This window comes from Schistocerca americana, chromosome 8, assembly GCF_021461395.2.
Source record: "Schistocerca americana isolate TAMUIC-IGC-003095 chromosome 8, iqSchAmer2.1, whole genome shotgun sequence".
In the NCBI taxonomy this organism is placed as follows: domain Eukaryota; kingdom Metazoa; phylum Arthropoda; class Insecta; order Orthoptera; family Acrididae; genus Schistocerca; species Schistocerca americana.
In genome coordinates this window covers 212,420,843-212,492,931 of record NC_060126.1, presented here as the reverse complement: position 1 = coordinate 212,492,931, position 72,089 = coordinate 212,420,843, and the positions used below count along the sequence as shown (strand labels likewise).

Sequence of the window (72,089 nt, the reverse complement as noted above, 5' to 3'; positions counted from 1 at the left end):
ATCTACATCCTCTTCCATTTCCATAATATTGTCCTCAAGTGCATCGCCCTTGTATAGACCCTCTATATACTCCTTCCACCTTTCTGTTTTCCCTTCTTTGCTTAGAACTGGGTTTCCATCTGAGCTCTTGATGTTCATACATGTGGTTCTCTTATCTCCAAAGGTCTCTTTAATTTTCCTGTAGGCAGTATCTATCTTACCCCTAGTGAGATAAGCCTCTACATCCTTACATTTGCCCTCTGCCATCCCTGCTTAGCCATTTTGCACTTCCTGTCGATCTCATTTTTGTATTCCTTTTTGCCTGCTTCGTTTACTGCATTTTTATATTTTCTCCTTTCATCAATTAAATTCAATATTTCTTCTGTTACCCAAGGATTTCTACTAACCCTCTTCTTTTTACCTACTTGATCGTCTGCTGCCTTCACTACTTCATCCCTCAGAGCTACCCATTCTTCTTCTACTGTATTTCTTTCCCCCATTCCTTTCAATTGTTCCCTTATGCTCTCCCTGAAACTCTGTACAACCTCTGGTTTAGTCAGTTTATCCAGGTCCCATCTCCTTAAATTCCCACCTTTTTGCAGTTTCTTCAGTTTTAATCTACAGGTCATAACCAATAGATTGTGGTCAGAGTCCACATCTGCCCCTGGAAATGTCTTACAATTTAAAACCTGGTTCCTAAATCTCTGTCTTACCATTATATATTCTATCTGACACCTTTTAGTATCTCCAGGGTTCTTCCATGTATACAACCTTCTATCATGATTCTTAAACCAAGTGTTAGCTATGATTAAGTTGTGCTCTGTGCAAAATTCTATCAGGCGGCTTCCTCTTTCATTTCTTAGCCCCAATCCATATTCATCTACTACGTTTCCTTCTCTCCCTTTTCCTACACTCGAATTCCAGTCACCCATGACTATTAAATTTTCGTCTCCCTTCACTATCTGAATAATTTCTTTTATTTCATCATACATTTCTTCAATTTCTTCGTCATCTGCAGAGCTAGTTGGCATATAAACTTGTACTACTGTAGTAGGTGTGGGCTTCGTGTCTATCTTGGCCACAATAATGCGTTCACTATGCTGTTTGTAGTAGTTAACCCGAATTCCTATTTTCCTATTCATTATTAAACCTACTCCTGCATTACCCCTATTTGACTTTGTGTTTATAACCCTGTAGTCACCTGACCAGAAGTCTTGTTCCTCCTGCCACCGAACTTCACTAATTGCCACTATATCTAACTTTAACCTATCCATTTCCCTTTTTAAATTTTCTAACCTACCTGCCCGATTAAGGGATCTGACATTCCACGCTCCGATCCGTAGAACGCCAGTTTTCTTTCTCCTGATAACGACATCCTCTTGAGTAGTCCCCGCCCGGAGATCCGAATGGGGGACTATTTTACCTCCGGAATATTTTACCCAAGAGGACGCCATCATCATTTAATCATACAGTAAAGCTGCATGCCCTCGGGAAAAATTACGGCCGTAGTTTCCCCATGCTTTCAGCCGTTCGCAGTACCAGCACAGCAAGGCCGTTTTGGTTATTGTTACAAGGCCAAATCAGTCAATCATCCAGACTGTTGCCCTTGCAACTACTGAAAAGGCTGCTGCCCCTCTTCAGGAACCACACGCTTGTCTGGCCTCTCAACAGATACCCCTCCGTTGTGGTTGTACCTACGGTACGGCTATCTGTATAGCTGAGGTACGCAAGCCTCTCCACCAACGGCAAGGTCCATGGTTCATGGGGGGGAGGGGGGGGGTGTTTACAAGGGAGATTTTATTTTCCTTCATGGTAGTTGTTTTCACCAAATATTCCAGTTTGTATTTTTTGCTTCCTACCTTTACCATTTCTAGTTTTCTTTTGCTTACACGTAAGACATTAACCCCATTCAAATGTATTGTATCTGTAATGGGGTAGAGTTTAAGTCTGATCAGTATATTGTTTCCTTTTCTTAATACCTGTTGAAGAACATTATTCGTGGGAAGCAATCTTAATTGAGTTGTACCTCTATTTAATTGAACTGAGGCGAACAATGTGCTGAAATTAGATAAGTATGTTCCTCCAGGTGTAACATAACAGTTGCGTTGTCCTTGTTGAAATTTGTGTTAACAGTTTTTACATATTTTGTAGATAAATAATTAAAACTATATGTAGACATAATATAGATCATAGTCTCTTCTCAGTCTTGATGCCCTTGAATGTTTACTTAAACATCAGTCAGCTTTTATGTGTTATTATTTCCCCAGTATAGAAACTGGAGAATACTGTCAAAAACACAACACAGTAGCTACTTCGTAAGCTATACAACAGCTTATAACACATAAAAGCAACTGGCATAGTGTTCAGTGGAGCATATTTTAAATACTGTTTTTTTTATGTAATACACTGTGAAAATGTTAGACAAAGTCAAACACACCATCCACCCTGTAGATACAAATAATAGCTTCCAGTCTGGTAATAGCATGTTCTTTAGCCAAGAACGATGTAAAAGTATCTCATAGGTAAATTTTAATGATAGTTCATAAAATCAATAGGATAGTTGCCAACATCATTGTTCACTCTTGCGCTTGTGATTTAATGTCTACACTTGTTATGTATCTTTAGTCTATAATTGGAACTGGAAACCTGGATCAAAAACCTAAAGTTTGCCAAGAAAGCTCTCTAATGCCCAATTTATAACAAAATGGTGACTTAATACAAAATTATTTGTAAGTACCTCAGGGTTTTCAGAAGATGACTACGCAAAAACTACAAGACATACCGAGAAATGACACACACATTGGACAGAGCATACCTCCTGCTTATTATCTTACTTTACAGGTGCTCAAGCTGGGCACCACTTGTAAAGTGGCAAACGTCAATACGTGTATGCAATCCATTAAAGTCAATAGTGTTGGCGCAACGACAGTAGCCCACGTTGGAAATCTGACCTTTCGCTTGCATAGCTACAGACGCGAACCAAATCATGTGACAATAAGTAGCGGATGATTTGTCTACATCTTCTGACACCAGTACCCCTAGCTGTCTGTCTTAACTGTCTTATCGCTGATCACAATCACATAGCTGTTTCCTTGGTAGTCTTCTTACACACAGAACTCATCACAGATCTCCTCTTTGTTAAAACTTCTCGCAGGTTCGAATCCTGCCTCGGGCATGGATGTGTGTGATGTCCTTAGGTTAGTTAGGTTTAAGTAGTTCTAAGTTCTAGGGGACTGATGACCACAGTAGTTAAGTCCCATAGTGCTCAGAGCCATTTTGTTAAAACTTCCATAAGAATATTGTGTTATATCCAGATCGATGACGTAATATTTGTGTACATAATGTTGTTACAATATTACAAGGGGCACATCCTGGAGAGTTACCACATACATATTTCTTTCTTTCTTTAACGTTACAGACCGTCCTTTCCGTAAATATTCTTGGGATGGATTATCCACTAGTACACAGCTGCACCTCCCCCACCCCACCCCCACATACCAGATACAATTGCAGCCCAGATCACTGTAATATGAGAAATATGACACGTACAACTTTGTCACGCCTCACCTCCTGCCTCCTAACCATATGTGTATGTCGGGAGGCCTAAGATTTGAGCCGGCCGGAGTGGCCGTGCGGTTCTAGGCGCTAGAGTCTGGAGCCGAGCAACCGCTACGGTCGCAGGTTCGAATCCTGCCTCGGGCATGGATGTGTGTGATGTCCTTAGGTTAGTTAGGTTTAATTAGTTCTAAGTTCTAGGCGACTGATGACCTCAGAAGTTAAGTCGCATAGTGCTCAGAGCCAATTGAACCTAAGATTTGACTGTATCCTTAGTCAGCAAGTTTTAACGCAAGTCGGGACTTGCTTCCGTGCTCAAACTTGGACATATCTTACTTCCCATATGTGGGCTGCACGTGTTTTACTTTGGCATGAAGATGTCACCAAACCTACATTAACCTGTAATTTCGATTAGTAGTGTCAATGAGTAGCCATTTGTGTTTACAGAACATAGCTTTACATACTTGCTTTCTCAAAGTGATAATTTACTTTGATAGAAACATCAAATTACAGTTATCACCAAGTGTACCTCAACCTGTAAATTTCACCAGTAGTTCCAATAAGTGAACCACATATGTTTTGTAGTCATAGAACCGTAATAAACATAATTTACACCTGGGAATAATATTGTGGCATTTAATTTGATTTGGGGATCCATTGTACTTACAAAAATCGAACAACCGTTATGTTTGAGTGCCATGTGGGATATAGAGAACAAGATGACCGGTTCTGGGTACATACTGATTCATTTATTTGTGTGAATGTCGTGTAAAATTCTGGGCTGTGGTTGCGAGAGCAAAGTATGCATGTGTCATGGTGACAAAGGTCTGCAGGTTCTGCTGAGAAGGCGTCCTGTCACTATCCTTTCCTCCATGTGCCACATTCCGATGAGCAGCTGTGGTGCATATTTGGTCCAAAAGGTGGATTGCTCTTCTGCTGGGGCTATGGTTTATTACCGCATTCCTCAATCAAAGCTTGTTCTTGAAACATAGTAAGCAGGCTATCAAAGAACAGTTTGCGTCTATCTTCATGTGTCTGACAGTTGAGTTTTTTTCAGCACGTCGGTGACACTGTCTCATTAGCCAGATTTGGCACAGTCTCACAACCTTGAGCAATTTTATAGGAAGAGTCACACAAATGTTTTGTAAGCTATTTCCTTCGTAGACTTATTCGGTTTTTCCAAAATCGTATGAATGTGCCGAAGTGTGTGACTGCTTTGCCGACGATTGAGCCTCTATGATCGTTCCATTTTATATTACTACTGATTGTTATAGCCAGGTATTTGTATAAGATGTCAGATTACAATAGTGATTGAAGTTGCAGTAGTAGTACACCATGTTATTGTTTTTATGAAGCGTAAAGTGACCTACAAGCACAAACTCACACATAAAATAACATCCATTTTCAAGAGACATGGCATAAACAAGTCGTTCATTCCAAAAGTACATTCAAAAAATAACAAAAGACGCAGACACCTACAATAAAGCAGGAATATACCAACTACAATGCAGCACATGTGACGAAACGTATGTAGAAAAAGTCAGCAGAACATTCGACACCCAGTACAAAGAACATATCAGAGCATGGCAATATGGGAAGGCAGCCAGCTTTTGTAGGACGTTTAAGGGAAGATAAACACAAACCTACAAGATAGAAAGACATGAAAGTACTTAGAACAAGCACTGAAGGATACTTCCTAACATTACGAGCAAATTACCATATACATGTAAGAAAATCTAAAAAGAAGATCCTCTAAATGAACAAGTGAATATGACTACGTGTTTACACTGTTTGATCATATAATAAGCAGTAATCTCAATAGATAATCACAAATCCCGTTTTCGCCAAAGAATATATAGGTACGTGGAAAACACACACACACACACACACACACACACACACACACACACACACACACACACAGAAAGAGAGAGAGAGTGAGAGAGAGAACTTACACCGGCACATATAGTCACAAAAAAAGCAACTGAAAGCAGAACTTGAGAAATTTGGCAACACTTACAGAAAATGACACTATACACACAGAAAATGGTAGGTAAAGTACTATATATTGAAAACAGTGACCAAAAGGAAAATTGCAAACTTTCAGCTAGATTATCACCTCAGAGTCTGGTTTAAAAATAATTAATTAGACATTGATCTGTAAGTCCTTTTTCATTTTATTATAAAAGCCCCAATGAAATTTTTTAAATCCATAACCTACACTGACCAGCAAAAACATTATGATCACTGACCTACTATCATTGTAAACCCTTCCAGGCGATAGCAGCGTCACCTGGCGAGGAATGACTGCTACTCAGACAAGCGCATGGTGTATGAAATACATCTACATCTACATGACTACTCTGCAATTCACATTTAAGTGCTTGGCAGAGGGTTCATCGAACCACAATCTTACTATCTCTCTACCATTCCACTCCCGAACAGCGCGCGGGAAAAACGAACACCTAAACCTTTCCGTTCGAGCTCTGATTTCTCTTATTTTATTTTGATGATCATTCCTACCTATGTAGGTTGGGCTCAACTAAATATTTTCGCATTCGGAAGAGAAAATTGGTGACTGAAATTTCATAAATAGATCTCGCAGCGACGAAAAACGTCTTTGCTGTAATGACTTCCATCCCAATTCGCGTATCATATCTGCCACACTCTCTCCCCTATTACGTGATAATACAAAACGAGCTGCCCTATTTTGCGCCCTTTCGATGTCCTCCGTCAATCCCACCTGGTAAGGATCCCACACCGTGCAGCAATATTCTAACAGAGGACGAACGAGTGTAGTGTAAGCTGTCTCTTTAGTGGACTTGTTGCATCTTCTAAGTGTCCTGCCAATGAAACGCAACCTTTGGCTCGCCTTCCCCACAATATTATCTATGTGGTCTTTCCAACTGAAGTTGTTCGTAATTTTAACACCCAGGTACTTAGTTGAATTGACAGCCTTGAGAATTGCACTATTTATCGAGTAATCGAATTCCAACGGATTTCTTTTGGAACTCATGTGGATCACGTCACACTTTTCGTTATTTAGCGTCAACTGCCACCTGCCACACCATACAGCAATCTTTTCTAAATCGCTTTGCAACTGATACTGGTCTTCGGATGACCTTACTAGATGGTAAATTACAGCATCATCTGCAAACAACCTAAGAGAACTGCTCAGATTGTCACCCAGGTCATTTATATAGATCAGGAACAGCAGAGGTCCCAGGACGCTTCCCTGGAGAACACCTGCTATCACTTCAGTTTTACTCGATGATTTGCCGTCTATTACTACGAACTGCGACCTTCCTGACAGGAAATCACGAATCCAGTCGCACAACTGAGACGATACCCCATAGGCCCTCAGCTTGATTAGAAGTCGCTCGTGAGGAACGGTGTCAAAAGTTTTCCGGAAATCTAGAAATACTGAATCAACTTGAGATCCCCTGTCGATAGCGGCCATTACTTCGTGCGAATAAAGAGCTAGTTGCGTTGCGCAAGAGCGATGTTTTCTGAAACCATGCTGGTTACGTATCAATAGATCGTTCCCTTCGAGGTGATTCATAATGTTTGAATACAGTATATGCTCCAAGACCCTACTGCAAACCGACGTCAATGATATAGGTCTGTAGTTCGATGGATTACTCCTACTACCCTTCTTAAACACTGGTGCGACCTGCGCAATTTTCCAATCTGTAGGTACAGATCTATCGGTGAGCGAGCGGTTGTATATGAGTGCTAAGTAGGGAGCTATTGTATCAGCGTAATCTGAAAGGAAAATATCAGCGGATGTGCTGTGTGGTGAAGGTGCTTGATCTGTCTGACTTCGACTGAAGGCAGACTGCAATGGGCTCGAGGCTCAGCACGAGCGTTTGGGAAACTACACGAGTTGTCGGGTGTTCGAAGAGTCCTGTGGTGAGTGTGTTCAACTTGCAGCGAAACCACACTGAAACAACGTCAGGCACCGGGAGGTTGGGCGGTCACCCTCATTACAGATGTCGGACGTCGTAGGCTGAGCGGACTGGTAAAACAGGACAGGCTGCGAACTGTGGTGGAACTAACATCAGATTTTAATGCTGGGCGGAGGACGAGTGTGTCTGAACACACAGTGCACCGAAGACTCCTAACGATGGGCCTCAGCATCCGACGACACATACATATGCCAATCTTAACACCACGACATCGGCAACTATGACTGAAATGGGACCATGACCCTCGGCACTGGACGTTGGCGCAGTGGCAGAGCATGGTCTGATGAATCCCAATACCTGCTTCACCATGCCTATTGGAGGGCACGGGTCTATCGTCTACCAGGGGATCAGCTCCTTGGCGCACGTATCACGGGACGGAGACAGGCTGGCGGCGGCTCCGTTATCCTCTGGGGAGCATTCACGTGGACATCCATGTGTCCAGAAGAGCTCGTTCAACGCTCCGTGATGGCCAATGAATATCGTACACTGTTTGTGTACGCCCTCATGACGATCATGTTTCCTGATGTCAGTGACGGTTCTAGGCGCACAGTCCGGAACCGCGCGACTGCTACGGTTGCAGGTTCGAATCCAGCCTCGGGCATGAATGTGTGTGATGTCCTTAGGTTCGTTAGATTTAAGTAGTTCTAAGTTCTAGGGGACTGATGACCACAGCTGTTAAGTCCCATAGTGCTCAGAGCCATTTGAACATTTGATTTGCGCGCCCTGCGTTATGCTGCCTCAAGACGTACACAGTAATGTCTTATTTGAATTATTGTGTCGAAAATCGGACCTAAAATTATACTTCTTAATGAGTATATTATGATAACACTTTGAAGTTTTAAATTCTGTCAACGTTAATTTTAAATATATGAAATGAAATTTTCATACCCCTATAAACCACTAGGTAGGCAACTTGTGACCGTTTTGTCGTTTTGCATCGTAGATCAGCATTTACAGGCAAGATGGTAAGGTCTTTGGCATTGTGCTGGTTTTCCGTTCACGTAGGTTTAATTACTTGAAGATTTTATTAAAAAATGGCTCTAAGCACTATGGGACTTAACATCCGAGGTCATCAGTCCCCTAGACTTAGAACTACTTAAACCTAGGGACATCACACACATCCATGCCCGAGGCAGGATTCGAACCTACGACCGTAGCAGCAGCGCGGTTCCAGACTCAAGCGCCTAGAACCGCTCTGCCGCAGCGGCCGGCAAGATTTTATTCCGATGTTATTTTAATTTCCCCATTTGGCTTAGTTGAATCATCAAAGAAATTTGGGAGTTTTTCAGATACATAACATTAACCTGTCTACAAGCCGTTTCCCTATAGTACTGAAGTTTTCCGCATTAAAAGCCCCTGTGACAGTTCAAAACACTGTAAAACATGCTATTCTATACTTTCTGTTCAGACAGACTAGAAGCTTACTTTTAGAAAAGCTATTTCGTTAACCGGAAGCACTCCCGACAATTTTTATTCGTCTATTTACTTCTGTTATGGTCCACCCAGTCATTGTCTCTAGCTACCTTTACGGAACTAAAAACTTTCCTAGGACGACGTGATATCTGATGCGGACTTAAGTAAAACTCTAGAAGAAGGATAGATAAATAATGTAATGCACGTTTAACACTGAAGCTCACAATTTATTGTTTATACGTTAATTATTGAGTAGTCATATAATATTATATGTTGAATCACACAATTCGGAAAAACTCGTCTGTTTCCTTCCAAATTTCAAGCTATACTCCTTTTACGGTAAATGATGACAGCCAAAATAGTTGCAGGATAAATATTTATTAAAATTCTTGACCACGGTTTCGATATATCTAAATATACCTTCATCGGAAGCAAAATGCACTAAAATCACATCCTGCAATGGAGATTCATAAAACAATTGTGCCAAAGGCGTCGACAGTAATTAAAACATCATCTCCATTTATACAACATAATTATGGAAAGAGGGTCGATGCGAACACAGCTTAGCACAGCTTGGCACAATTGTTTTATGGATCTCCATTGCAGGATGTGATTTTAGTGTATTTTATTTCTAATGAAGGTATATTTAGATATACCGAAAACGTGGTCAAGAATTTTAATAAATCTTTATCCTGCAACTGTTTTCGCTGTCATCATTTACCGTGAAGAATTTCAACAGTTGCTGTTTCAACCATGTTTAAAATATTGATACTCCTTTTACTTTATCCTGCAGCAGTTGTTTATTTTTTTATTTTTTATGATACACGAGGTGTGGCTAGAAAAAAACCGGACTAGTACTGGTGAAACAATAAAACGAATGCAATAAGGCTGAAAGTCGCGTGGCCTGTCACGTGACTCTCGCTCCGCCTACTGCTCGAGTTTCATCTGCCTCCTGCACTCAGTCTGCCCGTGGCGTCTGTTTTAAGTAGTTGACGTTTTGTCTGTGCGTCGGAAAATGTTGAGTGTACAGAAAGAACAGCGTGTTAACATCAAATTTTGTTTCAAACTAGGAAAATCTGCAAGTGTTTGAGTTTAAACGATTTAAAGATGGCCGCGAAGACACCAGTGATGACACTCGCACTGGCAGACCATTGTCAGCAAAAACTGATGCAAACATTTAAAAAAGTCGGTAAACTTGTTCGACAAGATCGCCGTTTAACAATCAGAGCAGTGTCTGAGTTAACAGGAGTTGACAAGGAAAGTGTTAGGCAGATTCTTCATGAAAGTTTCAACATGAAAAAAGTGTGTTCAAAAATGGTTCCAAAGTGTCTCACAATTGAACAGAAGGAACGCCGAAGAATGATTTGTTCTGACATCCTGGAAAACATTGAAAGTGACCCCACCTTCTTACAAAATGTTATTACTTGCGATGAATCGTGGTTTTTTACTTACGATCCCGAAACTAAACGCCAATCGATGCATTGGAAAACTCCTGGTTCTCCACGACAAAAAAAAGCACGAATGTCAAAATCGAAATTCAAGGCAATGATGATTGTTTTTTTTTGACATCAGAGGGATTGTGCACATTGATTGGGTACCAGAGGGACAAACAGTGAATCAGTATTACTACATTAGCGTCCTGGCTACCCTACGTGGCCGAGTACGGAGAAAACGGAACGATTTGTGGAGAAAAAAGTCATGGATCCTTCACCAAGACAATGCCCCAGCTCACAGTGCGTTGTCAGTGAAGACGTTTTTGGCAAAACACAACATTCCCATCTTAGATCATCCACCCTACTCACCTGATTTGGCCCCCTGTGACTTTTTTCTTTTCCCTAAAGTCAAGTCAGCTTTGAAAGGAACTAGATTTGAGACTGTAAAAGCAGTAAAAGAAAAAGCGACGGAAGTAATGTATGGGCTTACCGAAAATGATCTGCAGCATTGCTATGAACAGTGGAAAATTCGTATGGAGCGGTGTAGAGACCGAGGAGGAGAGTACATTGAAGGAGATAACATGGAATTGTAAATAATTGTAAATAAATGTTTTTTCCAGCATCAGTCCGGTTTTTTTCTAGCCGCACCTCGTATACCACAAAAAGGGGGAGCCAGCGTAAGCAACTATTCTGCCTTGTAACTCGAATGCAAAAACGGTCGCGTGAAAAAATTGAGAAACATATTACTTTTTATGATGATGAAATGGTTCCCGACTCTGAATGGACCGGTGTTACACTACAACTACTGAACTACTGAGTAATTTTAGTCTTCTTGACTCCTCTTAACAATCTGAATGAAGTATAATGAAAACAGTAAGTTTAACGTATATATACCTCAGCTTACTAACATGCGTAGAATAAGCCTAGCTTATGAATGGCAGTTGGTAAAGATTCAGCTGAAATCATGTAATCAGTTCAAAAATTTTCATGGGATCTCTGCTCATTATTCCGTTCTCATAATTTCCAGAATTATTGCACAGTCAGCTTAACAACTCATGCAACCCATCCAAGTTGCATACAAGAGTAATATACAGAAGAATGGAAAACAAAACTGAGGATGCGCTAGATGAGTATCAGTTTGGCTTTAGGAAAGACAAAGGCACCAGAGGTAATTCTGACGGCACGGTTGATAATGGAAGAAAGACTAAAGAAAAATCAAGACGCGTTCATAGGATTTCTCGACCTGGAAAAAGCGTTAGACAATGTAAAATAGTGCAAGATGTTCGAAATTTTGTAAAAAGTAGGGATAAGCTGTAGGGAGAGACGGGTCATATACAACATGTCCAACAACCAAGAGGTAGTAATAAAAGTGGACGACCAAGAACGAAGTGCTCGTATTAAAAAGGGTATCAGGCAAGGATCTAGCATTTCACCTCTATTGTTCAATCTGTACATCGAGGAAGCAATGATGGAAATAAAAGAAAGGTTCAGGAGTGGAATTAGAATTCAAGGTGAGATGATATCAGTGATATGATTCGCTGATGACATTGCTATCCTGAGTGAAAGTGAAGAAGAATTACATGGTCTGCTGAACGGAATGAACAGTCTAATGAGTACAGAGTACGGATTGATAGTAAATCGAAGGAAGACGAAGGTTACGAGAAGTAATATAAATGAGAACGCCAAGAAGGTTAACATCAGGACTGATGGTCACGAAGTAGGTGAAGTTAAGGAATTTTGCTACCTAGGAAGCAAAACAACGGGTGGCGGACGAAGCAAGGAGGACATCAAAAGCAGACTAGCAATGGCAAAAACGGCATTCCTGGCCAAGAGAAGTCTACTAATATCAAATATTGGCCTTAATTTGAGGAAGAAATTTCTGGAGTACAGCACTGTATGGTAGTGAAACATGGACTGTGGGAAAACCAGAACAGAAGAGAATCGAAGCATTTGAGATGTGCTGCTACAGACGAATGTTGAAAATTAGGTGGACTGATAAGGTAAGGAATGAGGAGGTTCTGCGCAGAATCGGAGGAAAGGCATATGTGGAAAACACTGATAAGGAGAAGGGCCAGGATGATTGGACATCCATTAAGACATAAGGGAATGACTTCCATGGTACTAGAGGGAGATTTAGAGGGCAAAAACTGTAGTGGAAGACAGAGATTGGAATACGTCAAGCAAATAATTGAGGACGTAGGTTGCAAGTGCTACTCTGAGATGAAGAGCTTGGCACAGGAGAGGAACTGGTGGCTGGCCGCATCGAACCAGTCAGAAAACTGATGACAAAAAAAAGGTCCACCTATAAAGCCGTCTAGTTCCTTTGCCTGAACAAAATCCAATTTTTTCATGCCGTTCACGAGGATGTTATTGATCATCTTTTACACTAACAAGATGAGACAGATTGATTATAGTTCTTTACATTTTGCGTGTCCCATTTCTTGGCACATGAAATAATTGCAAAATTGTTCCAGTTTTGAAGAGTGGTCTTCGTGCAAAACTGTGTGAACAATTTGGCAAGTTCCTTTTGCATTACTTCTCCTGGTTCTTTAATCGTAAATGTTGAAACAATCTCAACTCCAGGCGTTTTTCCTTTCTACACGTTCTGTTGCTATAACTCCGCTTCCTGTCTTCTGTCTTATTTCTTGCGCGTACATGTTTAGTTATGTGGGCCAACTTCATTACAGTAAAAATACAGCACTGTTTTAAATATTTTGTAATATTATTATGTTAGACCTAAATGATGCGACGTAAGTGTATTTTTGTTGTTGTTGCTGAACTTACACCGTGCCACTGACGTTTTAATTATGATATTGTTAGCTAGATTATGATTTGACAGCATGTTATCTCGAAATTAAGGATGGAATAATCGGTTCTATTGCTGAAGATATATCTTTTTTGTTTAGTTTTGATAGACTAATGGTGGTGGACGCATCCTGTGTGCGCTTTATGGCCTGTTTTTATTCCTTAGTATGTGCTATTTCTTTGTAAATATTATTTTTTCTTACCTTCACACGTTTCATTATTATCTAGGTTTCCTCACTGTATGTTTGTATACCTATGAAGAAATCTGAGGCGTCAATACTCGAAGAGAGATAATGTTTTACTGCTGCCGCTGTTTACTAGTGTCGTCATCTTCAGTTTTTTCCTCGTACGGCGTGATTTCTGAATGCTGCAGTTGAGTATGCAAAGATACGCACCCATACTGTCACAAAATTGTTTTTTTTTTCTTTCGAATAACCCATTTGGAGGGTACGATGAATCAACTTTGGCTACTCTTCATTGTATTAGATTTCTTCAGTTTCCAAATTTCCTTCATCCTTTTAGAGTGTTGTTCCCTTTCTTCTTGAGTCCACTTTCGTCTAGTTATTTTATTTCTCTCCTGAAATTCTGCCTTTTGAACTTCCTTTCTGAAATGTGTTCTGTTTTCTATTGTGTCTATTGTAACTCCAGCATTTTCAATGTCCTTTTCAGTCTCTATGAACCATGCTGGCTTGGATTTGTAGCTATTGAGTAATGTGAATATCCGCTTGGTTAGTCTGTTGTTATCCATTCTGAATATATGTCCAAAAAACTGTAGTCTCCTCTTCCTCATTACATCAGTTAGTTTCTCCGTTTTCAGATATAGCTCTCTGTTTGGTCTTAACCTGTATTCAGCATTATCGTTTCTTTTAGCTCCCAGTATTTTCCTTAAAATTCTTCTTTCGACCTTCTCTAGTTTCTCAAGATCTCCATTTCTTGTTAGTTTGTTTCTGTCGCAACAAAATTGTTTATTGTGTACTTCGCGTATTTCTTAAAAAAAATAAGAACATTAACTACGCCCTCCATTGGACAGAGATATAGAGCCCCACGCTTGTTTTATACGCGCGAATTACGGCAGGAACGTCAATATTCTTCGAGATGATTGTTCTAGAGTCATGCGAAGAGCATGCAGGATGTTTTCAAACAGGAGACGGATTCGCTGACGATCGTATAGCAGAGTGAAATGTCTGAAAAGCATCTAGCCTATTGTCTCACATGATTAGTCTTCCTGTTATTCTGCACTGTGTTGTTAACTGGATACGTTTGCGTGTACGACAAACTGAGTGACTGTTCTCTTCGAGTAGGCGGTGCCAAAGGGTCACCTTGCTGTTGCTGTATTCGTGGCAGCACGTGAAGGATGAATGTCGTCTCCATAGAGGAAGACAAGAAGGGGACTGCGGCCTGGGGTCATGTTGGAGCACCAGCTCATACGGAGTCGTGCTGCACGAGTCATCTAGCATTCATGTCAAGTGATTTAGAGAAATATCAGGAAAGCAAGACTAGAGTTTCCAATAAAATAGATCGTAGGCTTCTCCTTATTGTCTTAGAAGAGCGATATTTCCAGTCTACTGCATAGGAGCGGAAGAAAAGGTAATTTCGAAGTAGTCTTTCTATACTCTTCACACAAACTCCTAAGATCATACTGTTATTATGACGTCAATCAACAGATGGGAGCCAGTGAGCGAGGTTAGTTACATACACAGTACCAGAACCCACAACACACGCCTTAAAAACAAACAGATCAATGACTTTTTAACGAAGAACAGCAAACGAAAGCATTTAGACGAAATCTAGTCTCAGATGAAGTCAAATGTCATCTAGGAGGAATCAACACAGTAACGTTCTATGATCTCATGTTAAAGCTGAGTGGTACATGATCGTCAACGAGAAAATAACAACTAACGAAAAATTCGACAACATGCATCGCGGCAGAACTTTCATATATGAAATATGTGGTCTCGTCGGTAGGTTAATTCTCAGGTTCACTTTCGGAACCTCAGCTATGAACTAAATCGCACAATCTCAAATTATCTCGATGTAATAGAAAGGATAAGGCCACGAGCGCTGCGGTACCGGCGATCCGGGAAACTATGCAGTAGTCTGAATAATCGGACACACGCTTACTTAGATAATTCACAACCGACCAACCGTTTTCAACGACTAATACCTATTACTCACAAATATAACACTAGCCAACAGTGAAAGTTTAACTGGTATTAAATAAATGTTTGTTAACTATACCGACGACAACGACAACGAGAACAACGATGAAAAACTCGAATTAGCTCTCGTTTCCAAGTTACAGGGGTGGGGGGTGCATTTAATTGTACATTTTTTTTTTTTTTTTTTTTTTTTTTTTTTTTTTTTTTTTTTTTAGCATTGATTGTCAATCCCTACTCTTATAGGCTTTTAAATCCCGCTAATGGTAGACAGAGTAATGAAGTTTCAAGTAACAATAGCTCAGTGTATTTTGTCGCCATTTTTAGCCCCGACTCGTAGCAGCAACGCTAAGGGGAAGAGGAAGGGAGGAGGGGGCGTGTTCCATTTAAGCGTAGTTTCAGTCTGGTACATACTTGACAAGAAGAAGGGACCGGTTCGTAGGACATGTTCTGAGGCATCAGGGGATCACAAATTTAGCATTGGAGGACAGCGTGGAGGGTAAAACTCGTAGAGGGAGACCAAGAGATGAATACACTAAGCAGACTCAGAAGGATGTAGGTTGCAGTAAGTACTGGGGGATGAAGAAGCCTGCACAGGATAGAGTAGCATGGAGAGCTGCATCAAACCAGTCTCAGGACTGAAGACCACAACAACAACAACATTCTGTGTTCTGTTCGCATGCTGAAGAAGGTTTCACTGAAGTGTAGTTAGTGCGGGTGGTCATTGCGGATGCTGTGGTACAATGCACCACGCAAATGCGTAAGCAGTATCGACAATTTTGCTACATTTGTGCATTTATGGACAGGCCATTTTGAAATGACAAAGGACAATAACGTCATATATTAGGAAGACGTATATACTGTACTTTGGCTGTGAAATCGGGACCAGGACAAGCCTGGGCTTCTCATCTATGTTGCACATCTTTTCTCTTTGAAGCGTAAAAGATCTTCCATGGCCTTTGCTGTACCCATGATCTGACGGTAACCATCAAATCATGTGAATGATTATTTGTTGTATGACATCTCCATTAACACATGGTATTTCCAAGAAGAAAAAGTTTTCCTTGACATCGGAAGTTCACTGAGGCTTTTTGCGGATGATGCTGTGGTGTATCGAGAGGTTGTAACAATGGAAAATTGTACTGAAATGCAGGAGGATCTGCAGCGAATTGACGCATGGTGCAGGGAATGGCAATTGAATCTCAATGTAGACAAGTGTAATGTGCTGCGAATACATAGAAAGATAGATCCCTTATCATTTAGCTACAAAATAGCAGGTCAGCAACTGGAAGCAGTTAATTCCATAAATTATCTGGGAGTACGCATTAAGAGTGATTTAAAATGGAATGATCACATAAAGTTGATCGTCGGTAAAGCAGATGCCAGACTGAGATTCATTGGAAGAATCCTAAGGAAATGCAATCCGAAAACAAAGGAAGTAGGTTACAGTACGCTTGTTCGTCCACTGCTTGAATACTGCTCAGCGGTGTGGGATCCGTACCAGATAGGGTTGATAGAAGAGATAGAGAAGATCCAACGGAGAGCAGCGCGCTTCGTTACAGGATCATTTAGTAATAACGAAAGCGTTACGGAGATGATAGATAAACTCCAGTGGAAGACTCTGCAGGAGAGACGCTCAGTAGCTCGGTACGGGCTTTTGTTAAAGTTTCGAGAACATACCTTCACCGAAGAGTCCAGCAGTATATTGCTCCCTCCTATGTATATCTCGCGAAGAGACCATGAGGATAAAATCAGAGAGATTAGAGCCCACACAGACGCATACCGACAATCCTTCTTTCCACGATCAATACGAGACTGGAATGGAAGGGAGAACCGATAGAGGTACTCAGGGTACCCTCCGCCACACACCGTCAGGTGGCTTGCGGAGTATGGATGTAGATGTAGATACCCTAACATACCGTTGGCCATGCGACAAGTGCCTCATTGAGACGGACAGTCTGTTCCTGTCCTACCTGACTGCGATAGTGACAAGGGCTGTCGTGAAATAGTGCTGTACCATCACTTTCAAAACCCAGTTCTTCGAAAGATCCTGGTTTTGTTTGTAACGCTGATTGTACAGAGATTCACAAAATCACGTAGTGTGAACTTAACGGCCTAGTGAGAGATCTGGAATTACCGAAAGGTAAAGCCGAACTCTTGGCGTCAAGACTACAGCAATGGAATTGTCTTGATAAGACGGTAAATGTGACAGCATTCCGTGAGCGCCATGTACCATTCCATCCATCTTCCGAAAAATAAAGGAAGCGTCAGTCACTTGAACCAGGATCTCACAATGTTATGCACGAAGCACTTGTCGAATCCAACAACATAATTCTCCTTGCTCTTCATATAAAATTGAACCTAGTGAAAAACTTAGTTCAGGCCGTGGACAAAAATGGGGAAGTATTTCTCTATTTCCGCGAGAAATTTCCACGTGAGAGGAAAATAGAAGATGGTATTTACGTTGTCCCCACATCCGAAAACTGTACGAAGATGAGCATTTCAACACATTCCTGAGAAGTAATGAAAGGTTAGCTTGGGATGTATTTGCTCAAGTGTCAACAAACTTTATAGGAAATAAGAGGGCAGAAAACTATAAGTATCTTGTGGGATATCTTCTGCACTGATATAGTGGACTTCAGTGCTACGTGTCCTTAAAGTTACATTTCCTAGGTTCCGACTTGGACTTCTTTCCCGACAACCGCGTCGCTATAGCCGACGAGCACGGAGAACGCTTCCACTATCAAATTTCTGATATTGAAGTGAGACACCAGGAAAAGCAGAGCACATCAGTGTCAGCCGATTAATGCTATACAATAATCAGCGAATCACGAGCAGAAAAATTACAAGCGCCAAGCGAAGCGGTTGCGTTTTCAGTGGGTTTCCTCCGAGGGGTAACACCGATGTAAATACATGCACTATCTTATATAGGCTATAACGTAAAGTTATTATAACATCAAAACGAGAGTTAATCTTGCATTTTCATTAACATTTCAGTAGACCTGAAAACATAGAGATTAGCTGTTTTCATGCCAGTTACGGAAGAAAAGTAAAATTTTGATGGCTAGTGTAATTAGAACATCAAATAATAAATTTTAATTAGAATGACGCAGTGCTATTAGGCACGGACAGAACACGAAGACCCCATAACTACAACTAAAGGAAAAAGAGATCTGCGACAGTGGTCGCTCAAGACTGAAATGTCACAAACTGTCCAGTTTTCATCAGATGACGGAAACAACCGTAGATACAGCACAAGACAAAATTACTGCGTTACACTTTTAGATGTTAATTTTTTGTAGCAATATTCCTATGTACAATAATTTGTTAAGTTATTCGGAAATATTAGTTTCGCGTATTCAAGAAAGTGACGGACACCTATTCGGTTGTCATGCATCTCCTGAACGAATGCATGAGAGTAATTTCTGACATTAAGAAAGGTACTACTTTGGAAACCTCTTTACTAATGCGTTGCAGACACTACTTCGTACTAAAATTAGTTTAGACCTGACTTACTCCATTACGCATGGAGAGATGGAGAAATGACCTGCGCTATGCCTCTGTACATCGCTTTTCTTTTTCTCATAGCCCTTATTCCTGATGGAAGGAACAGCTTTGTTTGACAGTCTACATCGCATACTTGTCCTCTAAACTTGCTCTGTTCCCTAGATTATTCACTCTGCATGAACGCCAATTAGTAAGGGCAAATGAGAGATTTGAAAAAGTAATTAAAGCTCAGAGCGAATAAATAAAAATTTCAAAGTTTTTTAAAGTCGCTTTTGACTGTAAAACTATTTATTCATAAAATTCAGTACAGCCATGTAGTCATTATCAAGTGGAGTACTGAGAAAACTGTGCTTCAAAATATGTCAAAATTTCAGCAAATATCTAGCACGTGAACTGTCAATATCACGTCCATACACCGAGAATCAGCATTGCTGTTATCTTTCACATAAATAATATCAAACTACTGCACATGATCGCTACATCGACAACGGATGAATAAATACTTTTACAAATAAAAGCAACCAAGGTACAATTAAAAGAAATTACTTGACTGTTAACTGCAGCCATGAAAAATCAAGAACTCTACAATTTGCCGATGGAACGGTGATGCAATCAGAGGACTTGGAAGATTAGTTGAACAAAATGGATAGTTTTTATAAAACAGTTTATAAAATGAACATCAACAAATTAAGCAAGGATAAGGGTGTCTAGAAGAATTAAATCGGGTGATGTCGAACGAATTAGATCAGGATATATGCCAGTTAAAGCTGTTGGCGAATTTTATTAGAGCAGCAAAATAACTAGCTGAAGCCAAAGTAAAGAGAATGTAAACTACAGACTGACAACAGCAAGAGAAGTTTTCCTAAAAAAGAGTAATGTGTTAACATATAATATACAATTACGCAGTGGGATATTTGACCGAAAGTGTTCGTCTCGAGTGTAGCATCATGTGCAGGAGAAACTTAGAAGGCAACGAGAACTCTGAAACAGCTGAGCAAACAGTGGGAATAGCCATTTCTCATAAGATATCTCGTTAGCGCATGTAGTTAAATGGAGCGTAAACTGAAGTTTGCGACTAGTGCGTTGTTTTCGGTTACCTCAATTACTATCACAGGAAGCGATGAGAAACAGATGAAATGGTCATTTACGAAAGACAGCAGACAGATAATGACACCTTGTCTTACCCAATATACGATACACAACAGCAATGATTTTGCACTCCCTCGTCCAACCGAAACGGACGTCCACCACGTCTTTCTTCAGTCCGCCAGATGTGAAAACCCCACAGTGAAATAAACACTCTGTATAGAGGACGTTACAGTGTTTTCCATTTAAATCGCTGACTGTTATTGGTAGCATGGGGACGTGCATAATCATGCAACAGGATGATTCCATCCTACAGCAATGCCGGGCGTTTTGACTTTATGGTGCGTAGGAGTTTCTGCAAAGCGTCTTCATAGCATGCTCGAGGAACTTGACGAGCGGAGGGTCCCTGAGGTCGAAGAAGAATGTCGTCTTGGCCTTACCAGAACTTGCGTGAACGGCTTTTTATTTGGCGCGGGAAGTTGGAATGTTTCCAATGCTGGCTTTGCCATCGTGCTGTCGGAACGCCTGACCCCACACTGCCAATTGGACGAGGGTAGCACTTCAGCGATTTGTTTGGGAAACTCTCCAGTATCTTCTGTACAGCCCATATCCTTCACCGTGCGATTTTAATATACACTCCTGGAAATTGAAATAAGAACACCGTGAATTCATTGTCCCAGGAACGGGAAACTTTATTGACACATTCCTGGGGTCAGATACATCACATGATCACACTGACAGAACCACAGGCACATAGACACAGGCAACAGAGCATGCACAATGTCGGCACTAGTACAGTGTATATCCACCTTTCGCAGCAATGCAGGCTGCTGTTCTCCCATGGAGACGATCGTAGAGATGCTGGATGTAGTCCTGTGGAACGGCTTGCCATGCCATTTCCACCTGGCGCCTCAGTTGGACCAGCGTTCGTGCTGGACGTGCAGACCGCGTGAGACGACGCTTCATCCAGTCCCAGACATGCTCAATGGGGGACAGATCCGGAGATCTTGCTGGCCAGGGTAGTTGACTTACACCTTCTAGAGCACGTTGGGTGGCACGGGATACATGCGGACGTGCATTGTCCTGTTGGAACAGCAAGTTCCCTTGCCGGTCTAGGAATGGTAGAACGATGGGTTCGATGACGGTTTGGATGTACCGTGCACTATTCAGTGTCCTCTCGACGATCACCAGTGGTGTACGGCCAGTGTAGGAGATCGCTCCCCACACCATGATGCCGGGTGTTGGCCCTGTGTGCCTCGGTCGTATGCAGTCCCGATTGTGGCGCTCACGTGCACGGCGCCAAACACGCATACGACCATCATTGGCACCAAGGCAGAAGCGACTCTCATCGCTGAAGACGACACGTCTCCATTCGTCCCTCCATTCACGCCTGTCGCGACACCACTGGAGGCGGGCTGCACGATGTTGGGGCGTGAGCGGAAGACGGCCTAACGGTGTGCAGGACCGTAGCCCAGCTTCATGGAGACGGTTGCGAATGGTCCTGGCCTATACCCCAGGAGCAACAGTGTCCCTAATTTGCTGGGAAGTGGCGGTACTGCGTAGGATCCTACGGTCTTGGCGTGCATCCGTGCGTCGCTGCGGTCCGGTCCCAGGTCGACGGGCACGTGCACCTTCCGCCGACCACTGGCGACAACATCGATGTACTGTGGAGACCTCACGCCCCACGTGTTGAGCAATTCGGCGGTACGTCCACCCGGCCTCCCGCATGCCCACTATACGCCCTCGCTCAAAGTCCGTCAACTGCACATACGGTTCACGTCCACGCTGTCGCGGCATGCTACCAGTGTTAAAGACTGCGATGGAGCTCCGTATGCCACGGCAAACTGGCTGACACTGACGGCGGCGGTGCACAAATGCTGCGCAGCTAGCGCCATTCGACGGCCAACACCGCGGTTCCTGGTGTGTCCGCTGTGCCGTGCGTGTGATCATTGCTTGTACAGCCCTCTCGCAGTGTCCGGAGCAAGTATGGTGGGTCTGACACACCGGTGTCAATGTGTTCTTTTTTCCATTTCCAGGAGTGTATTTGGTGATCTGAAGAACGACATTTGTGTTTGTCGGTTTCAGTCGGACATGAGATGGAAGAGTGGATGCGGCTGCGATACCGGCACCATCTGACCGCGTTCTGCCCAACAGAATTGACTATCTCGTCTCCCAGTGGAATAAATGTGTTACGTATGTAGTCCCATTGTGGCCGGAGTTAGGTTTTCGTTTGACTGCCCGTCATACTTTATGTGTCACGCAGAGAAGCAGAGGGCACACTTCTGCTGTCATAAAATGGTTCAAATGGCTCTGAGCACTATGGGACTTAACATCTATGGTCATCAGTCCCATAGAACTTAGAACTACTTAAGCCTAACTAACCTAAGGGCGTCACACTACACCCAGTCATCACGAGGCAGAGAAAATCCCTGACCCCGCCGGGAATCGAACCCGGGAACCCGGGCGTGGGTAGCGAGAACGCTACCGCACGACCACGAGCTGCGGATTCTGCTGTCATAACTGCAGTCAGAAGGGCTGGCGCGTGGTCACGTCGGTCGCCAATGGTCTGACCCAGGACTGATGACTCGGAGGTGACAGCAGACGCTGACGGACCCATGGTGACCCTGAGCTGAAAGCTCGACTCGCAACCCATCCAGGCTGTGACTGGACGCCGACGAGAGGTTCCAACGAGATTTTGGACGAGCGGTGGCAACCACATGGCAGAAGCCAGCACACAACAGAACCCGATTCGAAGCCTTCTGTGTAAACATGCTGAGTCTGACTGGACAGCCAACTTTTGTACTAGACAAGACAGATCTTATAGTGTTTGAGGTAATGTGCGATGCCCGACAAGTGCCATCGAAATGCCTGGAAACGCTGGTTATTGCCCCAGCTGTGGACGGAGCTGCTGAGTATGTAAAACTATTCCTAGGAAAACATGGTTGTTTTTTGATCGGTACTTCTTTCTACTTAACAATTTTAGAATCACATTTTGGAATCCGTGGTAGAGACAACCATACACAGTTCCAGAACTTCTGTTGTTATCTGACATGAGCTTGTATTTTGTGTAGCCTTTGTAAATATTTCGAGCCCTAGAAATATAAGTCTGTATAATGTATAAAACGTATTTGGGATATATTGTTAATAGTTGCAGTCTTTTATGGCAAATAAAATCTATATGTTTTTAAAACTTGTTAGTGCGCGGTTAAGCCATACTTCATCAGTTGTGCACCATCTTGGGTCTTGAAGTGGGAAGTCTTTTACCATTGTACTTGTAATATTTTCAAATTTACTCAGTTTCGTTAATTTCTTAACAACTTTACCTATCATGAAAATGGGAAATTTGTGTTAGTTTCCAAGTGCTGCAGTTTCAAATGTTTTGAATTTGTAACTGGTGTTTGATAGCACTACTCTTTAATTTTATTTCTGATTAATGATTATTTGTGTGTAGTGGAGTTGTAACGCAACACATAGAAGACTAAATACAGTACCGACAAGACTTTCTCGACTCCAACGCCTCTAAATTTCAATCGAATATTTGTTGCCACGTACATAACCAGTCTGTACTTTGGAACACGTTTATATATTTAAAAAAGTTAATTTTTCGGAGTAATTTCAGAAAAAGGCTGCAGCACTTAAAATGTGAATGCCATCATTTCAAAATGGTATAAGAAAATACATTGAACTCCTACAACAGGACTGGTTAGAGGCGAAAGACTGAAAAGAATTCCCATGCCTCAAACTCTCCCCTACTTAATGAGAGACACTCTAAAATTTTTCAGATTCCTACTTGACGTCTAGTTTAATTAATACACAGTGTTAATGTTAAGGGATATGGCACGTAAGCAGCACCCTGGTAGCAGGAGTAAAGTTTTACCCTTAAGTGTGCTTATTTTCGTTAGTTTCAGTAGACAAGATCTAGCCCTCCTTACAGGTGAAGAATGGTGTGGATAAACGATTGCTGTTGCGTTTTTCTAGGGTTGCCGCGTCTTTTGAAGTGGAGATCGTAAAACGACATCCCCAGGAGGCAAGCTTATCGCCATCATTTGGACTCTGGGGAGGGGCGAGTTGTTGATATGATGCTCATGAGAGCATTACGCCTACTGATCATACAAACAGTTGACTGTAGTCCAGTGACTGCAACACGACTGTGGCGAGAAGAACGTAGAAGAACAGTGTGGCAGGATGAGCAGGCACGGATACTTCCACGAGGACCACAACAAAAGAAGATTTTAAGATTTGTCAACTGGCTCTGATGGGAAGACGGATGAATGTAGGTAAAATCTTGGCAGGATTTATAGGGAGAGTGTCACCACCAACAGTCGGGAAACTATTACACGAAGGTGGACTGAGGACTGGAGTTGCCATGTGTTGTTTGTCGCTCACACCGTATGACAGACACAGTCAATTGGGAAATGAGTGGTATATTTTAGTGTTCAGCGAGGAGTCTGACTTCTGTACATGCCGTCAAAATGACTGCAACATGTCCGTTGACGAACTGGTCACATGTCCCCAGAAGTAGCGATTCCCGTGATCCATACCATTCTATCTCCTGGAGTGGTGATGTGTGGAGTTATTAGATACGATAAGCTGTGAGGGATGACGACAGGTCTGATTTGGTAACTGTTGAAGGGGGGCTGAATGCTCGCCAGTATGTGGTAACAACGGTAATCCCTGTTGTCATATTATTCATCATCAGAATGCCGAATGCCAAATTCAATGGAAAAATCAAAGACCCAACACACCAGTTCACACTACAAACGTTTTGAAGAGTTTAAAGATCCTCGGCTGGCCTGCCCAGTCCTTCGATATGTCACCCACAGAGCACGCCTGGGATACATTGGAATGACATGACAGGGTGTTTCAAAAAGAATATACATATTTCGAATACATATTTTTATTAAACTGTAATACATACGAATATGAACTTAACACACATATTTACGAACCTCTCAACTTCAGATTACAGATGGTCTATATGTCCTCCATCAGCGACACGAACAATATCACATAGATACTCAAATTGCTCCCATACACGGGCAAAAATGTCCTTCGTCGCTGATGTTATGGCAGTACGGATCCGGTTCTTCAACTCTTTCAGGTTCTGTGGGAGTGGTGGTACATAAACGTTGTCATTAACGAAACCCCACAGGAAGAAGTCAGAGGGTGTCAAATCCTGTGACCATGAAGCCCAAGTGAGACACGCTAAGTCTCCAGCTACTTGACAACCAATCCAACGGTTCGATACAGTTTTATTCAGATATTCACGCACTTGCCTACTCCGGTGAGGGGGTGCCCCGTCTTGTTGAAAATGAAGTTGTCTTCATGCAGCCTGGGAAACAACCCGTTTTGTAACATAGCGAGATAATGCTGACCGTTAACCGTGATTCCATCAAAGACGAATGGATTGTAAACAGATGATCGGGATATCACACAAAAAACATTGACTTTGGGTGAATCTCGTGCATGTCCAATGGCTGCATGTGGGTTCTGTAGGCCCCAAATTCGAACATTGTGTTTGCTTACCTGACCTCTAACATGGAAAGTCGCTACATCACTGAATACGATGCGTGGTGCGAAAGTGTTATCATTGTTAATAGCATCAAAAATCTCTTTACAAAATGCCACACGTTTGCGTTTGTCATCAGGACGCAGAGCCTGTAATCGCTGTAACTTGTACGGCTTCATAACCAACCGACGTCTCAAACCGCGCCAAATTGTTGTTGTAGGCAGTTGTAGCTCCCGACTGGCACGACGAGTTTTTGAAGGACTACATTGGAAAGCAGTTTGAATTCGTGCAACATTTTCTTCAGGAACACGAGAGAGGCCAGGACTCCTTCCTTTACATACACATCCTGTATCTATAAACTGTCGATACCATCTGAGAATGTTCCACCTATTCGGAGGATCAATTTGGTACCTCAACCTGAAATGTCTTTGCACTGTAATCACGCAATTGCACTTCACAGACTCGAGAACACAAAATTATTTCTGCTGCGGAGTAGCCATTTTAAACATATGACGGTTACCAAGCAAAACAGAAGACAACTGACATCTAGTGGCTATTAATATAAACTAGACTATGTATTCGTTTCTCCAATAGCCGAGCCGAGGCGCAGCGATTGATAGTTTGGACAAAATAATACTTTGTAATACGTAAATTCTTTTTGAAACACCTTGTACTTTCATATCGTCCAGTATCCTTGACACCATCTAACCTCAAACATAATGAAGTATCTTGAACAGAATGATCTCTTCAATGCCAACCAATATGGTTTTCGAAAGTATCAACCATGTGAAACCCAACTCGCACGTTTTTGCTTTGGATCTAGGCAACCAGGTAGATGATGTATTTCTTGATTTCCGAAAAGAATTTGACTCAGTACCGCATGGACGCTTATTGCACGATCATATGGGGTATTAAGTGAAATTTGTGGCTGGACTGAGGACTTTTTGGTAGGGAGGTTACAGCATATTAACTTGGATGGAGAACCATCGTCAGATATAGAAGTGACTTCAGGTGTGCCCCACGCAAGTTTGTTGGGACCCTTGCTTTTCATGTTGTATATTAATGACCTTTCAGATAACATTAATAGTAATATCAGACCTTTTGTAGATGATGCTGTTACCTATTATGAGAGAAGCTGCATAAATATTCAGTCAAATCTTGATAAGATTTCAAAGTGGTGCAGAGATTGGTAACTTGCTCTAAATGTTCAGAAATGTAAAATGGTGCAGTTCACAAAACAAAAACTGTAGTATCTTATAACTATAATATCAATGAGTCACTGTTGGAATGGCCGGCCGCTGGTGGCCGAGCGGTTCTAGGTGCTTCAGCCTGGAACCGCGCGACCACTACGGTCGCAGGTTCGAATCCTGCCTCGGGCATGGATGTGTGTGATGTCTTTAGGTTAGTTAGCTTTAAGTAGTTCTAAGTTCTGGGGGACTGATGACCTCAGATGTTAAGTCCCATAGTGCTCAGAGCCATTTGAACCATTTGAACTGTTGGAATCGGCAACTCATACAAATACCTAGGCGTAGCACATTGTAGTGATATGAAATGGAATGATCACACAGGTTGAGGCGTAGCGCCGTATACCGATCCTGCCTTGGAGGCGGTTAAGTGGGAGATGTCTCTCAGAGCTGGATAGTGACAGATGGTGACGCGAGACTGGACGCGCACGTAGTTTATGTATCAGCCGATAAATATTGGATAGGGGACTGATTTAGTTTCGATTGTGCCCACTAGAGTGCACTAAAGTAATAGAATGTTTTTCATAAACTGTTATAGTATTTTCATAAAGTGTTATTATGTCTTTTTGTGTAGGTAAAACGTTATAAACGTGTTATAGCAGTATGAATGATGCGTGAGTGTGGTTTAAGATTAATATGAAGATGGTTGTTTAACGAGTTATGTAGTGGGATTTAGTGTGGGAACATTTCGAAGAAGTATGGATGTGGACAAAAGGGATTTTTGTAGAATAGATTTGTAAAGTAAGTTTATGGTAAAGGGAAAGTTAATTCAGGTATAAATAACAATAGTAAATAACTTTATGCATAAACAAATCTTCAGCATATTAGATAATTAAGTCGGTAAAAAGTGCAGTCGTTAGGTTTACTATTTTGCGATTGGTTATTGATGAAAAGCGCGGACTGACGCGGGAGAATGTTGTTTTACTATTGGCTGTTGAGTAAACTGACCAATGGTAAAGCAATATTCTTCGCGCGCCTCTCTCTGCTGGTAGAGAAAGAGTATTCTAGGGAGGAGTAGGAACCTAGCCACGAAATAGTTCGGACGTGTGTAGTAGTAGTTCCGATGGAAATAATAAGTTGCCGGTTCTAGCAGTGTTTCATACATCAAAAGTGTGGTAAAGTGAAGGCATAATTATTCCGGTGGGTGTATAGAAATTTCGGAATTTTTAAGTGAATTTTGTGACGAGAAAAAAATATATATTCAGCGTGGCGTATTGAGCAGGTCGGTGGCTAAAAACAATGACTGCATTAGGTACCGACAGACTTAATATTTGGCGAGTATTCTCAACCAAAAACAATAAGTTTTTTTGTAGCTATTACGTTTTCGGGAAATGCAACACCATAAACTTGCTAACGTGAGTGAAAGGGATTGTGAGTGACCGTGTTAAGACTAGCACGGGCTTGGCAGTGATACTTGTTCACCTAAGTTTCAGAATATATTAATTAAGGACAAAATTTCCAACCTTTCATTTCATGTGAAAACTTTCTCCCGAAACGTAGATTAGTGACTTTAATTGCAGCCTGGTTCACGTCGAAGTACAGTAGGTTTCGCTCGGCTTCCCTACTGATGATCTGCTGAGACAATGTTCACAGGTAGGTGCAGGTTCGTCGTAAAGGGACGGAAGGAACCGCGCCGCCGCAAGGTTCAGTCATGGATAAAGCAGATGGTAGACTTCGGTTTGTTGGTAGAATACTAGGGAAGTGCAATCAGTTTGCAAAAGAGGTTGCTTAAAAATCACTTGTGAGATCCAACCTAGAATATTGTTCAAGTTTGTGGGATCCATACCACATACGACTAACAGGGGATATTGAACGTACACGGAGAGGGGAGCACGAATGGTCACAGGTTTGTTTACTTCATGCGAGAGTATCACAGAGGTACTGGAGGAACTGGAATGGCAGAATATTGAAGACAGACATAAACTATCCCGAGAAAGTCTGTTAACAAAGTTTCAAGAACCGACTTAAAATGATTACTCTAGGATGTAGTACAACCATCTACACGTCGCTCACACAGAGATCACGAGGATAAGATTAGAATAATTTCTGAACCCACAGCGGCATTAAAATAATCGTTCTTCCCACGCTCCATACGTGGATGGAACAGGAAGAAACTAATAATTGGTATAATGGGACGTACCCTTTGCCATGCACCTCACGTTTGTTTGTATAGACGTAGATATAGATATAGATGTACCAACCTTTATTCAGCAATCTGACACGATAGCAGTATCAGACATAGCTGCAAATTCCTCAACATAACACTCGGAGGCTGTTAGCTTACATCCCGCAAGGAATGCAAGAGCGTATTTGTACCTGTGAGTGTCACACCTCATACTGATGTTGACGACGAACATTGGTTCCAAATAGAATAAAAGCTGTATCATTTAATATCCCTTACATGGTGAACATATCGACAAATATAGATAAAACACAGATTTGTGCATCATTGTGTAACGCTTTCCATCCCCATCAGTGAATTCTAAAGGCATTTTAACTCTCTTTTACTGCCTAGGCAAGAGACCAGACGAAAACCAGAAAACAAAGTTGTATAGAAAACAGTATTCCAAAATTTGCTTCGATGTTGAAAATCATCATTCATTTTGCTGTTGGGATAACAGTTAAATTGGTAAAACATTCAGCAGCTATGCGAAGACAGGAATAAAGCCAAATTTAGTAATGGGAAAAATTTATTCATTTCATGTAACGCATGTTCATTTGAACTTTTGAAAAGAAAATAAAGAAAAAGAAAAAAGGATGATCTTGATATAGAAACAGGAACAGAGTTAAACGTTTGAACTGTACAAGAAATTGAAACGTTTAAGACACAGAAGAGCTTTCTATTTCCTGAATCTCGCAGCAGTGTGCTCAACCGGCGAAGTCCAAGAATATCCACCGTCGGCGGTCTTCTAGCGCCTGCTCCCCAGCAGCCACCGACTGCACCGGCTCCTGGTTGCTGGCGGAAACTCCGCTAGGGACCGCTGACTGTGGCACATCAGCAGACTCCTGGGGCACCGCCGCCACAACCTGCAAACGAGGGCGACAAGTCGCTACTGAAACAACGCTAACACCTTCTCATTTTCCAATCACCATTTCTTAAGAAAAATGAAGACACCTTCATCGGATTTGTCGCCTTAGAACTAGCGTTTGACAATGTAAAATGACATATATGCTTGACATTGTCAAGTTACAGGTCGATCCTGATCAATGAGGAAACAGAAGTACAACGTCAAACAGCTAAGATCGCTATTGTACAGCATTTATTGTGATGAGTGGTTTCAGCAAACTACTTTACTATCATCAGATCTTCTGCAGTACATTTCATTGAATTCTGACCAATTGCATATTACACACATCAAAAAAAGTTCCCAGAACTCCTTAAGATAGACGTTGACTGTGGATATTGTATCACAGACACAGTCACTTTGACTGTTCAGAAATGTCACTAAACCCTCCCAAAGATGTAAACAACCATGCATGAGCAGCGCCCATTAGACGGAGGAGGTCCGACAGCCGATCAGTTCCAGTCATTCCACCAGGATGGAGGCGTGTTGTCTGTAGTTCAATCATGCCTAGACGGTCAATACCTCGGTTCGATCGCGTCCGCATTGTTTGTGCCAGGAAGGGCTCTGAACAAGTGAAGTGTCCAGGCGTCTCGGAGTGAACCAAAGCGACGTTGTTCGGACATGGAGGAGATACAGAGAGACAGGAACTGTGGATAACATGTCATGCTCAGGCCGCCCCAGGACTACTACTGCAGTGGATGACCGCTACCTGCGGATTATGGCTCGGAGGAACCCTGACAGCAACGTCACCATGTTGAATAATGCTTTTCCCGCAGCCACAGGGCGTCGTGTTAGGACTCAAACTGTGCGCAACAGGCTGCATGATGTGCAACTTCATTCCCGACGTCCATGGGCGAGGTCCATCTTCGCAACCACGACACCATGCAGCGAGGTACAGATGAGCCCAACAACATGACGAATGGACCGCTCAGGATTGCCATCACGTTCTCTTTACCGATGAGTGTCGCATATGCCTTCAACCAGACAATCGTCGGAGACGTGTTTGGAGGCAACCCAGTCAGGCTGAACGCCTGTCCAACGAGTACAGCAAGGTGGAGGTCCCCTGCTGTTTTGGGGTGGCTTTATGTGGGACCGACGTACGCCGCTGGTGTTCATGGAAGGCGCCGTAACGGCTGTAAGATACGTGAATGCCATCCTCCGACCGATAGTGCAACCATATCGGAAGCATATTGGTGAGGCATTTGTCTTCGTGGACGACAATCCGCGTCCCCATCGTGCACATCTTGTGAATGACTTCTTTCAGGATAACGACATCAAATGATTCAAATGGCTCTGAGCACTATGGGACTCAACTGCTGTGGTCATTAGTCCCCTAGAACTTAGAACTACTTAAATCTAACTAACCCAAGGACATCACAAACATCGATGCCCGAGGCAGGATTCGAACCTGCGACCGTATCAGTCGCACGGTTCCGGACTGCGCGCCTAGAACCGCGAGACCACCGCGGCCGGCGAAAACGACATCGCTCGGCTAGAGTGGCAAGCATGTTCTCCAGACGTGAACCCTATCGAACCTGCATGGGATAGATGTTTATGGACGACGTGACCCACCAACCACTCTGAGGGATCTACGCCGAATCGACGTTGAGGAGTGGGGCAATCTGGACCAACAGTGCCTTGATGAACTTGTGGATAGTATGCCACGGCGAATACAGGCATGCATCAATGTAAGAGGACGTGCTACTGGGTATCAGAGATACCGGTGTGTACAATAATCTGGACCACCACCCCTGAAGGTCTCGCTGTATGGTGGTACATACAATATGCAATGTGTGGTTTTCATGAGCAATAAAAACGGTGGAAATGATGTTTATGTTGATCTCTGTTCCAATTTTATGTACAGGTTCCGGAACTCTCGGAACCGAGGTGATGCAAAATTTTTTTGATGTTTGTACATCGTATCATATCACAGAAGGATACTTCATGAACATGAGAAAAATCAAGCATATACTATTACTCTTCATGAAATATCTTTCTATGATATGAGAGGATATAAAATGCATTTGTCCAAGATTCAGTGGAATGTATTGCAGAAGATCTGATGATAGCAACATAGTTCGCTGAAACCGCTCATCACAATAAATGTTGTACAATAGCGATCTTGGCTGTTTGATGTTATACTTCTGTTCCTGAATATAAAATGATGCAGTATGTTCGGATTTCTTAGGATATGTGTGTATGCCAAGGGAAAGATGCATAATATACAATGTCTACAAGAATCAAAAGGAAAAAAATGATAATGGGATACCAAGAACCAAGTATTCTGGAGTTGAAATGGTATAAGATATATGATGATGATGATGTTTGGTTTGTGTGACGCTCTACTGCATGGTCATCAGCGCCTGTACTAAGTTCCAATTATTAGCAGTCCATTTTTTTTTTCACGCAGTCCAATCTAGGCACTGTCACGAATGATAAGGATGATGATGATGAAATGATGGGGACAGCATAAACACCCCGTCCCCGGACAGAGAAACTCCCCAACCCGGCCGGGAATCGAACCCAGGACCCAGTGGCAGCAACAATAGCCACTAGACCACGGCTACGGACATATAAGGTAGAGATATGTACTTTCACCCATACTGTTCAATATATTTTATGGAAAAGCAATGACGGAAATAAAAGAAAGATTCAGAAATACGATTATAATTCAGGGTGAATGTATATCAATCATAAGATTCGCTAATGAGATTGGTATCCTTATTGAAAGTGATGGAGAATTATGTGGCCTGTTGAATGGAATGACCAGTTTTCTGAGCACTGAGTGTGCACTGAGAGTAAACCGAAGAAAGGTGAAAGTAATCAGGAGTAGCATTGCGGAGAACGGTTTCAAAAATTCGCATGAAGTAATCAACCATCAGCTCCAAAGAACTATCAGCATTTCGGCTAATACAATGACTGCGCCTAGTGTGTCAAAAACAGTGGGGTACTGTGGTCGAGCAGATATAAGCCACACATTTCTCTGATCAGTGCTACGGGACGCTTGTAAAGAGCGACGCCAGTGGATAGTGAATGGTGGAAAATGAGTCATTTGGACTGATGAATCATGTTATGCCATACGGCAATCCGATGGAAAGGTCAGGGTTTGGCGGATGTCTGGAGAACATCACCTGTCACCGTGTGTTGTGCCAACAGTGAAGTACGAAGGAAGTGGTTCTCCGTTGTAGCGGTGTTTTTTCTGTCCATGATGAATAGGAAAATGCTAAATACAGAAAAACTGAACACATTTTGTAGCTTTTTTCTACTAAATGCAGAAGAGAGATAGTTCGGATTCAGTAATTGTTTGTATCAGCTTGAATGCGCTCACTGTCATAAATCAGCATCTGTGAGCCAACGTTTTGCGGCCAATAGCATTCGTGAAATGTTCTGATCCGTCCAGAGTCACGACCTACAGAATTCGAGTAGGATTTTTACTTCTGTCCAGATCCAAGCGTTCAACATCGCCATCTTCTCTGGTTCCAGTTGCTGAGAAAGAATTGGCTGCCATTCTTCCATAGGCAAGCAGACATATCATTAAAAGTGTACCCAGCATAGTTCAAGCTGACGTAAAGGCAAAGGCTGGACGTCCCCATGTTAATGCAGCATAAAACAAAAAATCAAGTTGTCATATACGGGGTGAAACCGAATGCCAAAGCCAAAGTTTCTCTGGCTGTTCATGGTAATTTTTTGGTATAATGTACCCGTGGTTTCCGGTGGCATTTATAGGGCTATAATATAATTACAATTTATTAGGTTTTTTATCCCAGTGACCTTTCTTATCGTGAAAATTCCATCACAACAGTGAAAAATCCGGTAATATGCAGCCACCGAAATACAAAACACAGCGCAAAATAAAAACACTCTGTGCAGAAGTAATGTGACGTGGTTACCCAGGCAGCGAGAACAATTCACAACGTAAGTGCGAATATGTTATATAGCATAATATTTCATTGACATTCTACATCCAAATTGTCGGGATGCAGCATATTACAAGATATTGATGGTAACATAATAGTGAATATTTATGAATACTGTTACGACCGTGGCTTCAGTTCCTTCGAAGTAATTATACCAAGCAGAAGGGAATGTAGCAATAAGGCACGACATTGATGTACCGGGTGGTTATAATCAAACTTTCCCTATTTAACACGCTATAACTCGTAAACGTGAGGCAATACTGACCTTACGACTTATCTTAGAAGACAGATTGAGGAAAGGCAAACCTACGTTTCTAGCATTTGTAGACTTAGAGAAAGCTTTGACAATGTTCACTGGAATATCCTCTTTCAAATTCTAAAGGTGGCAGGGGTAAAATACAGGGAGCGAAAGTCTATTTACAATTTGTACAGAAACCAGATGGCAGCTATAACAGTCGAGGGGCATGAAAGGGAAGCAGCGGTTGGGAAGGGAATGAGACAGGGTTGTAGCCTGTCCCCGATGTTATTCAATCTGTATATTGAGCAAGCAGTAAAGGAAACAAAAGAAAAATTCGGAGTAGGTATTAAAGCCCATGGAGAAAAAATAAAAACGCTGAGGTTCGCCGATGCCATTGTAATTCTGTCAAAGACAGCAAAGGACTTGGAAGAGCAGTTGAACGGAATGGACAGTGTCTTGAAAGGAGGATATAAGATGAACATAAACACATAAACAAAATCAAAACGAGGATAATTGAATGTAGTCGAATTAAGTCGGGTGATGCTGAGGGAATTAGATTAGGAAATGAGTCACTTAAAGTAGTAAAGGAGTTTTGCTATTTGGGGAGAAAAATAACTGATGATGGTCGAAGTAGAGAGGATATAAAATCTAGACTGGCAATGGCAAGGAAAGTGTTTCTGAAGAAGATAAATTTGTTAACATCGAGCATAGATTTAAGTGTCAGGAAGTCGTTTCTGAAAGTATTTGTATGGAGTGTAGCCATGTATGGATGTGAAACATGGACAATAAATAGTTTAGACAAGAAGAGAATAGAAGCTTTCGAAATGTGGTGCTACAGAAGAATGTTGAAGATTAGGTTGGTAGATCACGCAACTAATGAGGAGGTATTGAATAGGATTGGGGAGAAGAGAAGTTTGTGGCACAACTTGACTAGAAGAAGGGATCGGTTGGTAGGACATGTCCTGAGGCATCAAGGGATCACAAATTTAGCATTGGAGGGCAGCGTGGAGGGTAAAAATCGTAGAGGGAGACCAAGAGATGAATACACTAAGCAGATTCAGAAGGATTTAGGTTGCAGTAGGTACTGGGAGATGAAGGAGCTTGCACAGGATAGATTAGCATGGAGAGCTGCATCAAACCAGTCTCAGGACTGAAGACCACAACAACAACAACAACTCGTAAACTAATTACCTTACGAGTACCAGACTTGGTTGCATTAATTTTCAGAGTATGGGGTGCATGATTCCTATGCGTCACAGCGCCACAGTCTAGTTCCAAAATGGCTCTATGGGACTTAACATCTGAGGTCATCAGACCCCTAGAACTTAGAACTTCTTAAACCTAACGACATCACACACATCCATGCCCGAGGCAGGATTCGAACCTGCGACCGTAGCAGTCGCGCGGTTCCAGTCCGTCTAGTTCCATATATGGCACCAGGCGCCGTGATCAGTCATCTTAATTCGTAGTCTCACACACCTGAGCAGTCGCACTGCACTTGAAGTTTCAATATTAGCTTGGACAAAAGAGCAGGGCATTATTGGTGAAGCTCTTTTATCAACAGTAATGCTGCAGTTGCACTTCGAGAATATCGCGGGCTGAGAGGATTACGAAAGGGCCCTGTTTCTGAAGCTGCTTTGCGGAGCGTGATGAACATGTTCGAATCAACTGGAGAAGTTCTCGTCGTTCCGGAAAGAGGCCGACGACGGGTTGCTGATGAAATCGCTGTTGTTATGGCAGACAACGCTGCGATCGTCATGCAGTGTGCGTGCTATGTCACGACAGTTGAACATCCAGTGGTCCACTGTACAGAAGGTACTTCGAACCATTCTCAAATGGTATCCCTACAAGATCTATATCGTACAACTTGCACCACAGGACGCACAATGAAGTGTTGACTTCGCTCTCCACTTCCTCGCAAGGATTGAGGTTGACGAGAGCTGGCGCTGGACCATCCTATGGACAGACGAAGCTCATTTTTCTTTGACGGGTAAGGTGAACACACAGAACTGCCGAGTGTGGATATCTTCACCTTTAGTCACTCTGGATGAAGTTCATCAGTATGGTGAACGTGTCACCGTACGGTGTGGTTTCACGGCTACGTGCATCATTGGCCCATTCTTTTATGAACAGGTTGGCGCTCTAGGATCAAAAACGTGCAGTGTGACTGGCCAGCGTCACTACGATATGCTCCCCCAGCGTCATACCCGCATTACAGGAGAGAGACGCATTTAACTCAACAGTTTTTATGCAAGATGGGGCCCCACCACTCACCGCTCGTGAAGTTCACTTGTTTCTCCGAAACACATTTGGGAAAGATCAAATTGTCAATCGATCGTTTCTTGGCCGGCACTATCACCTGATCTCAGTCCCTGCGATTTCTGGTTGTGGGCTAACTGAAGGACAGAGTTTACCAGGGGGACATTCACACATGTGCTTATCTCAAGCGCAGCATATCAAGTATACCTACGGACATGCATCGTTCTGCTGTGCAGAGTGCAATCCTGCGCTTCCAGACTCTGCTGGACACTGAAGGGCGCCATATTGAGTCCCTTTTGTAGCAGTAGTGCTACCGGTATGTAATGGTATGATGTACCGTAGCAGCACATTGAAAGTGATTCAATTGAACCGATTGTGCATCACTTCTCTTCCCCGTGTCCTTGACTTTAATGTTACAAGGTTTGGTACTCGTGCGGTAATTAGTTTCCGTGCTATAACGTGTTAAATAGGGAAAGTATAATTAGAATCTCCCGGTATGTGTGCTTTTTTCTCCTTTTATATCGATATATTGTTTCTTCGCGTTGCCAAAGTTCTTCTTTAAGACCCTGAATAGCTGATCACTCAAATGTTCGTCGTGATATGACGCGTAGATTTGCATGCAAATGGCTCATACTGCTGCCTCGTGATGAGCGATTTATATTCTTAGCACGTTGTCGTGCGCTTCTGAGCCATCAAGGACATACACTTTCCGTGTCAATACACCGTCGCTGTGCCATTCTTCCGTTGCATTCAGTGAGCCGGTGCACATCGTGGCACATGACGGTCTGCCCAATATTAATAAGCCTATCCGTTCTGCTGTGTATCACTGTTAACGTACAACTGCGACTGCTGGAAAGACAAACCGAAACAGGGGTGAGCAACACTGAATGCAAGCTTGAGGGTGAAAAGTAATTTGAACATCAGTGTTATCAATGGAAAGTTTCGTGATCGAGTGAAAGATGTTTGTTTCCAAAGAGGCGACACATCGCATACCGTCGACATACGCACTGTTGTGCAGATATATTCAGAGTAATACACATATAAACATAAATAGCTGTGAGAAATCGAACGAAAAGTAATTACTATGAAACGAGTTGCCGGAGACTCAGAAAATGTTCCTGAACAACCTCCGAACTAATTTTCGGCTGCCTTCTGGTGCACCGTATTGATGTTGGCTTAGGTACCTTAGAAAGTAATATACACCTGCTGTCCCAAGCCAAGACCATTCCGCAAAAATAGTACTGCACTGACAGAAGAGACCCGGGTTTCATGCAGACACATTTCTCCACTACTTGATCCAGGAATTCTTGTTCAAATGGTTCAAATGGCTCTGAGAACTATGGGAGTTAACATCTGAGGTCATCAGTCCCGTAGAACTTATAACTAATTAAACCTAACTAACCTAAGGACACACACACATCCATGCCCGAGGCAGGATTCGAACCTGCGACCGTAGCAGTCGCGCGGTTTCGGACTGCGGCGCCTAGAACCGCTCGGCCACCGCGGTCGGACAGGAATTCTTCAATAGTAGAGGTAGCAGATGTGGGCGACCATCCAGATTGCAGACCAACTGCAATTATGCAGTAGTGTTGATCATACAATTCTTTATTAAATTTTACCATTTTCGAAAACCCATCATCAGACATAAGTTGTAGAACAAAATACAGAAGTTATCGAAAATAAGTAACACATGCCAATACAATGCCTGACCGTAAGAAATACTGTATGTGCAATTCTTGCACGATTATTATGTATGAAGTAGTTTTATCTATTGTGTTACTGTTATTTTTAGATGTACATTTTATTGCTAATTATCTTTTATCTATGTCATTTTTATATTTTGATGCACATTTTACAGTCTGAGTTTATGTGATCGCTCTAAGCTTGTTGATACCAGTGCCTGCCAATTTTAATTGTATATTACAGCACTGAGGATGGTCACTAAGTGACCGAAAATCGATTTTGCGGATAATAAAACAAAAAATACGACCAGTGCTTTTTCTCCTTCCAATTAACATTTTACAGTCATTAGCATTTATCGGAGTACTCTGTCTTCAGGCCACAAGTGACCCATCGGGACCATCCGACCGCGGTGTCATCCACAGTGAGGAAACGGATAGGAGGGGCGTGAGTTCAGCACACCGCTCTCCCGGTCGTTATGACGGTTTCCTTTGACCGGAGCCGCTACTATTCGGTCGAGTGGCTCCTCAATTGGCATCACGAGGCTGAGTGCACCCCGAAAATGGCAACAGCGCATGACGGCTGGATGGTCACCCATCCAAGTGCTGGCCACACCCGACAGCTTCGGTGATCTCACGGGAACCGGTGTATCCACTGTGGCAAGGCAGTTGCCTCAGAATTTAGCCGAGGACGGCGTAAATCTCTTTCTTCATACAAGTCCCTACGCCGTTTTGCAGAGAAAGTAACCTAAGTACATTTACTAGTTCCTGTGAAATGTTTTTGGTTAATGCTCACGCCTTCTGTCTGTCTAGTTTACTTCTTTGACAGTTTAATACGCTACAGACAGTCTGACACATGCATTTCTTTAATTCACAACTGCCCTGGAACATACAGTATTATGAAATTAGAACTGTATTAGTATATACAGTCCACACGGTGAGCTTTTTGATCCTAAAACTAGATCCACATCTAATTACAGAGATAATTCTGTATGAAGTATTTGCTCGAATATGTATGTGTTACTTATTTTTCATTATTTCTGCACATTGTCACACAGCTTAAGTCTGACAAAGGTTAAACGAGTATTGTGCAATCATGACTTTTCCATAGTTGAAATTTGAGACAATCTTCTCCTGCAGTACGGAAAACAGATGCACACAGTGTGCAAGTGAAATAGCGCGGCAACTGGAAACGTCTTCAAAGTGGAAGTACGCAGGACAGTACGATCCTTGTGGGCAAGACGTCTAAATTACATACAGATTCACAGTCAGATTATATCGGTACACGGACCAAATGCAATGTCGGTTCCACCTGTGGTGAAGTAGTACCGACAATTCAATCAGGCCGCACATACGTGGTGATGCTGATCGAGAAGTCCAGGTCTCGCACCATACGATTTACACCTTCTAGGAAAGCTGAAAGGACGTCTGGGGAGGGGAACGGGGATGTTTGGAAATGATGAGGACGTTAATACAACGATTCTTGAATGGTTCCGTGACTAAGGAGTGGATTTGTATCGTTCACCAACTGAAGCATTGATTGAACGTTGAGACTACTGTACACGGATATCTGGTGACAACATTCAAGAACAGTGTCATGTATCTGTGTCATTTCAGCTGCAGCACAGAGTTCAATCAAAGTTACTTAGTCTACGACAGTAATCTGCAACTTACTTTTTATTGTCCCCTCGTATACATGGCACCAGGTAATACCGGTCTGCTAGCTAGTGTTACAGCAGAGAAAGCACAGCAAGCGGGCTCATCTAGCTGGTGTAAACGATAACTATTCATAACGTATCAGACTAGTGCAGAGAAAGTCGAGACGAACAATCTTGTGCACGACACTTGCTGTCTATCAAGCCGCTAAAAAGTCCCAAATTCCCCAGTAAAGTTACAGCATATGTGCGCCAAACAATATTTTCCGTAACCACTCGCTCTCTTACGCCACCAGCTTAGCCGGCTAACTAGTTAAAATTATTAATTTAAAATTTACCATAACGTTAATAAAAGAAAAAATATTTTCTTGAACGCTATGAAAAACATAATGAATCTTGCAATTACACCTAAACTTAGGCCTTAAAGTCGTTTAGTACTAAAACAAGACAATCAAAACTATTTCATTGTTAATTTTAGTCCATTAAAATTCCTGATATTCTTTGAAATTAAATTTACACAAACGTCTCTTTTACATTTTTAAGTGCAAGAACAAGTGGATTTTTATAGTCAAGGACGATTTTAGCCGAAAATTGCGCGAGGCGTGCTTTGGTGGCTTTTGTAGTCCTATTCGAGGCTGTTTTCGGGCATGGTGTACCACAAGTGTTCCACATCAGTATGTTCGTCTCGACCTTACCCACACAGCTGTGGTTCGTCATAAACCGTTGTCGTTTGCACCCAGAGTGTAGGAATAGCTATGTGGAGCGGGCACCACAGACATTGCTTGAAACTCCTGCTGTCTTAGGTATAGCTTTAAAGCATTTGTACTGAAACAAAAAATCGTTCAAATCTCGAGGATTAATTTTTGCTGTCGTGCCTAGCAGTTTTCTTATGTTTGGCACTTTCGTCATCAACTGTAAAAAAGTCACGATCTCCTTAGACATTTACGCTGCCACTTAGTGCCCGTCTGGAAATCATCGAACATTTTGTGATAGCCGAACATTAGCTCGGTTATCTGTATTTCAACGAATATTAGCTTTGAGATATCCGGTTCAGCTCTTGCATACCTCACTTTATCCTTCCTCAATCATCTGCTTGCATCCACGAAGCTACTAATTCTATTAGCTCGCCTTTGTCTCTGCTAATTGAGATATTACTGTGAGATCAAGTTGAATTCAGTGCAAGAGGTAACAATTTCGCAGACGGGTTAAAACTCCTTGTATCTAAAGCACCAGAATATGAATTCAAAATTCTTGGGTTGATTCCCAGTCGGCCTAGGACTTTTATCGATCATCTATCACTTCTAACAATGTACTAATATGAAAACTCCGACTTGCACCATGGATCGGAGGGAGCCATATACACTAAAACTAGACTAAACTCCTCCCGCACAGGCCATGAAGGCCCAAAGGTACCGACTGGCCGCCGTGTCATCCTCAATCCACAGTTGTCACTGGATGCTGATACGGAAGGGCATGTGGGCAGCACACCGCTCTCCCGGCCGTAGGTCAGTTTCCGAGACCGGAGCCGCTACTTCTCAATCAAGTAGCTCCTCAGTTTGCCTCACAAGGGCTGAGTGCACTCCGCTTGCCATCAGCGCTCGGCAGACCGGATGCTCACCCGTCCAAGTGCCAGCCCAGCCCGACAGCGCTTAACTTCGGTGATCTGACGGGAACCACTGTTACCACTGCGGCAAGGCCGTTGGCACCATATACACTACCCGATAACAAGTATCCGTACACCCCTATATAATGAGGAATTGACCAGGAGATGTCTCGAGAGTTAGATACACCAGTATAAATGAAGGCGGGGAGTGTTGTGCTGTTGGAAGGGAAGCAGTAACAATAGAATGAGGTGCGCAGGAAAGCTCACTGATATCGAACATGGACTAATTACTAGGACGTCACTTGAGTAACAGTTCCATCGGGGACATTTCAACCCTTCTAGAGTTGCCCAAGTAGACTGTTGGTGACGCAGTTACGAAGTGGAAGCGCGGAGGAAGAACAACAGCTAAACCAAGAGCAGTCAGTCCTCATGTACTGATGGTCAGCGATCGTCTAGCATTGCAATGCATGGCTGTACAAAAATCGCATGAAATAGGCAGAAGGACTTGGCAGAAGTCCAGTTAGCACAATGACTGTGCATAGAGAGTTAAAAAGGAAGGATTACATTGGTCGGGCATCTCGTCATAAGCCACACATTTCTGCACTGTGACTCATGAGACGGTCTAATAAGCAATGTCTCTGGATAGTGGATGACTAGAAACAAGTGATTTGGAGTGGTGTATCACGCCATACACTCTGGCTGTCAGACGAAATGATTTGGGTTTGGCGAATGCCTGAAGAACATTACCCGCCATCATGTATAGTACGAACGAGGTGATATTATGATATGGGGGTAATTTTCGTGGTTGCACCCTGTCATAAAGCAGCATTTCTCCTAACTGGAATGGCCTGCCTAGAATCACGACCTGAACCCAATTACACCGCTTTAGGATAAGACAGTACGCCGAATTGGCTCCCAGTTCCAGCGCCCAGCACCTCTAGCTTCTTTTGTTTCGCCTCTCTAGGGACAAAGAGACGCCAGTCCCCCACATACATTCATACACCTCATCGAAAGTGCCGTAGCAGTGTTCATGCCAGTATAATGGCAACCACTGGACACATCCAACACTAATGTCAGCAAACAGTTGTCTTGATGTTTTTGTTCAGAAAGTGTAACTGGTTGACTACGTCAGTTCAAAGGTCAGAGGGACGCAACAGCTTACCAACTGGAGTAGGACTATGACTATTAAAGCACTACGGTGTTCTGACCAAATTTCTTGTTGATGACAACTTTACGTTTCTGTCTTGTATAAGCGATGGACACATCTCATACGAAATAAAAATTTAGCTAACAAACTGATGCCCCACATGCTAGCTGTAACGCTGTGTAATAAGACACTTACTGCAAAGGCCAAGCAGAGAAGGAGAACGGTTCTTGTAGAGACAACCATCTCGAGTGATATGACAGGACGTCTGGCTCCGGTTTATATTCGTCCGCAGTGAAGAGCATTTCATGTCGCACAAAGAACCGGCGTGTTGTGTTCTCCGTTGCTCTGCTGCGTCTGTTGTGGCGTCAGCTTACTTTGCAGACCCATTCTTCTGGAAAAATAACAGGAAATTAGACCACTCTCCGCGTCTGCGCCAAATAGTCGTAGACAGTAGCAATAGATAACACCTGTCGTATGTTTGCATTTGTTATATGGAAGATCTATATTCAACTTGAAGATTGCTCATTCATTAGACCTTTATTTATTGTCATCGTTAATATGTGGAAAGGTCCATAGGAAAGACATCGTAGCAATTCGTATAATGAGCTGCATATATCGTTTCCATAGATGGTTTCATTTTCTACTCGGCGTATGAGAATCATCGAGGTAATTGGAGAATTTTACAAAAGTTTGACATTAAATCGCAGTAATGGCATTTAACTGATGAGTAGTCTCGAAATTTGCGAGGCACATTTTGAAAAATAATCTACCATACGTTAAAATATACCTGGTTAGACCAGCACATTCAGCGGAGGGTATTCTTATGTGCTGGATGAAACATTCCATAGATTCGCAGCACGAATTTAGGCAAGCTGGGGATTGAGGATATTAGTATTTAAAATACTGACAGGTTTGTCACCATTTCCTCCCTCTTTTCGCCTCAAGCATTTGACCTGATGTTGTGTAGCGCCCTCAAGTCTAAATCCTGTTGGATTCATCTTATGTATGATCTACCAACATAGTTTATTCCTCCTGTGAGGTAGTGGCGAATGTCTAGTATGGCAGTAAGTGGTATCAAATCTTACGCCCACCCAGGAAGGCAATGCCGCAGAACACCTGTGCATTCCACCCTCCTTGAGTGTAGTCAGTGAAGAGGGTAAATGGCGAATTTCTGGAAGCTTGTAAGTAGGCTGTTTAGGTTTTCTTATTGGTAACGCCACGTAGCGCTCTGTGTGAGAATCACTGGCTGTGCTGTGTGCAATCTGTGGCTGGTTTGCATTGTTGTCTGCCATTGTAGTGTTGGGCAGCTGGGCTGTTAACAGCGCGTAGCGTTGCGCAGTTGGAGGTGAGCCGCCAGCAGTGGTGGATGTGGGGAGAGAGATGGCGGAGTTTGGAAATTTGTAAGACTGGATGTCATGATCTGTTATGTATATTATGATTTTTCAACACTATTAAGGTAAATACATTGTTTGTTCTCTACCAAAATCTTTCATTTCCTAACTATGCCTATCAGTAGTTAGTGCCTTCCGTAGTTTGAATCTTTTATTTAGCTGGCAGTAGTGGCACTCGCTGTTTTGCAGTAGTTTGAGTAACGAAGATTTTTGGTGAGGTAAGTGATTTGTGAAAGGTATAGGTTAATATTAGTCAGGGCCATTCTTTTGTAGGGATTTTTGAAAGTCAGATTGCGTTGCGCTAAAAAATTGTGTGTCAGGTTAAGCACAGTCCTGTATAATTGTTCTAAGTGGACGTTTCAAGCTTAAATCTAAGGAAGACCACTTTGACAGAAAATCAGGTGTGTCTAGATGCCCCAAGATTGTAGCTTCACTACATGACTGCAGAGAAGAAAAGAGACTAAAGTGAAAGAAGAAACTTTGTAGGTTTCAGTCTTATAAAAGAAATCACAATTCTCGTCGATTTATGTCTGTCTCACTTTTCGTTCTGAATGGTTAATAGATACAACATCAAGGCGATGGGAACAATTTGTCATAGAGCACTATGATAATTGTGATAATTAATAATGTTTATTATATATTATTATTATTATTGTAAACAAGTAACAAGTTATGTAAGCAACTGCTGCTATCTTAAAAATATTTTGCCAAAATTGTTTTTACAGTAGTCTCACCTTCTAGTAAATTGCTAAAATTTTTCGTCCTCTTCTACACTGCAGCAAATTTCATATTGTGGACATCCACGGCTGTAGAAGTGTAGCATGATGAACAAGACCGCTTCAGCTGTACGATAAATTTTATTTGTGATTCATCTAATTTCGTGCCACTAGCGCCACATCTTAAGAGATACATCTGTGTACAGGGTGAATCACCTATAACTTGCACCGCAAATATTCCGGAACTGGCAAGTGTCATTGATGTACAGTTTTCTTGTAACGGACTAGTAGTGAGGGGCTCGTATTGTTAGCCAATAAACAAATTGTAATAATATTTAAAAAGTGTACTTTATATTATTTACTTTCGCAAACATGCATGTTGTTAAATAGAACAGTGCGTGTTAACATTAGCAAACTAAAAGTATGGTAAATTAGAACGTCAGTGGTGTTTCTTGCAAGATTATAGTGCGAGTCGTTTAGGAGATATCGTATCTTGAAACGTTCCCACACCGACACATGTACAATACCTGTGGTAGCACACACTAAAGAAAAACACAGGTGCACACACTATGTGGATTCAGACCAGTAACGAGACAACTGACCAGTCTATGTTCATAATGACAACCGACACCGGCAATACAAACTTCGAATCTGTTATGGAACGACTGCTGCACATGTGCTAGCATTGCGGCAGAGTTGTCAGACCAGGCTCTAGTAATTCGTTGTTGCATATCATCGGCTGTAGTTGCTCTGTCCTTATAGACAGCGTCTTTTAACTTTCACCACACAAAAAAGTCTACAGGCGTCAGATCCGGGGAACGGCCTGGCCAAGGTTCAAAAATGGGTCAAGTGGCTCTGAGCACTATGGGACTTAACATCCGAGGTCATCAGTCCCCTAGAACTTAGAACTATTTAAACCTAACTAACCTAAGGACATCACACACACCCATGCCCGAGGCAGGATTCGAACCTGCAACCGTAGCGGTCGCGCGGTTCCAGACTGTAGCGCCTAGAACCGCTCGGCCACAAGGCCCGGCTGGCTGGCCAAGGTTTAGGTCCTCTGCGCCCAATGCAACTATTTGGAAACTATTCGTAAAGACCTTCTGTAGTACACCGTGCACTCTGGGCTGGACAGCCATCATGTTGGTACCACTGGTTCCTCCTAGTCTGCAGAGGAACGTCTTCTGGCATCTGTGGAAGATGGTCTGTTAGGAGGCCGCGATTTGCACGCGTTCAGTGTTCCGTCTCTAACACTAACGACACAAGTGACGAAGGCAACGGGGACCGTCAACAGACGAATAGTGTATGTTTCGGGTGTTTACCTGGCCATCACTGGTAAATGTGGTTTCATTATTAAACAAGATACATGATACATCTGGAGTATCCTTAGTGCCCACGTACAGTACCTAACACGCTGCTCGTAATCGTTTCTACGCAGCTCTCGATGGAGAGGCCTGTGACAGGAATGGAAGCTATGCGGTTGAAGAATGCATAGAACACTTACCTGACTCATGCCACTACCTCGTGAGATTGCGCGTCAGCTGACTTATGGATCAACTGCAACAGCAGCAAGAACATTAATTTCCCGCTCTTCTGTCGTCACTTGTTTCCTTCTGTTACGTTGTCTCGGTGGTACACTACCCATCTGATGTAGTGGTTAAAGAGGTCGATACATAATTGCCGAGATGGCCGACGTCTGTAGGGATATCTTGCCGCATTCAATTTACAAGGACGAACTGTATTCTTCCTACACTCTCCATACACCATCCAGCATGTCGGCTATTTCTGCATTGGTAAATCCCATTGTCTACCCACGACCCACTGCTTGGACTGTTATACGCTAACTGATTAAAAAGTCAAAATACACTCAAGGAACACAGAAGTACACTGTAAGTAACATCCTACCTAGGAACTATGCGGGATGAGTGGCACAAACGAGTGTCGATGCGGAAACTTTTCAAAATACGATATCTCGTAGACGACTCACGCTAGAGTCACGCAACAAACACCAATGACATCCTGATATACCCTAATTTTAGTCTGTTAATGTCAGCAGGTATTGTTCCATTTAAAAATTTTATGTTTACACAAATAATACACTTCCTAATTATTATTACAATTCGTTTAAAGCTAGCAATATGAGCCCCTGACTATCAGTCTATTCTCTGAAAGCCGCACATCAACAGTACTTTCAATTTCTGCAATACCCTAGGTGAACGTTTTAAGTGATTCATCTAATATAAAAAAGAGTAAAATGAATAAAGATCCTGTCTCGGTTGAACTGTAGCTAAACTATACAACTGTAAAGGAAATATTGCTCACTCACATTTATTTTGTAAATTATTCCAAACGATAACCAATAGATGACTCAGCGTTCTTTGTCCACTTGTGGTAAGCATGTTGAACTATCAAGAGGTTGGTAGTTTAATTTAAAATAGAGCAGAATGCAGGGAACATCATTTCCATACAGGAAATCTAGAATAAGAACAAAGTGGTAAACCGGATGGATGTCAACGATAAAACAAATACAAGGGTTGGAACTTTAATAGTGGCAACTATTTATTTTCAGCTCGTACAAAATAGATACGTGTTTCAAAGTTTTACTGAGCTTAAAAGTAGTCACCAGCATTGTGTATAACCCGTTGCCAGCGATGTGAGCAGTGCCAGTTGTGTTGACAGTTTGAGCGGTGCGGTCTATTGCCCGACTAATTTGTAGCAGTTCTGAAGCGAATGTCGTGAAGTGTTTCCTTCAGTTTAGAAATCGAATTGAATTCACGAGGGCTTAAGTCAGGGGAATGCAGTTGGTGGTATAGCACTTAGAAGCCCCATCAGTCAAACAAATCAGTAAGAGCTTGCACTGTACGTGCTTGAGCATTGTCCTGCAAAATGATAGTCAGGCCCTGCAAAAAGTGTCATCACTTCTGTCTCCATGCTGTTCATTTTTGGAACACAACCTACGACCAGCTTAGAGACAGAAGTGATAACACTTTCTGAAGGACCTGAGCATCATTCTGCCAGTTTCTTGCAGGCGTAAAAATAATGTTGGAGAACCTGTAGGATTTCGTTCACTTCGCAAGTCCAACAATGCGTTAAATAAATGTAATGGCTAATGCCAAATGTCTAACATGTCAGTTTATGCTGCCTTTCGCCTAATGGCTAACACATAATGCCTAATGCATAATGGCTTACACATAATGCATGACATTCTATGTAAACACACCTCTATATAATCCCCTTGTGCTACAAATGTTAAACAGAAGTCGCAATATGGAATAAATATGTACACAAGGATGTTTTCTGTAAGCTCAGCCACCACCAATAGTTTTTGATGATCATGTGATCAACATAGTAGCAGATACAATGCACTCTGTAGGGCTCAAAATACAGATGCAGGCATCTATCTGCAAAATATGTTTATACCATCATGCAGTCAGTAGTTTTCAACGACTATGGAGGATCGGTTTCTTTGACACCCATGTACACTAACACCTTCATGTATAGCTGATTTCTGCATTCTCAGATTTACTCTCATGGAGACAATGATTTTCATATAAGTAATTTTCCAGATCACCAAACTACCCACTGCTCTATAGGATAACTTGCCAAAACTTGTAAGTGAAATTTTGATGACATGAGCCAAGGCCATGGGAGAGGGAGGGGGAGAGCTCCATGTCGCAGCCAACTGCATGCAAGTCAGCTCCCCACCAATCGAGTAATGTTTTTTTACACTAATTTGATTGTGTATATGTCATAATTTGCTGTCCAACACGAATTGCTGCCAGCAGCAACAGTAACATTTAGCTGGGAAGCAGAAGGCTATTGTTAAGAATTATGTCTGTCTATCTCTAATTATTATTGTTATCTGTTTGTGTCGTTATATTGGGAGCTTTGTTATTATTATTTTATGTGTGAGAAGATGCAGGTATTTCGCTCATCATAGCAGCAACTACAGTCCATAGGATGTGTACTGTCATTCGATAACACATACAATATGTCCGCCAGTAGCTACAAACATGTGAATCTAGATCTAGCTCGAAACAAAGACTTTGAAGTAGTTATGGAGGCAGAAAACTCACAATGTGTTGCTGCTGAAGTGCAGTATTTATGCAACGAGAGGGGTTACTTATACAGTATGATGGAATATATAGAGATGAAATTGGCAACACAATATTTCTGTTCCTACGATTGGAATTAAGGTTTCAATAGTTGATGGGCATGATGAGGCGATGCTTGAATTAACTTCAGGGGACAGACACATTTACATACAACATTCAAGTGCTTTGAATATGCATGATCTATGCAGTGCGCCAGCATTTGCAGTAAATAAACCGACAAATTGGCACCTATTTGTAAGATGGATGACTTCGCTGCGTACTTGCACTACAAAAGTGTAAATATAGACAAAGTGGAGGAATGCATCAGTACCTGTACTCCATTTGTACTGAAGGGTGCAAGTATCGAGTCCATCAAGTCCGAAGAGGCTGAGTTTACGAACGATATTCTAATTTGTTGTTGTTGTTGTCTTCAGTCCTGAGACTGGTTTGATGCAGCTCTCCATGCTACCCTATCCTGTGCAAGCTTCTTCATCTCCCAGTACTTTCTGCAACCTACATCCTTCTGAATCTGCTTAGTGTATTCATCTCTTGGTCTCCCACTACGATTTTTACCCTCCACGCTGCCCTCCAATGCTAAATTTGTGATCCCTTGATGCCTCAGAACATGTCCTACCAACCGGTCCCTTCTTCTTGTCAAGTTGTGCCACAAACTCCTCTTCTCCCCAATTCTATTCAATACCTCCTCATTAGTTATGTGATCTACCCATCTAATCTTCAGCATTCTTCTGTAGCACCACATTTCGAAAGTATCTATTCTCGTCTTGTCCAAACTATTTATCGTCCATGTTTCACTTCCATACATGGCTACACTCCATACAAATACTTTCAGAAGCGACTTCCTGACACTTAAATCTATACTCGTTGTTAACAAATTTCTCTTCTTCAGAAACGCTTTCCTTGCCATTGCCAGTCTACATTTTATATCCTCTCTACTTCGACCATCATCAGTTATTTTTCTCCCCAAATAGCAAAACTCCTTTGCTACTTTAAGTGTCTCATTTCCTAATCTAAATCCCTCAGCATCACCCGACTTAATTCGACCACATTCCACTATCCTCGTTTTGCTTTTGTTTATGTGTTCATGTTCATCCTATATCCTCCTTTCAAGACACTGTCCATTCCGTTCAACTGCTCTTCCAAGTCCTTTGCTGTCTCTGAGAGAATTACAATGTCATCGGCAAACCTCAAAGTTTTTATTTCTTCTCCATGGATTTTAATACCTACTCCGAATTTTTCTTTAGTTTCCTTTACTGCTTGCTCAATATACAAACTGAATAACATCTGGGACAAGCTACACCCCTCTCTCACTCTCTTCCCAACCACTGCTTCCCTTTCATGCCCCTCAACTATTATAACTGCCATCTGGTTTCTGTACAATTTGTAAATAGCCTTTCGCTCTCTTTATTTTACCCCTGCCATCTTTAGAATATGAAAGAGAGTATTCCAGTCAACATTGTCAAAAGCTTTCTCTAAGTCTACAAATGCTAGAAATGTAGGTTTGCCTTTCCTTAATCTATTTTCTAAGATAAGTCGTAAGGTCAGTATTGCCTCACGTGTTCCAGTGTTTCTACGGAATCCAAACTGATCTTCCCCGAGGTCGGCTTCTACTAGTTTTTCCATTAGTCTGTAAAGAATTCGCCTTAGTATTTTGCAGCTGTGACTTATTAAACTGATAGTTCGGTAATTTTCATATCTGTCAACACCTGCTTTCTTTGGGATTGGAATTATTATATTCTTCTTGAAGTCTGAGGGAATTACGTCTGTCTCATACATCTTGCTCACCAAATGGTAGAGTTTTGTCAGGACTGGCTCTCCCAAGGCTCCAATGGAATGTTGTCTACTCCCGGGGCCTTGTTTCGATTCAGGTCTCTCAAACTCTTCACGCTGTATTGTATCTCCCATTTCATCTTCATCTACATCCTCTTACATTTCCATAATATTGTCCCCAAGTACATCGCCCTTGTATAGACCCACTACATACTCCTTCCACCTTTCTGCTTTCCCTTCTTTGCTTAGAACTGGGTTTCCATCTGAGCTCTCGATATTCATACAAGTGGCTCTCTTTTCTCCAAAGGTCTCTTTAATTTTCCTGTAGGCAGTATCTATCTTACCCCTAGTGAGATAAGCCTCTACATCCTTACATTTGTCCTCTAGCCATCCCTGCTTAGCCATTTTGCACTTCCTGTCGATCTCATTTTTGAGACGTTTGTATTCCCTTTTGCCTGCTTCATTTACTGCGGTTTTATATTTTCTCCTTTCATCAGTCAAACTGAATATTTCTTCTGTTACCCAAGGATTTCTACTAGCCCTCGTCTTTTTACCTACTTGATCCTCTGCTGCCTTCACTACTCCATCCCGCAGAGCTACCTGTTCTTCTTCTATTGTATTTCTTTCCCCCATTCCTGTCAATTGTTCCCTTATGCTCTCCAAGAAACACTGTACAACCTCTGGTTTAGTCAGTTTATCCAGGTCCCATCTCCTTAAATTCCCACCTTTTTGCAGTTTCTTCAGTTTTAATCTACAGTTCATAACCAATAGATTGTGGTCAGAGTCCACATCTGCCCCTGGAAATGTCTTACAATTTAAAACCTGGTTCCTAAATCTCTGTCTTACCATTATATAATCTATCTGATACCTTCTAGTATCTCCAGGATTCTTCCATGTATACAACCTTCTTTCATGATTCTTGAACCAACTGTTAGCTATGATTAAGTTATGCTCTGTGCAAAATTCTACCAGACGGCTTCCTCTTTCATTTCTCTCCCCCAATCCATATTCACCAACTATGTTTCCTACTCTCCCTTTTCCTACTCTCGAATTCCAGTCACCCATGACTATTAAATTTTCGTCTCCCTTGTAACCTCCCCACCAAAATTTACAAGACAATATTATATAGAAATGGAGCCAAGAAGCAATATCATCCCCACAGAAATATTTAAATAAAATACATAATAATAAATGGGACCCAAGAATAACCTCCCTGCAATGAAATGTAATGACAATAAAAATGAGAACCGCAATCTGACTCAAAGTATAAGCTGTCACGAAAATGATGAAAAACAATTCAGTGCTAATGAAACTTCAGTGACAATGAAATTCAATTAAACCGAAATATCGGTCTTTGGCCCTGTGCAAAAATCAGAATTAAATTCTTACCTCATTGTAACTGCTAGTCAAATTTCTGCTCTTATTCTTGCGCACGGCTTGGAGGAACTGCATTGCAAATAATAATATTCCTTTTTTTTTTTTTAAATTTAACTGAAACTTTTCTTTAAGGGAAATAAAGGAAATCGTAATTAAATGATTTTTTTGTGTTAAAAATTGCTTTGAAATCAAAATTATTATTGGGGAACTTGTTGGAAATTAATTACAAAAAATAAACTTTACACTGTCTGATGATTACCTTAATTAACAATATACCTCATTCAGCATCTTGACCAGTATTGCCGACAGACTACATCACACAACCGGACTGGGCTGCTACTACTGACAGAGTGCAGTGGCCTACTGCAACTCGCGTACTGCTCTACATGACGACAACTAGCGTACTGCTGGACGCAACTGAACTGAGCTACTGCTATCGACAGACTGCTGCTCGCAACGACTACTGACACAGTACTGCTCGCAACACTCGCGCGGTCAAGCGCATACTAACCACGATAATAGGCTCTCTGGTCAAAGATTTTAACGTGCCTCACCATCGCTGCTACGTTACATACGTGTTTCATAACCCTCCACTGGGGGGGAAAAATTTGGCAGCGATGGTGAGTCATTTGGACTTGCCATCGCAAGAAATTTTTACAATTTACAGAATATTCAAATTTAGTACATAAATTAAATGTGATGCACAAAACATTTCAGACAAAGACAAGATATGAGTACAAAACATAGTAGCAAATCAGAAAAATGTATATACAAATTATTTGACAGATAACAAGAGTGCACACGCACTGAAAAAATTCTTTAGCATATTCAGAACAAATAAACAGACTGGCAGAAAATCGTGTTGATAAGTGACATGAGTGCACATGCACTGCAGTTCAGAACATATCAGTAAATGATGAAATGTATATACCATTAGTAACAAATGACATAAGTGCATACGCACTGAAGTATTGAATATACAGAATGAGTACAAATCATATTGAAAAATGAGAAAAGTGCACAGGCACTGAAGTTCAGTAGAAAACATATTAACACCTAACATAAGTGCACATGCACTGTAGTTCAGAACATATCATCAAAATAAAAATGTATATACAATATAAAAGACAAGAGGGTACATATACTGTTCTTCAGAACAAATCGAAAAAATCTCTTAGGCATTTTTGCAATAAATAAACATAATGGCAAAAAAATCATATCGATAAGTGACACAAATGTACTCGCACTGGAGTTCAGCGAATCGAAAAAAATGTATAACCCATGAACATAAATAATGTTAGCAAAAAATGATTTTCACTATGTGACAAGAATTAGGATAGGAAAGGGAAGGATTGCATCATGGTTGTAGCACTTTAGATTGCACACAGTTGTTCTGAAAGTCCATATCTTTCCACAGAAGTACAACACCAAGTGACACAATTTGAAGTTCTTTTCCCATCAGAATTTATCAGTGTAGCCAAGGCACTGAGCTGTCGTAGTAATATTCCATGTTTTCATTTTGGCAGTACATTAGGTACACCAAACAGTGGGACCATAATAATGTCTTCATCGCTCACGGTGGTGGACAGCATGTCGTGTCAACACCACGCTCTTACAAGGCACACCAACGTAGAATTAGTGCAAAACCAAATATAGTGCTCCATGATCACTAGGATAAACGGGACAAATGGACATTGCAGTTATTCAGGGTAGTTAGCTCATGAGGTGAAGGACATTATGTCACATACCATTGACAATTACAGTCTTCATTAGTAGTTTGTGGCATTCATAGCCCAGTTATTGAACATTTCTGTACAATGTATGTAGTATTACAGAAAAATGTTCATTAATTGTTTTACATAGAATCAGTAGCCTTCTTTTCCTAGTTACAAAGCATTATTAAATAATCGCATTCTTTTCCAATTACAAAGCGTAGCATAATTAATTAATCATTTGTCATTCCAATATAGTAATAATCATTAGCTTTTTCCTAATTACAAAGCATTATTAAACAATCACATTCCTTTCCAGTTACAAAGTATGGCATAGTTAATTAATCATTTGTCATTTCAATATAGTAAGAATCATTAGCCTTCTCCTAATTACAAAGCATAGCATCATTTGTCATTTCAGTATAGTAAGAATCATTAGCCTTCTCCTAATTACAAAGCATAGCATCATTTGTCATTTCAGTATAGTAAGAATCATTAGCCTTCTCCTAATTACAAAGCATTATTAAACAATCACATTCTTTTCCAGTTACAAAGCATAATTAAGAATCATTAGCCTTCTCCTAATTACAAAGCATTGCATTCTTTCCCAGTTACAAAGCATAATTAAGAATCATTAGTCTTCTAATTACAAAGCATTATGAAACAATCGCATTCTTTTCCAGTTACAAAGCATAGCATAATTAATTAATCATTTGTCATTCCAATAGTAATAATCATTAGCTTTTTCCTAATTACAAAGCATTATTAAACAGTCACATTCTTTTCCAGTTACAAAGTATCAACATTGAAAACAAGAGCTAATTAATGGCATAATTAATAACAATTCATTGAGTGGCATTAATTATTGGCACACAGTGGCCAGCAAGTATTGAATAGAATAAAACATTGTTCATCATTCAGTATTATTCAGATCATGAAGAAGTCAGTATTAAAAATCAGTTAATTACAGTCATAGCATTAATAATCATGGGCATTATAAGTAGTCTCATTACAATAAACAGTGGCAGTTATTAGCCAGTTACAAAGCATTATATTATATATATATATTTTTTTTGTATCATTAAGAAGTCATTACTGAAGTGACATACTATTCAGAGCTAATCAGTATTACTCAGAACTTTCTCAAACTGGTATCACTATTTGGGACTGGTAATACATTTTTTTTTTGTTAGCAATGCATTGCGTTGGGATCGATAATTAATTGCTGAGGCATAACACTATTTGCTTTTGACCTATTGCTGCAAATGAGGATAGGCAACGTCATTCGTCATGAGTCAGCTGTAGCAAGGTTATGTAATAAGGCAGTATATGTGATCACATTTATAAATGATAGACACAAATGGGTAAAAAATAAAAATGCAAGTACTAGAACAGGTATAATAAGTAACAGGTTTAGTAAGTATCATGAAAAACTTCTCCTGGAAAAAATACAAAATGGATTATTGACCTGAAAGAAGAAACGTACTATGCTGAAAAGTAGTGAACTTCGAATTAACAGGTAGTGAAATGTGTATAAAAATGTGTTCCATAGCTGTCCTTTCCAAAACTTTCCATCATCCTACTATGCAATATAACACCTGCTGTCAAAACAAACTGCAACAAATACTTAAATAACTACGTAGCATAAATATATAACTTCAACATTATCCTCATCTGTAAAGAAAAAACTTCATTATCAATCACTTCATTATCCTTATTATCATAACTTCATTATTATCATCACCTGTAAAGAAAAACTTCATTATTCATAATACCATATCCTTCATCAGTATTCATTATCATCTGCAAAAAATCACTTCATTACTCATTATACAACTATTCCTTATCTCTAGCATATTTCATCACTAAAACTAAGATGTGTAGTTCTGTCTGACAGCCTGCATCAATCACCTTGTATTCTGAAAGAAAAAATTAGTTAAGACTGCTATTCTATGATGAGTATAGTATATTCTTGTTAATGTTTGTTAATCCTGATCCATTTACTCTTCCTCATAAAGTTATTGCATCTTCTTTCGTTTATTCCGTAGGTGAAATTCCCATTTCTGTTGAATTTATTTTTTACACGCATCATTTCTTTCTGAAATTGATGAACAAAGATTAATGTCCTGCATTTAAATCATATACCCACTAAATAATGACTGGTTTATGATAACATAATTAACCATACAGCATAACATGACAGAAAACGTAATATGTCAAAGTCATTGACAGTGTTCAAAGCCAAAATGTGCAGAGAATATCACAATGCAGCAGCAAAAAATGTAAAACAGTCACGATGTTGAGATATCATAGGGCAAAAAAAATGTCAAAGTCAACTGGTGTGTGTTATATCCTAACTATTTCACAAAACATACAAACAAAACTGGAGTACAATCATATACACACAAAAAAATGGAAAATGTGCACGGTCTGATGTGTAACGACAAGAAAAGCGACCTGCTAACCTTACCTTGCCGGGCACTTGCCAAGAAAAAATACGATAATCATCAGTAACTAGTCAGGTGAAATAATTGCATTAGTAAATGACATCATAGTGTGTTGAATCATAAAGTGTCTTCATTCAATAAACGGTTTAATGTTTGAGATATGGTGATTGCCTTTCGATTTTCTGGTTCTCAAAGTTTCGACGTGTACGACATTGGGGTGAGGGATGCTGCGAATCCGATATGGACCTGCGTATAGAAGTTCAAATTTACTTTTTAATTTGCTGGATAAATAGTGTGTACGTACTAATATCTTCTGTCCAACGTGAAAGTCGCGGCGTGTACAAACCTGTTTTTGCTGTTTTCTCCGGCGCTCTGCGGCACGTTTGATGTTGTTCAGCGCAATGTCAATTATTTCATGGTGTCGTAGGCGACGACATTTAGGGAAGTTTACTAATTCTTTAATTTTGTTTGGTGGTTCAACGTTTTTCAATATAACAGACGGAGATAGCATAGTGGATTCATTTGGAATGGAATTAATTACATCTTGGAATGAGAGTATGTGTGTATCCCAATCAATATGTCTTTTGTGGCAGTATATTCGGCACAGCTTACCAATTTCTTTCATTAACCGTTCACAAGGGTTCGAAGAAGCATGGTACTTGGATATATAAATCGGAGAAATGTTTCTAGCTCGTAACATGCGTGACCATACGCCACATCGAAATTGTGATCCATTGTCAGAAATTACTTTCATCACATGCCCTACATGAAATAGAAAATGTTTTACAAATGCTTTCGAAACAGTTTTAGCAGTAGCTTTGCGTAATGGAGTGAAAGTAACAAATTTTGAAGTGAGCTCAACAGCGACAAAGATGTAGCAAAAACCTCTGTTAGTTCTCGGAATAGGACCAAAAATGTCTACTGCGGCCATATGTCTTAATTTAACAGGTATAATGGGATATAATGGAGGAATATGTGAAGTGGTGTCTGATTTAGCTTTCTGGCAAATTTTACAAGACGCTAAAACTCGTCGTATACGTTTCTCCATGTTGGTAAAATAACAGTTCTGTCTCAGTATAAGAAAACATTTTCGTGCTCCGTAATGTGCGTAACTTAAATGAGTGTACCAGATTAGTTTGTTAACCAGTTCGTCAGGAATGCATAATAACCAATTGTTGCTGTCAGGATGAGAGCGGCGAAACAGAATGTCATTGCGTACAGTGTAGTGGTTCCTAATCGTAACATTTTTCCTATCTTGCCAAAGGTGTTTAATTTCTTTCCACACATTGTCTTTATTTTGCTCCTTTGCTATGTCCTGTAATGACGATGAAATAAAGTTTTCAAATGCAACTTGCTGAATGTACATGACACTGAAATTTGTTTTGCAGAAGTTGGTTGCTACGTCTTGCTGATTGTTGCCGAGAGAACGCGACAGTGCGTCTGCTATAACATTTTGTGTGCCGGGAATGTGAACTATTGTAAAATTAAATTCCTGTAAATAAAGTTTCCATCTGCTTAATCTGTCGTGAGTGAATTTAGCCGAAAGTAAAAATTGTATCGCTCTGTGGTCTGTGTAAACGGTGGTGTGTCTGCCATAAAGAAAGTGCCGAAATCTCGTGAAAGCCCATACAACACATAATGTTTCCAATTCTGTAACAGAATAATTTCGTTCAGCAGGTGACAGAATGCGGCTTGCAAATGCGATGTTTTTAATTACTGTTGAACCATCTTCTTCAATTTCCTGGAAAATGTGTACACCTAAAGCGGTGTTAGAACTGTCGGTGGCAATGGAAAAATTTCTAGTAAGATCTGGGTGCGATAAAAGTGGAGCATTCAACAGAGCATGTTTCAAATAACATTCTCGTGAGCAAAATTCTGCGTGTCAAAAGTAATGTTTGCGTTACTGTAATATGCAATCTGTGCTGTATCTGGTTAAAATCTATCGTACGTCCTGTTATTTACGGGAGGATGCTGTGGCATATCCACAATATGAACTGTTCTGTTATTTCTTACTGACGTATTACGCTATCGATGACACCTATTGTCTGTTTCATTCATGATAATGTGTTGTTGCTGATGTTCTTGCTGCTGAAAAGATCGACTGTTATTAAGTGTATGCTGAAAATTGTGCTCATTAATTTTACGTCTGTCGTGATAGTCATTTCTATACGGTGCATTGCGATGCGAGTTGAAATAGTGTGTTATCTGTACGTAGTTATTTCTTTGCTGCCATGCGTTACTATTTGTTGGAGCTGGGACTATACGTGCACGCGGCGAAACAGTAAAGTTTGGTTGACCTTGTAGACTGCATTGTTGATTAGATATGCTAAGCGGCTGACTTTCATGCTGTTGTGGTGAAAAGGTCTATTGTTACCAAAATGTGGTTCCTGTTACTAATAATTTTACACATACTGATGATTACGATTTTATCTGTAATTAAACTTACGGTGGTAGTTGTCATTACGGGAGTGCCTACTGAATTCGGTAAAAGTTTGTCACATCGGGTTTTCATTACTCGTTTCTTAATACTACGTAGAGCAATAGTTAAAGAGCAGTTTTGATAGATATAAAGGATAGTAGAAGAGAAGGCAGCAGTGCAGAAAACTAAAGATGAAACAGCACTACTACAGCTCGGGGCCCTATGCTCGCTACGGCACATATTCATTAAAGCGTAATGAATCCCCTGAGGTCAATTACGCACTGCAAATAAATTTTAGCTTTTGCGTTGCAGGCAATGGCGGTAAAATTCCAAAAGTAAATTGTTGTAAGCACGTTAATTCAAGTTTCCTCATTACACGCAACGCTGATGAAAATGCAATAGCAAATTGTCGCATCAGGTTCAAAGCTAGCTTCTGCATTACAGGCAATAGCGGTGAAAGTACAAAAACAAATTGTCGTATATAGCTCAAAGCGTGTACCTGTGTTCTGTCATTATTAAATTCTTTACATTTTCTTACAAATACAAATTGCTTATTATCAACGCTCTCGTCTTTGAATTTGAAAACACGTTCGGGTTTGTGTGTGAATCTGTTCGTCTGTGTCATTCCGGATTTCAAGTTGCGTAGCTTTTCAGATTTTAAGTCCCGTGGCTTTTCGAATTTTAAGTCGCGTAGTTGCTGTAAATTGCTCAAATTATACGCACTGCGTAAGTCTGACAAATGCTCGCAACGTAGCGGGTTCTGTGACGTATTGTTAACTGAAATGCTTTTTATTTCTGTTACTTCTTGTTGTAAACTTGACAACTTCCTACGTAACGTGTTGTTAGATGAATCGATCTCATTAATTGTCTGCTGTAAATTTTGAAATTCAGGTGTTTGGTTAAATGAAATCGGTGCAGCATCGTCTGATTTATTGTCATTAGCACTTTCGATAGCATCAATACGACTGGCCAATTCATCATATTTTTCAGTCAGTATTTTTGCCTGATCATCGGTTTTAGAATCGGACGCATTGATCTGTTTTTGCAACTTACGTGTAGTTTCGCTCAGTTTTTTAACATCAGCTTTGATGACATCGCAATCCTGTGTTAGTTCTAATCGTTCGAATCTGTCTGTCACTGTTTGAATATCTACTGTGTGTGTATCTGTTTTTGATTTAAGATTGGAAATTTCGTCACGTAATTCTGTGTTCGACTGTTTGATGGAATTAATTTCGTCGGACACTGTGGCAATATTGTTGTCGACGTATGTCTTCGCTTTCGCGAACATTTTACGTTTGTCTTCTTGTCTCTGAGCCGTGATTGTTTTCATGACTTGACGTTTGACTTTATTTTGATCCTCAATAAATTTACGGAAACGCGTATCACTGTTTTGTATGTGAACACTAAGACGTTCGTTAATTTGAGAGTTCTGTTGCTCGAATTTCGCGTCTATCTTTTCATCCATTGTGCGCGAAAGTTCTGCTGTCATTGTTTTAAACTCGTCGCGTAATTGTGTAGCCTTTTCAGAGCATTGTTTAGCGACTGTACTAATTTCCGCTCTAAGTGTTTCTGTTGCGGCTGTTTGCATTTCCCTTAATTCTTGCGCAACACACCTAATTTCTTCGCTACTTTTCTTTGAGCTAGCCTCAATTTCCTCGCGCAACTGTTCCTTAGTGTCATGGCACTGCGCAGCAACGGCTCTAATTTGTTCACTAAGCTGTCTGGAATTGTCGTCTAATTTTTCATTTAACTGTCTGGAATTGTCGTCTAATTTTTCATTTAACTGTTTGTTCTGTTCATTGAGTTGCTTGAGATTTTCATTCTGTTGTTTGTTATCTTCCCTAAGTTGTTTGAAACTGTTGTCTGTTTTCTCACTCTGTTGTTTGATATCTACACCAAGATCGTTCTTAAACTGTAGTAGCATTATTGTCATAAATTGATCCAAACTTAAAGTAGCTGTTGCATTCTCAGTACTCTGTGATGGAGTACATGCAATTGTCACGTTTTGTGTGACCATTTGGTCATTCTTTGGTTCACAAAAAGCTTTCCCTGTCAAATGTACACTCTCATTCACTATTTCGGAATTAAATAACTCCGGCGTACTTTGTGTATCCTGTTCATTTTCATTAGACAAATTTGTCTGTACGTTACTTGAGTTTTCCAAATCGGGTGTGTTAAGCTGGGCAGCGCTCATTACAATAGGGCGTCCCGCATCATCAATTGTCGTCAAATCAACAGAGGACATAACCGAGCTCGTTCGTTCATCATTAAGACAAAAGTCATCATTAGTGGTTGGAATGCACTGATTGTTAGTGAACGCAGGATTGTCATCATTACACTGCGTGTCACAATTACTATCGGTCACGTTGTTTAAGCCGCTAATTTCATTCACAATACTTCGCGATACACTATTCACAGTCTTTCGTGGCATTTTTACAATAGTCACAAATATTCACAAAACAATAAGCACAATGCAAAAACAACACACAAATACAACAGAGCAACGAATTGCCGTTGACCTGTAGAAAGAAAGTCACAAGTTAATAAAAGCGTTGCGCCAAATCCTAATTATATCTAAGCAAATAAGAGCAGATATCTGACTGTTTTTCAAAAGATTCTCAAAGAAATACGATCCTGGACTGGGTGTCGCCAAGTGTAACCTCCCCACCAAAATTTACAAAACAATATTATATAGAAATGGAGCCAAGAAGCAATACCGTCCCCACAGAAATATTTAAATAAAATATATAATAATAAATGGGACCCAAGAATAACCTCCCTGCAATGAAATGTAATGACAATAAAAATGAGAACCGCAATCTGACTCAAAGTATAAGCTGTCACGAAAATGATGAAAAACAATTCAGTGCTAATGAAACTTCAGTGACAATGAAATTCAATTAAACCGAAATATCGGTCTTTGGCCCTGTGCAAAAATCAGAATTAAATTCTTACCTCATTGTAACTGCTAGTCAAATTTCTGCTCTTATTCTTGCGCACGGCTTGGAGGAACTGCATTGCAAATAATAATATTCCTTTTTTTTTTTTTTTGAAATTTAACTGAAACTTTTCTTTAAGGGAAATAAAGGAAATCGTAATTAAATGATTTTTTTTTGTGTTAAAAATTGCTTTGAAATCAAAATTATTATTGGGGAACTTGTTGGAAATTAATTACAAAAAATAAACTTTACACTGTCTGATGATTACCTTAATTAACAATATACCTCATTCAGCATCTTGACCAGTATTGCCGACAGACTACATCACACAACCGGACTGGGCTGCTACTACTGACAGAGTGCAGTGGCCTACTGCAACTCGCGTACTGCTCTACATGACGACAACTAGCGTACTGCTGGACGCAACTGAACTGAGCTACTGCTATCGACAGACTGCTGCTCGCAACGTCTACTGACAGAGTACTGCTCGCAACACTCGCGCGGTCAAGCGCATACTAACCACGATAATAGGCTCTCTGGTCAAAGATTTTAACGTGCCTCACCATCGCTGCTACGTTACATACGTGTTTCACCCTTCACGACCTGAATAATTTCTTTTATCTCATCATACATTTCATCAATTTCTTCATCATCTGCAGAGCTATATAAACTTGTACAACTGTAGAAGGCGTGGGCTTCGTGTCTATCTTGGCCACAATAATGCGTTCACTATACTGTTGGTAGTAGCTTACCCGCACTCATTTTTTTTATTCGTTATTAAACGTACTCCTGCATTACCCCTATTTGATTTTGTATTTATAATCCTGTATTCACCTGACCAAAAGTCTTGTTCCTCCTGCCACCGAACTTCACTAATTCCCACTATATCTAACTTCAACCTATCCATTTCCCTTTTTAAATTTTCTAACCTACCTGCCCGATTAAGGGATCTGACATTCCACTCTCCGATCCGTAGAACGCCAGTTTTCTTTCTCCTGATAACGACGTCTTCTTGAGTAGTCCCCGCCCGCAGATCCGAATGGGGGACTATTTTACCTCCGGAATATTTTACCCAAGAGGACGCCATCATCATTCAACCATACAGCAAAGCTGCATGCCCTCGGGAAAAATTACGGCTGTAGTTTCCCCTTGCTTTCAGCCGTTCGCAGTACCAGCACAGCAAGGCCGTTTTGGTTAGTGTTGCAAGGCCAGATCAGTCAATCGTCCAGACTGTTGCCCCTGCAACTACTGAAAAGGCTGTTGCCCCTCTTCAGGAACCACACGTTTGTATGGCCTCTCAACAGATACCCCTCCGTTGTGGTTGCACCTACGGTATGGCCATCTGTATCGCTGAGGCACGCAAGCCTCCCCACCAACGGCAAGGTCCATGGTTCATGGGAGTAGGTATTCTAATTTATGACTCAGTAAATAGGTAAGTAGGTATTCTAATTTATGACTCAGTAAATACAGGCTGAATTTAAGGCTTGCAGAAGACAGCTGTTTGGGAAATAATGGATTGTGATGCAGTGATTGCAAATAAGCCATTATTTTCATCTCCTCACGCCAGATTGGCTACTTAGCAACGAACCTGTGTGTCAGCAGTTAACAAATTAAGTTCTGAGTTATTTGTTGCAAGACACACGTACACTTGCAGTTTAAACATACACTGCCACTATTCGTCTCTGTTTTAGTCTGCATTACAGTTTACGCCACCAAATCTACAGCTACCTCTGCACAGATACTCCGCACGCCACCGTATAGTGCGTGACGAAGGGTACCCTGTAACGCTACTAGTCATTTCCTTTCCTGTTCCACTTGCAATAAAGCTACAGAGGGCCGAGCGGGGACACTACTCCAGCTGTCAGGAATCTATGAAGCGACAACGACGCCAGTAAAACATTATTAGAGTTATTTCTTCATAATGTTTACAAGTCGTCGTTCCTCAGCAGCTGCAGATGCTAATTCAGCTCCGTGTTGGATTCTAACTGACGTCTGTCAAGTCAGTTCAGCGTTTACTCGCCCAGGATGTAGCGTCAGTGACCCTGAAGGCGCGGCGGCTAATGGCAAGTGGAGTAGCGGCTGCTCAACGTGAAGTGGTTCTCGCGCCGGCTGCGGAGAGTACTTGATCCCACACTGATTTATACGATCAAATGGCTCTGAGCACTATGGGACTTAACATCTGAGGTCATCAGTCCCCTAGAACTTAGAACTACTTAAACCTAACGAACCTAAGGACATCACACATATCCATGCCCGAGGAAGGATTCGAACCTGCGACCGTAGCGGTCGCGCGGTTCCAGACTGAAGCGCCTAGAACCGCTCGGCCACACCGGCCGGCGAATTATACGATCACCTTTGACGGCCCAGCCACAGTGTTCCATGTGTCGGTTGTCGTGCGGTAGCTTGATTTCCTCACTACCCCTGGTAGGTTTCAGCACCCGAAGGCACCTGAGTATTGAGTAGGAAAGTGGACCACAAGAGGGCACGTTGCTGACTTCCACGTTGAAGGCCAGTGCTTGCACTCTGTGATGTGATGTTATTTGAAGACGGCCAGTTTCTTCATCAGTAGATAGTAGGCGGTGAGCAACATGAAGTTCATCAAGTGAAGGCCATCGCCTTAAGTACATTTTCGGCTAGTTTATAGATTGTGCTGGAGCATCTAGGACATAAATTCACTACGGTATCATACACTACTGGCCATTAAAATTGCTACACCACGAAGATGACTTGCTACAGACGCGAAATTTAACCGACAGGGAGAAGATGCTGTCATATGCAAATGATTAGCTTTTCAAAGCATTCACACAAGGGTGGGGCCGGTGGCGACGCCTACAACGTGCTGACATGAGGAAAGTTTCCAACCGATTTCTCGTACACAAACAACAGTTGAGCGACGTTGCCTCGTAAAACGTTGTTGTGATGCCTCGTGTAAGGAGCAGAAATGCGTACCATCACGTTTCCGACGTTGATAAAGATCGGATTGTGGCCTAACGCGATTGCGATTTATTGAATCGCGACATTGCTGCTCGCGTTGGTCGAGATCCAATGACTGTTACCAGAATATGGATTTGGTGGGTTCAGGAGGGTAATATGTAACGCCGTGCTGGATCCCAACGGCCTCGTATCACTAGCAGTCGAGATGACAGGCATCTTATCTGCACGGCTGTAATGGATCGCGCAGCCACGCCTCGATCCCTCAGTCAACAGATGGGGACGTTTGCAAGACAACAACCATCTGCACGAATAGTTCGACGACGCTTGCAGCAGCATGGACTATCAGCTCGGAGACCATGGCTGCGGCTACCCTTGACGCTGCATCACAGACAGGAGCGCCTGCGATGGTGTACTCAACTAAGAACCTGGGTGCACGAATGGCAAAACGTCATTTTTTCGGATGAATCCATGTTCTGTTTACAGCATCATGATGGTTGCATCCGTGTTTGGCGACATCGCGGTGAACGCACATTGGAAGCGTGTATTCGTCATCGCCATACTGGCGTATCACCCGACGTGATGGTATGGCGTGTCATTGGTTACACGTCTCGGTCACCTCTTGTTCGCATTGACGGCACTTTGAAAGGTGGACGTTACATTTCAGATGTGTTACGACCCGTGGCTCTACCCTTCATTCGATCCCTGCGAAACCCTACATTTCAGCAGGATAATGCACGACCGCAAGTTGCAGGTCCTGTACGGGCCTTTCTGGATACAGAAAATGTTCGACTGCTGCCGTGGCCAGCACATTCTCCAGATCTGTCACCAATTCAAAACGTTTGGTCAATGGTGGCCGAGCAACTGGCTCGTCACAATACGCTAGTCACTACTCTTGATGAACTGTGGTATCGTGTTGAAGCTGCATGGGCAGCTGTACCTGTACACGCCATCCAAGTTCTGTTTGACTCACTGCTCAGGCGTATCAAGGCCGTTATTACGGCCAGAGGTGGTTGTTGTGGGTACTGATTTCAAAGGATCTATGCACCCAAATTGCGTGAAAATGTAATCACATGTCAGTTCTAGTATAATATATTTCTCCAATGAATACCCGTGTATCACCTGCATTTCTTCTTGGTGTAGCAATTTTAATGGCCAGTAGTGTAATTATGGAATAGAGTGCTATTGCTGTGAATACCAGCAATCACAGTGATCAACTCATGACAAGATCTGGAGTATTTAAAGTGTGCTAGAGTGAGGCTATGACACAAATCTAAGTTCATAATGACCAAATATGTCATTATTTGCTACATTCACAGGCTGTTAAGTGCCGTGTCGGCCCATCGCTGTGTGCTCTTACGAAACAGATACAGTTCCTTGCATCATGTCTTACGAACTAACGACTACGTTAGCTCGCTTCCTTTGGTTTTCCGTCCTCTTCTACAGAATGCTTATACGTTAGTCGGCGCCAATGTCGTCGACCCGTTCCACTTGCATCATAATCTCTAGGTACCTGCTGCCACCCCCCTCTTTGGCATGACTTCAGTTTTCATAAGGCAATGTGAGTTTGACTTAATTTTTTTTTTCTAATTTCTACCGCTTACAATTCTCTGCCACAACTGGGCGAGAAAAAAAAGACTTTCTATATGCCTCTGTGTGAGCCCTAATGGTCATATCTTAGGCGAAATGCATGTTGCTGGCAGTAGAATCTTTTCTCTTCCTTTATTGTATTTCAATTCGCAATCGGGGCGGGCTGACAGCAGCATATGCGCTCTTCAGCCGAAAGACATAGAACAAACAATAGAAGAGATTTCAAAATAACAAAGGAGAAAACATGGTGAACATAGATATAAAAAAGGGAAGACAATAGACAAAAAGGGGCAACTGTAAAATGGAGATAAAAACTGTAAAAAAGTAGTGCACACAAAAACCACACACTGGGACAATTAATAGAACACAAGGCCCAGTATGACCGGAGCATAAAAGTATCAATGGATGGCACAGCACATAACAAACACTGACAGTAACACTAAGTACAAGGACTGCATACAATTAAAATCACACCTTTCAACACACAGGAGAAGCAGCACTAAACACAACACTGACATGGCACACTGACGATGATCAAAGCAGAGGATCTTCCAGGTGCAAGGAGATGAGGGAGAAGGGAAGAAGGGAGGGAGGGGAAGAGAGGGGGGAGATGGGTGGGGCGGTGTGCCGAAGAGGGCCAGGTAGGGAGGGAAGGAAAGAGGCAAGGATGGGGTACAGGGTCTCAGGGAGGGAGGAAAATCCGCTCTGGGAGAAGGAGGGGAGAGGAAAAAGGGGGCCCTGGGGAGGGGGAGAACAAGGCCAGGTTATAGTTGGAAGAAAGGGTAGATGTCACGGCGAAGTTCATCATCCGGGAGGGGGAGCCGCTGGAAATTGCCCTGATGAAGGAGATGGAGGGTATGGAGGTGGAGAGAGGGAGAGATACATCAATAGAGGCGCAGCACTGGGCGGGGGGTGGAGAGGAAGAAGGAAACCAGGGGGTGGGGGGGATCAAGCCTGTGGACAACGTAAAGGATGTGGTGATGTTGGAGAAAGAGGAGGAGGTGGGGGAAGGGGATAAGTTCATACAGGAGCTGTGTGGAGGAAGGAAGGCGGATGCGGAAGGCAAGGTGGAGCGCATGGCGTTGGAGGATTTGGAAGGCCTTATAAAAGCAGGTGGGTGTCGAGAACCAGGCAATGCTGGCACAACAGAGGATAGGATGGATGAGGGATTTGTAGGTGTGGACGATGGTGGAAGGATGCAATCCCCATGTATAGCCAAACAGGAGTTTCAGGAGGTGGAGGTGTGAATGGGCTTTCTGCTGGATGGTATGGAGGTGAGGGGTCCAGGTGAGGTGACAGTCGAGGGTGAGGTCAAGGTATCTCAGGGTGGGGGTGAGCTGGATAGAACCATAAAGGATGAGGTAGAAATCATGGAGATGGAAGGAGTGGGTGCCTGGGTTTTGGAGGGGTTGAGATGGAGGAACCACTGGTTACACCAAGTGGTGAACTGATTAAGGTGGGTTTGGAGGGTGCGTTGGGACCGTTGGAGGGTAGGATAGAGAGCCAGGAAGGCGGTGTACAATCGTTCTGCATTCAGATGAACGGAATGGATTGAGTGCTTGATCTCTGTGTAGAACCATTCAGATATATAGGCAATGAGTTGTATCTTCCTTTACAACTACTGTATTACGGAATGTAACTACATTACTTCGACAGTTATTGATATTTCTCCATCGCTATTGCTGCTGTAGTAATATTATTTCGTCTCTGTTTCCTACGTACGAGGGGCGTTTGAAATGTCCGTGCAAAGTCCGAGAGATTGCACCATTGGCGCATATTGAGGTCATGTTTAGTGAGTAGCATCTTTGGAAAGAACGCACACCAAGTTTCAGCCATATTAGTCTATTTCTTTGTGTTTGGCATTCGTGTGAATCAAGGAAGTCGAGTGATTGTCAAAAAAGGGACGAAGAAGAATTTCATGTGGTGATTAAACATTACTTTATGAAAGGCAAAACGCCTCAGGAGACTAAAGAGAAGCTTGATAAAAATTACGGTGACTCTGCGCCTTCGATTAGAACAGTTTATAAGTGGTTTCAAAATTTTCGGAGTGGCCATATAGGCACAAGTGATGGTGGACGTTCTGGACGCCCTGTGGAGGTTACGACTCCAGAAATCATTGATAAAATCCATAATATGGTGATGGATTACAGAAGAGTTAAGGTGCGTGAGATTGCTAATGCTGTGGGCATCTCGAATGAACGGGTACATAATATTTTGCATAAACATTTGGACATGAGAAAGCTATCCGCAAGATGGGTTCTGCGATTGCTCACGCTTGACCAGAAACGGAATCGTGTGAAGTGTTGCAAGGTTGGTTTGCAGCTGTTCAAGAAGAATTTAGGCGTCGTTTCGTCACTGTGGATGAAACATGGATACTCTTCCAGCAATCTAAACAATGGGTTACCAAGGGAGAATCTGCACCAAAAAAGGCGAAGACCATTCCTTCGAACGGAAAGGTTATGGCGACTGTCTTTTGGGATTCGCAAGGGATAATCCTCATCGACTATCTGGAAAAGGGTAAAATTATTACAGGTGCATATAATTCATCGTTATTGGACCGTTTGAGAACCAAGCTGCAAGAAAAACGCCGGCCACTGGACCGCAGAAAAGTCCTTTTCCATAACGACAATGCACCAGCACACCTCAGTGGTCGCAGAATTAATGGAAATACTATTCCAACTCGTTTCACATCCTCCTATTCTCCAGACTTGGCTCCATCGGACTACTATTTGTTCCCCAAATTGAAGAAACGCCTGGTGGAACAAAGATTTTATTCAAACAAGGAGGTGATTACAGCAAATAATAGCTATTTTGCAGACTTTGACAATTCCCATTATTCGGAAGGAATCATCAAATTAGAACAGCGTTGGATGAAGTGTATTTGTCTAAAAGGAGACTATGTCGAAAAATAAAAAAGGTTTACCCCAAACACGAAAGTAGTTTTTATTTTTGTACGGACTTTTCAATTGCCCCTCGTATAATGACGTCGATATCTTCATCTGTGCAAACCGACAATATCATGCTGACACCCTGCAATAATAAAGTAATACACCTCTTATTATTTGCAGCCATTTCTGATACGTCGTGGTATGGGAAAACTTAACCAAAACGTAAGGTAAGCAGAACTCAAAGGCTGCAGGGAGTGAAAGTGTAGACCCAAATGAGGTTACAGTTTCAAACACAATTTAATTTTATTAAACATTAAAAAAACACTTGTTCCCTGGTGTATATATATATATATATATATATATATATATATATATATATATATATATATATATATATATATATATATATATATTATTGACCAATACAATAAGTTACTGAAAGGAATGACTTTAATCATTCGGCCAATCAAATATAACCACAAATGCTGTTTTGATAATGCTACAAGAATGCAAAACCAACAGTTAATTTACTTCGTCCAAAGGAGCAATGAAGACCAAAAGCCAAATCCATAAACCAAAGGTTTTTTTAATGAAACAAGCTAACAAGATAAAATTAATAACCAAAAAGGGGGAGTGACGTCGCCACGGCCTGAAGGGACTGAATATCAGTAGTAATAAATATTTGAGAATGGTTGAAGTTAGTGAGTTAGCACTTAAAACCAGCCCGTGCTCCTCACCACTAGGAAAAAATTTACAATCATCTGTGCTGCTTTAGCAATATGGCACAGACCAGCAGAACAACTAGAAACTTAACGTGGCGAATCGTCCACATAGGGCATGACAGCAACTCTCTATAACACATAAAATTAAAATTACTAAACATTGAAACACATGGTTCAAAATACAGGGTGATTCAAAAAGAATACCACAACTTTAGGAATTTAAAACTCTGCAACAACAAAAGGCAGAGCTAAGCACTATCTGTCGGCGAATTAAGGGAGCTATAAAGTTTCATTTAGTTGTACATTTGTTCGCTTGAGGCGCTGTTGACTAGGCGTGAACGTTTTCTGTGCCATTTCAGCCAATAAAGTTTTTGGTCCCTTTTTCTTCGAAGGTGCTACTGTAACTGGACTACAGTATCTGGAGATGTTAGAGAATTGGCTGTTCCCTCAGCTCGAACAAGAAGCACAACAATTCATATTTCAGCAGGATGGAGCGCCACCACATTGGCACTTATCTGTCCGTAACTACCTGAACGTCAACTACCCGAGGCGATGGATCGGCCGCCAGGCAGCCCGTGACAGAGCACTTCATCACTGGCCTCTAAGAAGCCCTGATCTTACCCCCTGCGATTTTTTCTTATGGGGGTATGTTAAGGATATGGTGTTTCGGCCACCTCTCCCAGCCACCATTGATGATTTGAAATGAGAAATAACAGCAGCTATCCAAACTGTTACGCCTGATATGCTACAGAGAATGTGGAACGAGTTGGAGTATCGGGTTGATATTGCTCGAGTGTCTGGAGGGGGCCATATTGAGCATCTCTGAACTTGTTTTTGAGTGAAAAAAAAACCTTTTCAAATACTCTTTGTAATGATGTGTAACAGAAGGTTATATTATGTTTCTTTCATTAAATACACATTTTTAAAGTTGTGGTATTCTTTTTGAATCACCCTGTATAACGCCTATCTAGGCAGGAACTGTTAATGACACCCACTGGCCTTCGTAAATCTTCGACTTAGTAAATGTGACTGCCAGTACTAAATAATAATACGACTCAACAAATTGAAAAAAAAAAGATCGTTATTGCACTTGGGTCAGAATAAAATTTCAACCACAGATAATATTTTAGGTTCAGTTATTAAGGCACAGAGAGCTAACATTCTTTTCTAGTGATAGCTACACTTGACAATATAACGGCAGATCATTGAATCGGGATTTCGGGCACGCCTGAGCCTACTAAAATTGCGAAACACCATGGCACACGACCTTAGAACAAAACACACCCGACGACACGGGCAGAATTTGAGTGAGACACATCAAGTCAAGAAATTCTCACATTTAGTGCAGAACGCAGACAAGCATTCGGCGACAGGTTGCAACCAGCACCAATTCGAGTTATGTCAATCGCTCCAGTTCCGCCATAGCAACGCGGACACGCCGAGTCAACAGTTGCCACGCCGAGCTTCCTTATCACACAGCGCGTCCAGAACGACTGCCCCGTCTCACTCCCGCAGCAGCACTCGATACTCTCGTCGTGAGCAGGTCTCTCCCTAGAACGCAGCGCCCTCCGAAATTTAAAAGCAAACGGAACACTCGCGGCAGAGCAAAGCCAAGGCTCCGGAAGGCGACACACCACACCTACGCAAAGATGAAGATGATACGGTTCAATTTCGTTTAAGCTTTGCTTATTGGATGCCTCTACACGAATGATGTTGTTGAAGACTTGATACTAAGAGTATATTTCGGCTACAACTGCATCAACGGTTGAAATAATTTCTGACGTTGTCTCCGTTAGCGACCCTGTTAATTTTGATACACAATTATTTCCGTATCTGCATCTACATACCTGTACGTTATAGACAAGAGCATCATTTTAAAACACGTTGAGGTATTTTTTTAGCATTTACAGCAATGGATGATGGTCATACAACGGTGAACTTAACAGAGAATGTTTTGGGTTAGGCGGTAAGTATATCTGATGCATCACACTTAGCAAGCACACTGAAGCTCAAAAAATTAAATATTGTGCCATCATAAACGCGGCAAAATAATTGATTTAAACCTTAGAGTGTAATTAACATCAACTACGTCTGAGATAATCGATTTAAACATTGCATTTTTCGCATTCTCATATTTCACAGACATTTTAGAATATTGTGACGTCATAGTTGTGGAAAATAATACTGTTAATAAAGCTTTTAGGGAGCCTTGGCACCATTTATTTGGTTGCTAACTTCGTCGAAGGTAGACCTGGATCATTTGTAATAACAGGAATAACTGGCAATCAATATCATCGATTATACTTTTTCGAGGGAACAACAAGGTGTCTGTGTCCCTCCTTTATGGTGCTTGAGAACAATATAAATATGGAAATATTAAATCTGAGGGCGTATTACATCAAGAGCAGGCCTAATTACTTAGATTCAGACTGTCAGTCTACTTGCATGCTTGTATGTTTAGGTAACACGTATTTTTTTCTACAATTATAAGCCTGATCTGGTCAGTTTTATGATATTGGTTCTATTACGACATTGGTTCCTTAACCTACCTTCTGAAGTGTCAACTGTTATTAGGCGTAGAAAAGTAGCATTTCAGTATATCCTTCAAAATTTTGGATGCTAATTTGATGACTTCTCCACTCCACTGCAAGCAGATGACTGCTGAGCACGATCATACGAGGGTGGTTGTGGGCGTCCTCAACCTTCCCCTTCCGCTCCATTGGACTTCGTAGTTTTCAGTATGTTTACTAGGGCAAAATATTTTGTTTTGATGACATTAAATTGCAGTCAAGGTTTTCTGGGGGCTTAAATTAATTGCTGGGAGACAGTTATAATTTTTGTTTTATCGCTTCTTCGA

General features: G+C 41.6%; 1 long non-coding RNA gene across 1 annotated transcript; it reads right to left on the bottom strand.

The window, feature by feature from the left end:
* Positions 1–29,327: 29,327 nt before the first annotated feature.
* Positions 29,328–42,603, bottom strand: LOC124545046. The gene is made up of 2 exons (XR_006967585.1): positions 42,414–42,603; positions 29,328–29,682 (listed from the first exon to the last, which is right to left on the bottom strand). It is a non-coding gene; the product is annotated as an uncharacterized LOC124545046 (long non-coding RNA).
* Positions 42,604–72,089: the final 29,486 nt, after the last annotated feature.